Genomic DNA, 72,089 nt, shown 5'->3' with positions numbered 1-72,089 from the left:
ATCATCATTAAACAATGATTTAATCACGTTATGTTAGCTAGATTTAAAGACACCAAACAATCAATGAACCATGCAACCAGGACCTATGTTCTTATTACTATTATTATTAAAATAGAAACCAAACATTTTTTAAATGAAGACATGCTGCAAAGGGGGACCTATGTGTGTGTGTGTGTGGGTGTTTTTTTTTAGAAAGCCAAAGGGGGGACCCAATGGACAGTTCAGAGAATTTTTAATCATGCAACAAGATCAGTGTCAGATAGATAATTAATACACCAAACAATCAATCAATCAGTCATGCATCAAGGACCAATATTTGCTGTATTTTAAGGCACCAAACAATTTAAACAAACACATGCCAAGGGGGCCCAAGTGGGCAGTTAAAGTAAATTAAACAGTAGGGAATATGAATTATGCATGGAGGAGGAGGCAATTAGGGACATAAAATAGACAGATCTAATTAAGCAGCAACTAAAATTAAGAGCAGTTATATGTAAAGCAGCAATTGGGCAATCAAACGTGGGATACCCAATTTGGCGATGGATTACGGCAAGATTTGGCGATGGATTACAGTAAGATTCGGCGATTAATTAACACCCAATTTGGCGATTGATTACGGTAAGATTTTGGCGATTAATTAATACACAATTCGGCGATTGATTACGGTAAGATTTGGCGATTGATTACAGTAAGATTTGGCGATAAATTAAGTTAAGATTTAAGTAAATCTATGCGGCGATCAAGTGTGGGATGCCCAATTTGGCGATTAATTAAGTTAAGACGATTTGGTGGGCGGTCACGCTCGAAGCTTCAGTCTCATGCTATGGTGTGCTGCTTTTGATGAGAAGAAAGGAAGCTAGTATTCCATGGTTACTGTGTAGGTGAAGATTCTTCTCCGACAGAACAATCCAATCTCCGCAATGCCCATCAAACAATCAATTTAGAAACGTTTGATTCATTTCGGACTCCGCCTCCTGCGCAGGAAAGTTAGTACCCACAGGCAGCAACCAACAAATAAACAAAACAAAAAGGCACTTTCATCAAAGGCAAAGAAAAGCAATCCCCACATGCATCCATTAAGGTGACACATGACCGCGTCGTATGAGAATCTTGAACTAATCTAGAACCACAAGCTCTATGATACACTAGGTTTACGAATTGGAAAAAGCAAGTGCCCCATTGCTTTTTATTAATTAATCTATGATACACTAGGTTTAAGAATTAGAAAAAGCAAGTGTCTATAATATATATCATGGGTGCCCAATTGCTTTTTATTAATTAATCTACTTGATCATAATAAGGTTTTTACTCTCTAAAACAAGCTCTATGCCCATTGTACCCTAGGTTTAAGAATTAAAAAAAGCAAGTGTCTATTATAATATATCATGGGGTGCCCAATTGTTTTTTATTAATTAATCTACTCAATCATAATCTACTTCTATGGTGTGATCTTAAAAGAACAAATCTAGAAAGGTTTTTACTCTAACACAAGCTCTATGCCCATTGTACCCTAGGTTTAAGGAACTCTGAATGTCTTTGTGATTTGCTGAATAGGATATGAAATTGTAAATGTCTTTGTATAAACTGATGTGGAGGCAAGATATTTTGATGTAAAGGTTTTGTGTTGGTTTATATGTATATATATATAATTATTGATCTCCCAAAAAAAAAAGAATTAGAAGAGCAAGTGTCTATAATGTCTTGGGTGCCTAATTGCTTTTTATTAATTAATCTACTTGATCATAAAGTACTTTGATGGTGTAATCTTAAAAGGTTATATAAAGAGATTGGATCATTACCACAACTAAGGTTGTAGACCTTTATTAATGAAGGGGCCATTTAATTAATACCACAAGAAATAGAAAAAGACCCATTATATTATACCACCAGAATAGAAGAAAGACCCATTATCATATCTATGCAATCATTTATAGCTTTGATAGTATAAAAGGTTTATTGATATGCATTTTTTTAACCCAATGTGTATAAACAAGCTTGTAAACACTACAAGTTGGAGCTCTACTTCCTTAAATTTCATATCGTGGTCAAATAGCGACTTCTATGTAATGGAATCTCTATCATGGTCATATAGTGACTTCTATGTAATGGAATCCCCTCTTTAGATTATGCTAAATTTTATGATTATGCATGTGCTTTTATCATTGATGTTGGTCAATGCTTCTATTTTTTAAGAACTACATGTATGTACATATTCATGTGCATGCTCGCTCACATCCATATGCCCATATTCATGTGCCTATGTGTGTGTATGCATGCATGTGCGTGCATGCATGCGTGCATGTGTGTGCGCACACACATGCACGAGAGAGAGAGAGAGAGAGAGAGAGAGAGAGAGAGAGAGAGAGAGAGAGAGAGAGAGAGAGGGGGGGCTTGCGGTGCTCCCAAGGCTAGTGCTATATATCACGCGACATGAAAAGGCAACATTAGCACATTTCTTAGGAATAATATCCAAGTTTCCTAGCGTCTAACACTATCCAATTAAGTATGGTGTAGAAAACCCATGTTTACACTAAAGTAAATGCACCATGAAAGATTCTTAACCAAAATTTACGGTCTTTTATTGTCAATCTATGTCTCTCTCTAGATCATACTTTTGGAAATACAACACAAACTTATACTCGATGCATTTACTATACTTCTATCCATCATATGCACATAATTTATCATAATTCAATCAAGTACATGAAATCAACAGAGATGTAACTAAATTATGGTGCTTTTTATAGTTTTGATAGTGTTTTTAAATCCTTAATCCATGTTAATGAACTCAAATCATGTGAGTGATCATTTTGATCTTCTTTTAAACACATTCATTAGCATAAAAATAGAAAGTTATGCTATGTTAGGATCTTAGAAAGTCTAAGGTTACAAAATCTAAGAATGAAGCACCTTAGCACATTTTTTTCCTACATAGATTTTTATGATCATTTCTTTTTTGATAGTCATATGTGTTCGCAAATTTATTTGATGCATAAAAGTAGATAGTTGCATATCTTCAAGAACTAACATTTTATAGATTTTTGTTGATGGACTCAAAATTTTAAAAAATTAAAATCAATGTTTTCTTTCAAACTTTTGCATATAATATTTAATTCAATCAATATTCTTTAGACTTTCTATAAACAAAGATATATCAAATAGTAAGAAATCTTGAAAATTAAAGAAATTTTGTTATTTTTGTGAGCTATGGGTCTCAATCAGAGAGCATGGGAGTGTGTCTGTGTGTGTTTGTGTGTGTGAGAGAGAGAGAGAGAGAGAGAGAGAGAGAGAGAGAGAGAGAGAGAGAGAGAGAGAGAGAGAGAGAGAGAGAGAGAGATGCGGTAGAACTATATGTCACATGTGCAAAGTCCAAGTTTGGGAGGGGAATTGTGCCAGCTTTAGCACATTTACAAGGAAAATATCATCTTTTGATCACACAACCATGGATGGATATTGCATACTTTTCCATCATTTATATATACATAATTTTTATCACATAACCGTGGGTAGATATTGTACACTTTTCCATCATTTATATATACACATTTAGTGTTTATTTATCTCTACATCTATTTATTTTCTTTGTATACATACTAAAAAACTTTTACCAACTTGAGCATGTATTTTAAAAATAATTCAATAAAATTTCTTAATTATTTAATCAATAAAATGCATACGATATCAAGAAAATCCTTTGTCTCCATGGAGAGGAAAATTTGATGTGAGCCTTCAATGAAAGCACCTGACCTGATGGCTAATGTGTTCCACAAAAGATGAGAGGGAGAGAGATAGAGAGATGATGGATTAGAGAGAGAGAGAGAGAGAGAGAGAGAGAGAGAGAGAGAGAGAGAGAGAGAGAGAGAAGATCATACACATGTCACTAAATTATCAAGCTAATAATTTCTTGAATAGAACACCCAACCAACTTAACATTAAAGACATTTTAAAGCAGTACTTCATTGACGGGTCAAGAGACTAGCTATTAAGTAAGACCACTCAACTATCTAGATATATATGGTCCTCATTTAATGTTTTTGGAACGTCATGTGATGCAATGATAAGTTTATTGCATCCCAAAACATAAAAAGTAGAGTTCAATAAGGTTTGTTTTTCTTACCCATATCGTTTTATGGCCATACATGTGAAACACTTATCAAGGGTAAACATCAAACTATTTTCAAATTGATTCCATGATGTATAACTTGTGTAAATGTATAAACTCAAGAGTGAGACCTATTCCATGAAGACATATACAGAGTTTTACTAAATAAAGCAACACAATGGCTATATAATGATGTGAAATTACTAAACTCCCACAACATATTTTCATTCTTTTTATTTGAGATTCTTAGATTTCTCACACCTAGTTGTAAAGTTCTTTTGATGAAAATTGTGTCATGTGGTTCTATGACACACACCCCCCCCCTCCCTTCCTCCCCCCTCTCTCTCTCTCTCTCTCTCTCTCTCTCTCTCTCTCTCTCTCTCTCTCTTTTTTGGAAATATGTACTCTGCTATTTACATTCTCTCTCTCTCTCTCTCTCTCTCTCTCTCTCTCTCTCTCTCTCTCTCTCTCTCAAAAATAACATTTGATAGTTATGTTTTATGGTTAGATGATTTAACCCTCGATAGCTTGAGGGTCCCATACTTCCTTTTTGTAAAAACGTACAAATGCACCCGGGGGTCAAACAAAGCTATGTAGTAAAAGTTACCTTAACTATTCCTTGTGTTCAATTGCTTCAAGAATGGCCACCTTATAAGCTCTTCTGACAATAGGCTGAACTCCAAGTATTAGCTCCATCTCATGATCTACCTCACAACTTGAGAGCATTTTGGGGGGCCACACACTCAAGAAATATATCGGCATACTCACTTAATGATTTGGGTTCCTTATAATATCTAATTCCTTGCATGCAAGAATTTATTCGATGTTGCCTTTATATAGCGGATAACCATAGTAATGTCAGTGTATAAGAAAAGTACAAGGGGGCTTCCAAAGATGGACATAAAAAAGAATGATTGTAATTACTGAAATTTGAGAAAGTGAGACTTCAAAAAAGGTAAAAGCATAGAAGGAAGATGGACATCAAAAATAATGATTGTAGTTCCATAAATTTGAGAAGGTGAAACTTTGAAAAAGGTAAAAGTTTGAGGTGGCTAGAGAGCTTTAGAGAGACTTCCAAGTGCCAAGCATTATGAAAGTGACTCATAATACTTATTTCAATTTAAAGATTAATTTTTAATGACATTATGGCTAGAGGGCTTTAACCATGGGGACAACCAAGGCTCAAGGAGAGGAGAGAAAAAAGAAATCGTGGATTTCTAAAAAATAAGACGAAAAAATCCCATCATTTTGACCCTTTGTATTCTAGCTTCCATTCCTGCGTTTCGCTTCTTAATGTCTTTTACATACCAACACTCTCACACCCAATTTTAAATTTATGTTGGTGAAAATTTTATCGTGTGGTTCTATGACTCTCTCTCTCTCTCTCTCTCTCTCTCTCTCTCTCTCTCTCTCTCTCTCTCTCTCTCTCTCTCTCTCTCACACACACACACACACACACTCCTACTGATATTTGTGAGCACTCATAAATAAAAAATATATCTTTAAGTTTAATAATCTCTAACTATTTGATACATGTTTTTGTAGCAAGTGTCAAGAATATTAAACTTATTACATGCAAAAATTTAAAAAAAAGTAATTCTTATTTTAAAAATTGTAAGTCTTCATGTACCATCAACATGATAATTACTCTATAAAATGTGAAATCTTAAACGCATGTGATCTAGTTTCATATATCCAACAAATATACAAAGATGTATTGTTATTATTTGAAAAGAAATGGTCATGAACTACTATACTTAAAAACACATGTGCTAACGTGCTTCATTCCTAAATTTTATAAGCTTATATTTTCTAAATTCTCAACTAACCTACTTCATTCCTAAATTTTCTAAGGTTACATTTTCTAAATTCCCAACATGACATAACTTTGATAGTTTATGCTAATGATAAAGGTGTATGTGTTTGAAAGAAGAGCTAACCTACAATTCACATGAGTTGAGTACATTAACATGAAATAAGAATCAAAATCAATATCAAAACTATGAAATGCACCATACTTTAGTTACATCTTCATTAATTTTGTCTTCAAAACTATGGAAAACATCACCATTTAGTTACGTCTCATAAATTTTATTACGAAGAATTATGTGCATGATGTATGTGGTGGATGGATAGAAGTACATTAAATGCCTTAAGTGACTAAAAGTATGATAAAGAGAGACTTAGATTGACTATAAAATATCAAACCTTTTTGTTTAGAATCTTGCATATGCTCATGGCATGCATCCATGTGTAAAGATAATGATCCATAATTGATCATAAACAAAGAGAAAAATAAACACTAAATGTGTATATATTTATATATAAATGATGGGAAAGCACACAATATCCATCCATGGTTGTCTGAAATTTTATATATATATAAATGATGGAAAAGTATACAATACCCATCCATGGTTGTGTGATCAAAAGAATAATAATACAAGTACTAAATCATGATCATGGCATGGATCCATGTATAAAGACAATGATCCATAATTGATCATAAAAAAAAGAGACAAAATATGCCGACGGATTGGAGTACAACAAAAGTACTAGGGCCCTATCAATTGATCCTCCTCATCTGGGCTAGGGTACATGTCCTCCTTGTGATCTCGCCTATTAGGGGGCCTCGGATCTACTGTTGCTAACATCAAGCTAAAAAGAAGATGATGCCTTGGCCTCCTAAAATGAATCAATACAAATCAAACACGTACTACCACATAATTATTTTTTCCTATACTAAAATTAAAGAATAGTCACACAATAAACATAAGTCCATATATTGATCATATACCTCGATGAGTATTGGCTCTCTAGTCCATGCTATGAGAGTTTTACTCATAACCAAGTTTATAAATGTGTAATTTGATCATATACATTGAGTATTGGCTAGAGTCCATGCTATTAGAGTGTTGTACTCCCATCCATGCATATCCATTCAAAGGCATGTCCTCTTATCTCATTAGTAGTGGGAGCAGCAACATAATCTTTGGTCTATATTTTTTCAAACAATACACTTGTTAATTTATATAAATATAAATTTTTATTTTTGTATTAGAAATAATTTATTTTCCAAAAAATACACTAGTTAATTTTTATAAATATAAATTTTTATTTCAGTATTAGAAATAAACTAGGGATGACTATTTTATTTACTGTAAATTATTTGGATGAAGCTGTGTTACCATCCTTTCTCTGGTAGGTAACAATAGCCCTCCTTAGTCTCTCCTCCAATCTTCATGCCTCTTCTTGCTTTTGCCCTCATCACTTATATGCCTCTAGGTGTCGCTACTACTGAGATCAAGGGGATGGGTTGCCTTGATCTTTCAAGCATCCCTCTTACATTTATCATCAATAATGATAAGATTATTATGTTAGATTCAAAACATAAAAAATGAATAAAGGTACATGTCATTAAAAAATAAACTTTAAATTGAAATAAGTATTATGAGCCACTTTCATAATGCTAGGTACTTGGAAGTCTCTCGAAAGCTCTCTAGCTATAATGTCATTAAAAATTAAATTGTAAATTGAAATAAGTATTATGAGTCACTTTCATAATGCTAGGAACTTGGAAGTCTCTCTAAATCTCTCTAGCCATCTCAAACTTTTACCCTTTTTGAAGTCTCGTCATCTAAAATTTCAATAACTACAATCATTCTATTTGATGTCCATCTGCCTTCTATGCTTTTTGGCAAACCTCTTCTACTTTTCTTGATAGCGCTACTATGGTTATCCAAACATATAAAAAAGGCAGCATCGAAGGCTTTCTTATATGTAAGGAATTAGATACTAAGGAACCCAAATGGTGAAGTGAGTATGCCGATATATTTCTTGAGGATTCGATTGAAATTCTCCCAACTTGTGAGGTAGTTTATGAGATAGGAATGATACTTGGAGCTTAGCCTATTGTGAGAAGAGCATATAAGATGGCCATTGTTGAAGCAATTAAACTTAAGGAATAGTTGAGGGAACTTTTAGAGCAAGGCTCTATTCGACCTTCAAGGTGCATTTATAGTTTTTTAGAAAAGGAAGGATGGGACCCTCACATTGTGCATTAATTATCAAGTGTGTTATGTGCACATGATATTATATGCATATACTAGGAGACTAACCCACCCTAGGCATGTGAGCATGTGAACATGCTCTAGTGGGACAAAGGTTAGACCTAACCTTAGGTTGGGGTTAGGGTTAGGCAACCAAGGGTCACACATGGAAATGGAGAGTCAAGAGTCACTTGAGAATGTTCAATGCAAGTTTTCTCCTTTTCATTGCAAGAGTGAAATGTTTTGAGAGAGGGAAAGTATGTTATGTGCACATCATATTATGTGCATATACTAGGAGGCTAACCCACCCTAGGCATGTGAGCATGGGAGCATGGGAACATGCTCTAGTGGGACAAGAATTAGACCTAACCTTGGGTTTAGGGTCAGGCAACCAAGGGCTCACATTGATTTCTCAATCAATGATAATGTCGATGAGATGTGTGATCATCCCGAATCAATAAGGGAAGATCTTAAGTTCCAAGTCGTTGAAGATGAGGAGGCTGTTGGAAAGAGTGAATTTATGAAAGTGACAGAGCATCTAGAAGCAACTATTGCCAAATGCCATGACGAGATAGAGTCACTGAAGGTGTAGATCTTGACTCTGCAAAATGCTCTTTTGGTGGTGCCTCCTACTCCTACCAAAGCAATTGCTCTGTCATTTAAACCAAAGGTATACGTTGGTGAGAAAAAGGAGAAGACTCAAGAATGTGTAGATGCTTGTCTCAGGGTTATTGTGAAAGGGACGACATTGACTTGGTGGAAGGATCTTAAATAAGATTCTATTCCTACCACTTGGCAAAATTCTGAAGAAGCTTTCAAAAAAGAGTTCGTCTAACCAGAGGATGAATTTGAGATAATTGCTAGGCTTGTTAAAAATAGCATGGAGAATTAATCATTTGACAATTATGTGCATAAGTTTAGACAATTGATGTGATTGCCAAAGTCAAATCAGATGATCATACCTTATGCGGGATTTTCATCAACGGTCTAGCTCATGAATATCAGTATGAGGTTAAAAAAATGCAAAGTTAAAACAATTGAGGATGCTATTCAGGTAGCTCGGGTTTTTCATAAGACAATGGTCAATGCCAACACTTCAAAACCATCGTCTAATGAAAAGAAATCCACGTTTACTTTTACAGAGAGTGGACAAAAAAGGAAGATGGTTTTTATACCAAAACCAAAAAATTCCGACAACACCAGTAAGAAACGAAAATTTGTGAGTAGGCATAATCCGACATGTTTCAAATGCAAAGAAAAGGGACACATGAAGAAATTATGTCCTTTGAATGGAGCTGCAACACTTTCGGTGTCGCCTGAGCAAAAGGCGAGACCGAAGAAGTTTATACCAAAGAAATCTGTGCACATTACAAAACTTCAAAGTAAATTTTATGAAGTCAATATAATTCATCTTGAAGGAAGCCAATGTCCATATTGTACTTTTAGTAAGAACGTTTTTGGTCTAAATGAATTATTTTGTATTTATGGAACAATAAATGGACATCAAGTTCATATATCGTTTGATCCCAGTTGTGGACAAGAAGGTGTCAAAGCTACCACTAGACATCCAGTTGTACTCAGAAAGACTTGATTTTCATCTCATGATCTTGGGTCATGTAGACATCTTTTTAGGGATAGAATGGTTCCATTAAAAAAAATAAAGATTTTTCTGTTGACTAGGTCAAACATTTGATGTCTTTCCATCACAATGGAAACCTCGCTACTCTTAAGGGAAACATTGTTGTACCCAAGGAACTTTCATTAATGAGCTTGAGTTAATGGAAAACCTTTTTAACTATATAAACTTTTCCAATTGGTTATGGATCAAGTGTCTTCATATGTTCTTTTGGATGACAACACAATTTCTTTAGATGTTTGGGAAAGTAAAGTGTTAAATTCTAGTAAGAGTGAATTTCAGGATGTATTTCCTAATGAGTTACCTCACGGATTACCTTCTAAACAAGAGGTGGACCATAAAATTGAGCTAGTACCAGGTGCAGAACCTGTTAGTATTCCTCTGTATTAGCTTAGCCAAAGTGAGGAAGACGAAGTCCAAGCAACTAGCTGAATACTTGAGGATGGGTCAAATTAGACCAAGTAAGTCTCCTTGGGGTGCACCAATTCTCTTGGTTAAGAAAAACGATCAAGGTACCTGGGGGATGTGTATTGATTACAAACGTCTTAAGAAGGTTACAATTAAAAATAAATACCCATGGCCTAGATCAAACGATATTATTGATAGGTTTCAAGGAGCTAAGTATTTCACAAAGCTTGATTTGCAAATCGGTTATCATTAGATCCGTATTGTAAAGGAATATGTTTCCAAAATTGCTTTTAGGACACGTTACGGTCATTATTATGAATTTTTACCCTTTGGTCTCACTAATGCACCAGCAACTTTACAATAGATGATGAATGATTTATTTTGGGATCTATTAGGAAAATGCATGGTGGTTTTCTTAGATGACAGTTTGATATATAGTAAAACTTTGGCTAAGCATGAGGATCTTAAAGAGGTTCTAGGAAGGCTTAGGAAGGAGAAACTATATTGTAAATTATCTAAGTGTGATTTCTTCTTTATGCTCTCTAGGGATTGATCAGGGACAATATCGAGTTCTTGTCGGTTGTTTGGTTTAACTGACCTACATCTGGTTGGACGTTTGTATCCTAGTCAACTTATTAAGTTCTTTCTTTTCCAAACCCTGTCCGCCGACAGTAGCATTGGTGGTGTGCTCTCAAAGATCTTCAATACTTACGTGGTACTCTAGACTTTAGCATCTTCTATGGCCAAGGATACACTTTTCTTGGATGGTGTGATTTAGATTGGGCTAGAGATCCAGATACTGGGCATTCGACCATGGGTTTTGTTTTTTCACTTGGGTCTGGAGCCATTTCATGGAGCAGTAAAAAGTAGCCTACTGTGGTGCTTTCCTCTACAGAGGGCGGAGTATTTTACGGTTTGTTATGCTTCATGTGAGGCGATTTGGTTGCAGAGATTATTGGGGGATCTTGGCTTTCCTCCTTTTGGATCTACTCGTCTTTGGTGTGATAATCAGAGTTGCGCCATCACCAAGAACCCTGTGTTTCATGCTCATACGAAACACATTGAGATACAGTATCACTACGTTCGTGAATGGGTTCTTGCTGGAGATTTGCATTTGGAGTATTTTCCTTCAGCAGAGAATGCAACAAATTTGTTCACCAAGCTGGTTTCTCAGGCTTCCTTGGCTCTTGGCTTCTTAGAGTATGTTCAGCATCTAGTGCTGAGAGGGGGTGTTAGCACATTCATCCCCAAATTATGCTCATCATCGCAGGCCCCTTTTGGTCCCTTTTGCATGGCCCTTGGTTGTGGGATAGACACCCTATTTTTGTATATTTTTCTAGCATTTCTCCCAGGTCAGGTACTTCATGCCTAGTCGGCCAGCTTCCTCATGTCCAGTCGGCTAGTTTCAGGTGTCCATTTGGCCAGCCCTACTTACCTATATAAATAGGTGGGCTTGCCTCCCTCCTTTTCCATAGTCTAGTCTTCCTTTTCCTTTTCTCACTTATGAGATTGTTCATGTCTCTTGCTTGTTGGGACTATTTCACTTGAGTATATTTAGCATAATTACTTCATATATATATATATATATATATATATATATATATATATATATATATATATATATCTTGCACTCTCTTTCAGCACACTTTAGTGCTTATATGCTTCCTCTTTGTACACTCGTTCACTTAGTCCCACATAAAACATTCAAGTATTCAGCAGAAAGTGCAAAAGCATACAGCATCCAATCGACTCAAGGCATCAAGGGAGGTCCTCTTCACATTCAGCCAGCATATGTGAGTCCTACAACTATCTGGACTAATAATGTCCAACTAGGTGTGTTCACACAATAACCCAATAACTCTATCCACACTAGGTTGCTCATTGGGTGCCTAGACAATGTTACAAAGATCTAGCACAATAGCCCTTACAAACACATAAATCCGGCCACATAATTGACCTCTAAGCTAGCCAATGGGTAGAATCATGTCCACATCACACTCGGGAGAGTATGTACATGACACTCCCTTCTACTTAACTTGAAGCACGGGTGCAACTGATGCTCCACCCTGATATAGATCTTTTGGCGAGCTCGTGCTCTACTCCACATGCAACACACTGGTATGAACTCCAATAGCATGGCTATACTAGACCTGCTATTTCTAATAATTTCTCTACGATTGCCTCCCTGGGAACTACAAGCACCAGAACTAGCCCCTTTGCCTTTGGATGCTCAGCTACCAACCATGGTAGACACAATTGTAGAATCACTCATCTCATCCTCCTCCTTAATGGATTTGGAGAGAAAAATATGAAGTTCACTTATTGACTCCTCTCTATCCTCCAAAAGGGAAATCTAGGATGAGTGGTTGTCTAGATTAACTCCAAGCCTGGTAGTGTATGCTCCTTGGGCTCATCCTCTAGAATCTGCTCCTTACTTAGGGACTATCTCACACCAATACCACTTCCTCCCTTCAAAGCTTTCTGGAATCCTTGGGTTGATGGAATCCTTGGGTTGATGGACCATCCTTTCTCCCAAGAAACCAAAGAGCTCTCTAACATTTGTAGAAACTATGTTATATGCCTACTTGAAGAAAAAAAAACACACCTTTGTGGTCAAGGACTAGGCAAAGGTTTTATCCTTATGCGATGAAAGAAGAGTAGCCAATTGGCTTGGGTAAGGAAGCCACATATACCCTGAAAGAAAGTGAAAGCAATGAAAAAACACAAATGTAGGCCCAGGTACAAGACCTGTAAATGCTGAAAACTAATATTTATTGTTGTGAAAACTGAGCACGGCCCATAGGTGTTGTACAATGGTAAGAAGCTGAAGCACCTGCTAATGACCTCAACTGGATGCAAAAGAATGAGATGATCTGGGGGAAAGGGGGTCAGCCCTTATATATTCCCCTAGAGTGCTGGTCGGGGCCACCACAGCTGTAGCTAGCTGACAGCAAGACAGTAGCATAAAATGCTACAAAGATGCCTAAAAATACTTTAAAATGGTAGAAAAATGCTGAATAATCTTTTCTAAGATATGCTAATGCAGGGCCTCATTGTTGAGATATCGAGCTCATCTAGTGAGGTGGTGGACACTGATGACCCACCTGGGGGATAGGCCCCACACTTACACCACTAGCATGGTTGGTGAGATCATGGGTGATATATACACGTAGATGCTTTTATTGTGGTAAGCCTAGACATGTGCAGGTAGATTGTTATAAGAAGCAAGCTGACATGCAAAATAGGAAATTCCAGCAAAACAACTATGCATCCTCAAGCAGAAACAATGAGGATAATGAAAGGTTGTTTGTTTATGCAGCATGTCGTTAATGCCATGTTTGAAAATGTTGAAGCAGCACATAAAGATGATGTATGGTATGTTGATTCAGGTTCTTTGAACCACATGACAAGTCATGGGGAGTGGTTCAAGGAGATGAAAAACCTTGAAAGACTAGGTTTTGTGGAAACAGGGGATGACATTGCTCATCTAATTGCCCATGGAGATGTCCTATTGTCTATGCAGGATGGCAAAGTGAAGTACCTTGCAGATGTACTTCATGTTCCAAACATAACAAAGAATCTGGTTTCAGTTGGCCAGATGATTGAGCAGGGTTTGCAGGTTCGGTTTAATCCTCATGGTTATTATGTAGAAGACTTTACAGACAAGTGCAGGTTGGTTGCAAAAGGCAACAGAGTGGACAGAATGTTTACATTGAATGTAAACATGCCTAAAGTGAGTGCTGCAATGTTTGCAAATGGTTCAGGAATTTTTGCAGACACAGACATTTGACATAAAAGAATTGGACATGTGAATGTGCAAAGAATAAAGTCTATGCAAACTAAAGGAATTGTGACAAGACTGCCAAAATTTTAAGTTGAAGGTATGCAGAGAATATGTGAAGCATGCCAATTTGGAAAGCAACAAAGCATGTATTTCCACGTAATAGAAATGTGAGGAAAAATGCACTAGATGTTGTGCATCAGATGTATGGGGTCCTACGAAGACCATGTCTATGGGAGGCTACAGGTATTATGTGACATTTATTGATGACCACATAAGGAAAGTGTGGGTATACTTCATGAAGGAGAAGGGTGAGGTGTTCACTCACTTTCAGAATTTATGGTTGAAAAGCAAACAGGGAAATATGTAAAGTGCCTAAGATCAGATGGAGGGGGAGAGTACTTCTCCAATGAGTTCTCTGAATTTCTGAAGAAAAATGGTATTCGGAGATAGTTTACATGCAGATACACTCCGCAGCAAAATGGAGTTGATGTGAGCGAAAAAACAGGCACATTGCTGAGATTGCACGAGCATTGATGGAAGAGAAGAATATGCCGCATAGCTATTGGGCGGTTGAGGCTGTTTCTATAGCACTTTACATCATGAACAGGACTCCAACTATAGCCATACATATGATGTAACTCCACCCAGAGGAGAGGTTTACTGGTAGAAAACCTGATTTGTCTCATCTAAAAGTTTTTGGATGCATTGCATATGTGCATGTGCCAGATGAGCTGAGAACTAAGCTGGATCCAAAAGCTGAAAAATGTGTGTTTATTGGATATTTCCTTAAGCAAAAGGGATACAGGTGCTATAACCCTACTACACGTGAGTTGAGGGTAAGCAGCAGGGATGTTTTTTATGAGATGAGCAGCTGGTATGCTGCTGAAAAAGGAGCTATTTTGGGGCTGATGTGAGTGGAAATGTGGTTGCACAAAATGCAAGTCAGCAATCACAATCTTTGAGTGGACCAGGAGAGTCCTCGTCTAGTGGTCCAGTTGATAGACCATGGAGTGGTAGGCTACGTCATAATACCAGTCCTACAAATGTGATTAGTACATCACACAAAGGCAAAGAGAAAGTGGTTGAGCCCCTTAGTATGCCTGTGACATTTCTGCAGGGCATTCTCATGTTGATGGAGAGTCTAGTGGCTCAGAGATGAGCCTTGATGAGGAGCTTGGGATACCAGCTATAAGAACACCTGGTGTAAAGAAGGCTATGGAAGCCATGAATGTAAAGTTGGGAAGATCTGGGAGAGTGAAGAACCCTGTGTGCAGAGGTTTGCCTATGATGGTTATGTGGCACATCACTATGCATACATGGCAAAAGTTGTGCAGGTTGTAGATCCCACATGCATTGATGAGGCTGTTGGAAATGTGTGGGGAGAAAGCTATGGATGAGGAGATGAATGCACTATATGGAAATGAGACGGGATGATTTAGTGCAATTGCCTGAAGGCAAGAAAGCCATTGGATGCAAGTCGGTGTACAAAGTAAAACATAAGTGATGGAAGCATAAGCAGGAACAAGGCTAGATTGGTAGCCAAAGGATATGCGCAGACATATGGCATTGATTATGAGGAAACTTTCAGCCTAGTTGCCAAGATGGCAACAGTGAGAGTTGTGATAGCAGTGGCTGCATCAAAGAAATGGTCTTTACATCAGATGGATGTAAAGAATGCATTCTTGCATGGGGATAGCAGTGGCTACGTCAAAGAAATGGTCTTTACATCAGATGGATGTAAAGAATGCATTCTTGCATGGGGATCTGCAGGAAGAGGTGTATATGTTGCAGCCACCTGGTTATGAGGATGTATCTTGTCACTATTGGCTTTCATGTAGCCAAGGTAGATTTCTCGCTGTATGTGAGACACAGTGATAGAGGGGTTGTGCTTGTTGTCATCTATGTAGATGACTTGATCATTACGGGGGACCATAATGTAGAGATCTTTGATGTAAAGATCTTGCTTAGATAGAAGTTTGAGATGAAGGATCTGGGGGAGCTCAGATATTTCTTGGGCATTGAGGTGATTAGGTCACCACATGATATTGGTTTACAATATGGCTTGGACATGTTGTCCAAGTATGGTATGACTGACAGGCTATAAGCCTATCTCAGTGCCATTGGATCAAAATGGCAAGTTGAGTGCAGATTCAGGAGAGATTTTGGAGGATCCTACTATGTATAGGCGTATAGAAGGAAGCTTGATCTACATGATCACCAGGCCAAATTTGAGCTCTGCTGTTGGGTTGGTGAGTCAATTTATGCAGGTTCCTTGGAAGCCGCATTTGGATGCATTGAGACGCATACTGAGGTATGTGAGGTCTACTTTGCATTGTGGACTATTTTATGAAACTGGGACAGAGATATGTGTACATGGATACACAGATGATGATTGGGCTAGTAGTATCTCGAATAGAAGATCTACGTATTGCAAGAAGCCCAACCATGCAATTGAAAATTACTTTAAATTTATAAATAAGGAAAAGAGGAAAAAGGAATCCAACACAATTTTCAACAATTCTACCTTTAAAATTATTCCCCTAAAGTTTTGAAACACATCCTCCCTTGGATGAAATTTTTACACATACATATAAACTTCAAACAAAAAAAAGTGCTGTATCATAACATTGATTCACGTCACCATGCCATTACATAGGGTCACATTGTCATGTCATCACTTGGAAAAAAATAATTTAAAAAGTGCCACATCATCACATGTGCCATGTCATAGTATAGGCTCACGTTGCTGCATCATCACTTCCAAAAAATCTTAGGAAAAAGAGTGTGACATCATCATGTTACCTCAAATGTGCCACAACAATATGTAGGCTCACATTACTATGTCATCATGTAGGCTCACATTGCCATGTCATCACTTGGGAAAAAAACAAACAAAACAAAGCTTAGAGGAGAAAAAGGTACCATGTCATCATCACATTGGCTCACGTGTGCCACATCACCATGTAGACTCACATCACCATGTCCTCACATAGGCTCGCGTTGCCACACCATCACCTAAAAAAATTAAAAAGAAGTGACATGTCATCACATTTGCTCATATGTGTGCCACATCATCATATGGGCTCACATCACCATATCTAGGCTCACGTGGTCATGTCACACCCGAAAAAGAAGCCTTATCTCTCAACATCATGTTGTGCAATGCAGATCTGGACTACCATCTACCTTCCATGGTGGTCCTAGTGCTCATTCCACTAATCACAGGGTGTGGACCACTTCTACCATCCACCTCATGTGTTGAAGGGCCCACACCAATTTTACCACCAATGGAGGTCTAGCATGAAGAACCTCTACATAGCCTATCAATTTCCATGCCACCTCGATAAGCTACCTACCATTAGGGTTACCCAAAGCTTTTGACCACTTTGCCTTGCATCCAGTTGTTGCAGATCGGTCCTAAACTATACCACTTAAGCTTGGTAGCCAACTTCATGGTACATCCTGGACCATCAACACCTTCCAACCTGGTAGCAATATCACACTACTAAGCTAGGTGATGTGAGGATGCGATCACCTTTAGGAAGGGGGTTATGTTAGCCACTCCATAGGTTAACATGGTTTCGCCCACCTAATCTACCATAAGGTGCTTTTTCATCTTACTCACTCGAATGTGCATATATGGCAGTGTTGGAATATATAAAGCAGCCTTACCATATGCTTAAAAACTAGGAAAAGTCTAAGGACTTAGTGTACATACTTGATTAAGGATAGTAATAGAGACCATACCATTTTTAAGTTTGGTGGGCCTAGTGTAAAAATTAGTTTTTTATATATGTCATTTTTGACAATAAGTAAAACACAGTAATTCTCTTGCAATAGTTTTCTTGTGAGCTCTCCTTCTTACCTCTTCTTGCTTGCTTGCACGCTATTTGATTATTAGATGCTAGATAGATACTTGTTTAAATATGTTTGATTGTATGTTATCCTCTTTCATTAGCTTCTTCTTTACCTGCCTTTTGTGAGAGAGAACCATCGTAAAGGAACATCTCTTCTTGCCTCCATCTAGGCATAGAGATCTCTCCTTTTACACCTTTGTTCAAGATCATTCAGGTGTGACAACGGAGTGAGGACGTGACGATGTGAATAAGATAGCACGCCCATATAGGACAGTTGCATTTGCGGCTCGAAGGCAAAGACCCAATGACACATGCTTCGACAAGGCTAAGGTAAGCGGTTGACTCAAACATATTAGAATATATAAGATAGCCTTACCTAAGCTTAATTTCTAATAGGGAAAGTCTACAAACTTCGTGTACATAGTTGCTTAAGGCTAGTAATAGAGACCAGACCATTTTTAAGTTTAGCTGGCCAAGTGTAAAAACTAGTCATTTGTATATAAAGTCATTTTTTACAATAAGCAATACACCATTAGGGAAAGGTTGAGGTCTATAGGGGCCCTTTAGGCTGCCATATTATGATTTTAATGACTTTTTGTTAAAATGTTAAGTTTCTTTGACTTTAGATACCTTCTTATTCTTTAAATGGCTAGAAGTTTGAATTTCAAAGTTTCCCGCCAAAATTGAATTTAAAATTGAGTGGGCAAAACCATATCATGTGACATATCTATGGAAAGAGCTCAGCGATCTCTAATCTCCAACAAATTTTGAGCTCATATGTAGAAGTTATGGATGTCCGAAATTTCAAAAACTTTCCCCCCACTTTTTGGGAATGAAAAGTACAAAAAGGCATCTTCTAGAGAATCTTTTGACCACCTTTAATCACCCAACATTTTTGTATACATGGCATCACATGATTGGCCCTTTTCCTTAATAACCTTTTAATCACATGGCATCTTAAAGGGCCCCTATAGACCTCAACCTTCCCCTAATGAATCATTTCCTTGCAATATTTTACTTGGGAGCTCTCCTTCTTCCGTCTTCTTACTTGCTTACATGCTATTGGATTCTTACATGCTAGATGGATGTTTGTTTGAATAATTTTGATTGTAAGTTCTCTAGCAAATAACGACACATGTTTTGGCAAAGCTAAGGTAAGCTCTTGACTTAGCTAGCCAAGTGTGAAAACTAGTCATTTGTATATTAGTCATTTTTTACAATAAGCAATACACAATCATTTCCTTGCAATAGTTTACTTGGGAGATCCCCTTCTTTCGTCTTCTTACTTGCTTGCATGCTATTGGATTCTTACATGCTAGATGGATGTTTGTTTGAATACGTTTCATTGTAAGTTCTCTAGCAATGACACATGCTTCGGCAAGGCTAAGGTAACCTCTTGACTTGAACATCCTGCAAGGATCCACATAATGAAAATATGTCCCCCCTTTGCCTTTACCATTCAAGTCAGGTATAAAGTATCAAAAGATACATCCTTCCCACATCACATGCTGCAAATCTAGTCATCTGTGCAAGTCACGCCATCACATCAAACTTATCTTCCCACTAAAGAAATTCATCCCGAAATTGAGCCCCTGAAATTATATTATCCACAATCTTCCTCCACCCGATCAGGGCCTTCCCTTAGCCTTGTGAGGAATCCTTGTACAATGTGTACTTAGTGGATAATTCCTCATTCAACCAAGAATCCTCAAACTCCTGAGTCGCTCCTTCTTGTCACCCGCTTAAAGCTTTGGTGTGAAAGAAGGGCCACCAAACTAGGCACCATAGAAGAACATGAATTTAAAATTACACATTCTGTAAGAGAACTAACTACTCCTATAAAAGAATCTTCACCCGAAGTTTCACAATCTTAGTATCAAAGTATGTGCTATTTTCTCCCAAAGTTTTTCCATCTCAACATCAAAGTTTCGTGTTATTTTCTCTACTTGGTCATATCTTCCCAAACCCCTCAAATCCCAATATAACCATAACTTGTTGCTCCCCTTGGTGCTCCACATGATGATAACGACCATCCAAGGAAGGTCATCCAAATAGGGTTGCCATGATGTAGAAGAAAAGAGCTAGAAAAAAAATCAAATAGGACCTCCATCCTACAAATCCTAAGAAAACATGTGCTGTATGGCCTATATATCTCTCTTCCTAAGTAAAAGAGCTAGAAAAAAAATCAAATAGGACCTCCATCCTATAAGTCCTAAGAAAACATGTGCTGTATGGCCTATATATCTCTCTTCCTAAGTAAAAGAATGAACGATGGAAATAGTAAAACCCTAGGGAAAAACTTGCAAAACCCTAAGGGGAAACTTGCCCTCCTAAGCTTTTGCGCCTGCTAACTGGTTGCACACTTCCTCTGCGCCTGCTTCTCGCCTGCTTTTGGATTTTAACGGCCTGTATCCCATGCGTGTGCTTCTTCTTGCCTACCAAGCCCACATGCTTTCCTGCATATAGACCATAGGCGGCTCATACCCTTTGCTTCTCTCTCGGTTTTGCACACCCACATAAAACTCAGCCTACATGGCATCTTAGGTTCCCACACGTGACTAAACCATGTGTACACACATCTCTACATTTACGCCCTCTCTCCACGCATGCTTTCTCCCTTTTCTCCTTCAAACCACACGATCCAAACATTCCTGACAAAAAGACAAAACAAAGCACCATACATTTTCCATTGAGATCAAAACCCTAGCGATTCCACAAGAAAAATACATGGGTTTCTCGATATACACACGACCATGCGTGGGACATGCTAACCTTGCTTTTTTATGCTTTACGTGTGTAGGTTTGCTTTGATACCAACTATAAGATCCCTCTAAGATCTCCCTAAACACAAGCAATAAGATTAGTGCTATACATAAGGGGGAGGTGAGCGTGTGTAGGTTTGCTTTGATACCAACTATAAGATCCCTCTAAGATCTCCCTAAACACAAGCAATAAGATTAGTGCTATACATAAGGAGTGCAAGATCACCTCCCAACCGGAGGTTTGCAACTACAAACCACCCTCGTGCTGAAGTTTATAAGGCTGACTCCCATCAACCAAGTCCATGGCGGAACCTTAAGCACTAATAGTGTCGCTAAACACTAACGGTGATCTTAATCACCAAAGAAAGTGTTCTTTGACACTAATGAAGCTCATCTCCGTTAAAATTAGTGGTTGTGCACAAATCCTAAGTGCTAAATCATAAGCTTCATCATCTTAATCTCTTTTTATGCAACAACCTTGGCTTGATTAAGGGTTGTTGCACTCTCATAAGCCATTCTCTTTCTACTTAAGCCAAAACATCACAAATTTTCTGGTTTTCTTCTTCATAAATCATCCCATTACACTCTTGTAATCCCCCTTCAATACTCAATGTCAAAGGAAAACATCCAAATTAAGAAGTTCTCAGGAGAGAGCTTCCACACTTGGCAAGTTCTTGTCAAGTACAAGATGATGTCCAAAGGTTTTTGGCCATTCATCTCCAGCACTACGGTTATTGATCGAACTAAGACTGAAGATAATGAAGATGATGAGAGGGCACAAGCCATCATCATGCTCCATCTTGATGAGGCTCTTATTCATCACCATGTGGACGAGCTTCCAACTGCAAAGAAATGGGGATGAGCTTGAGTTCTTGTCAACTACAAGATGATGTCCAAAGGTTTTTGGCCATTCATCTCCAGCACTAAGGTATGATTGATCGAACTAAGGCTGAAGATATTGAAGATGATGAGAGGGCACAAGCCATCATCATGCTCCATCATCTTAATGAGGCTCTTATTCATCACCATGTTCCAGCTTCCAACTGCAAAGGAGAAATGGGATGAGCTTGACAAGCTCTATGGAGCTCGTGGTGATAAGAATTCCAAGATCTCACTTAAAATTAAATTTTTTAGCTTAGAGCTCAAAGAGGGAGACGGCATTGGAGCCTTTATCTCTCATTTGAAGGGCCTTATGGCTCAACTTGCATCAGTGAATGCGAGAATGGATGAAGATGATGCAGTGTGGCTGTTTTGTTAAAAAGCAATCAAGAAGGTGTACCCCACCTTAGTCTTCACTACCCAATCCCACCCTTGAAGGAGTCATTCAATCTTGTCTTGATGAAGAAAAGAGGCCAAAGGGAGGAGCTAAATCTTCAATTGCATCGACTCCATTGAATATCAAACAAGCTTTATCACATCAAGTGAGTAAAGTAAGGTGTGTCCATTGCAAAAAGGTGGGTCATTTGGCAAATAATTGTTGGATCAAATATCCCAACAAGATGAAATGTAACAAGTGTAAACAAACGGGGCATATCACTTCTAAATGTCCTAACAAAGAGTCAGAGGCTAACTTTGCATCAGCCTCTAACTCCACTGAGAAATTGTTTTAAATCTCAAATGTAACAACACCTATATTCCTAACCTTGTACGCCTAATGTTATAAAGGCAACCTATGTCCAATACCACCTATTCCAATTTTTTTCATAGTTGGTATTGAGAGGGGGGGGGTATTAAAAGACTAAGGTCATGTAAAAGGGTAGGATAAGGGGGGGGTATTAAAAGGTCATGTAAAAGGGTAGGATAAGGGTGTGTGTGTGAATGGACTTATGGTCCACTAGCTCACCTATTTAAAGGCAAAGCTAGAAGGCATTTGTGTGGACAAAGGCCAAGTTGTATGCATAAGCAACTTAATAAACAAGATTTGTTCTTGTATTTTTTGGGTCTCTCTCCTCCACTCAACTTGATCTAGCATAAGCACCACGTTTTCTTAACACCAACGCTCACGGCACATCCTGAAAGAATACACTGTACACAGGACTTGAACATGCCATGTTTGGGGTACTTTGAACACACAGTGTATATTGAAACTAACCCCCTCACTTGCATGTTTTTTGTGGTTGAGTATGTGTTGGAAAAAGATTTGATCTTGGGGCATAAATGGACTGTGCTGCCCAAGCACCACTGTGCTTTGCTAGCAATAGAGTCATGATGGTCAACGACAAAAAGTTGATAATACCATATTACTAGGAAGATGATCCAGCTTTAATGGATATCTATGATGCTGAATGCAAAAGGATACAAGCCTCTTCCACACAAGCCCCTCTATAAAATGACATACCATCTGCATCAACAAACCAACTCTGATAAAGCCTCTACTCCTTCAACCCCATCCTCACACCTACGAAGTTCAATGCCAAAACCTCACAATCAATAGCTCTTCCTGAAGAAGTTTCTAGATCCCAACCATCTATCTCTAATAGTAGGGAACTCAAAGGAAAGGCACCGGGGATGCTATGCATCTTCATCAACAAACCTCATCAAAGGAGACAACCACATGCACAAAGGCCTCGTCATCGACAGCCACTCCACAAGAGACTCTAACCTCATCATCATCAACAATGCCCATGAGTCTCAAACCCGCAACCTCAGCACCATCCAAAGTCAAGGAGGGCCCCAAATCTTCCACATCAACCCTAAAGAAAACTCCCCCAAGACTCCCACAATCACGATATCTTAATAGTATCAAAATGTAGGTGGAGAAGTAGCTCCACCTACATCAACCCTAAAGAAAACTCCCCCAAGACTCCCACAATCACGATATCTTAATAGTATCAAAATGTAGGTGGAGAAGCAGCTCCTTATAGCTTAAGGCTACTATGAAGGTGCCAATCAAATTTGGGTGTCTCGACAGTCAAAACCTCTTCCTCGACGTATCACTCGAAAGCCAAGGAAGAAGAAGAATACTCCACAACACCGTCCACAAAAGCCTATGCGAGTTCCTCAAAGAACTCCACCGATGCAACAAGTGTAAACAAATGTAGGTACCAAAAACATTGCTACAAGCACAAGGGTACTACCAAAGAAATACCAAAGTGTGGGTCCCCAAGCGCATCACAAAGTCCCCTAAGCTTGCACAAGACAAAAACCTCAACATCAAGCACATCCGTCACCAAATTACAGTGTTCGTCAAAGATGGGTGCATATGCATGTACTTTAACAAGGATACTATGATGGTATTCCATCATATGGTTGCTAAAATTGAACAATGTGAAGAAAACCTCACCACCGACTTCAACCCCCCCAACAACTTCACCTATAGTTCGACAAGAATGGAGGCCCATACAACATCAAGCAAATCCCTCAACCACTCTCATGCATCTAGCACCAACACAAGAGCTTGTCTATTCAAGCAAACAATCAGCAGCCTTCCCTATTGCCTCGACATCATTTCAGTAAAAATTCAAGAAGAAATATGGAGACTTAGGAGCACATCAAGAACAGAATAACAATGCTCTTATCACCACTATAGAAGTAAGAAATGAGTGCATAAGAAGCTATTGCTTGCAAATTATGACATAGATGACCCATTTTTTTAAAAAAAAAACCTCAAGGTCAAAACCTACAAATTCACAAAATTCCATCTCACAGAATTACAATTCACGAAGTTCCATCTCATGGCTTAGAACCACCACTTTCACGATTTAAGCCCCATCACTCACACGGATTAAGCCATATCACGCAATAGCCACTATATATTTGTTAAGCTTATTGCTTACTATTTTTTTTGGCTAAATTAATGTAGCAACTTCTCCATGAGTACATATCCATACTCATGCACTGGAGAACATTTGCACCAATTTACCAAAGCCTCACCATCGACAACTTCCAGGTACAGCTTTGGATGGGGGGGCCATGGTGGGCGAAAGCCTGGTCAATGGTACAACCCATCGCCTGAAATTTTCCTTCAAATTACAAACCTTTCAAAATGATGCCACCATCTTCACAAATCAATGATCTTCAATCCTTAGTAAAGATATCGATATTAGCCTCACAAGTCGACGTAATTCTTTTAATCCTCACCACCAACAAGTGGCTACTTCAACACAGAGTAGTTTAATAAGAGTCTATATGACTCAATTCTTGTACACCATGACAATCTGCTTCTAAGAGCACTTAAATATGCATAAAAACATAAAAAGCATATGGGCAGAAGCGGACAGGATCAGGTCCTACTCAACAACATTTGACAAGAATCACAAGAATCTTGCCACACAAAGGGACATCATCACAAGCCAATTACTTCAAATGATAAATGTTGCTTCAATAAATCAAATTAGGAACTAAGAATCATCATTTCGTTCTGATGATTAAGTCTACGTTCCTCGGGATCCTTCTCTCTCTTCTCTCCCATTATTAACATCTCTTAGTGTCCCCACTAACAAAAAACACATGTAACCTTGCCGATGATTGCCAAAAACAAAGTGAGCCAAAAAAAAAAGAAGAAGAAGAAGAAGAAAAAAGGGCTCACACAAATATAAAAATGCAATCATTCGGAAAAAACCCCACCCCCCCCCCACTCCGTTGTTAGGAATTCCCAATACACCACTAACCTCTTCATTCATTTAACTAGCTTTTCTTATTCTCTAAACACAGCTTTCTGCTCATGATCTAAGACACATCTGCATAAGATCTGGTCTATGCCTCTTTTCTAGAGATGCCCCCAGTAATCATGGTGAAATTTCTTCTTCTTAAGGCATTTCTCTTTTTCTTATCAATGGTGTACCTTTGTGGAAATATCCCATCTTCCAAAATTGCATCATGTCATAATACCAATTTTCTTCCACTACTTCAGCTGCTGCAAGTTGGTGTCTAGGAGTTGATCTTCTATACCCCCCAAAGCATGTTCTTAGGAATCTAGTCTAGACAAAAAATCTTCCACTGCATTTTCTTTTTCGGGTGTGTGCTAAATGGTAAACTCAAATTCTTGAAGTAGAAGCATCCATCCTATAGCTGTTTCCACCAGAAAAGCTTTGTTCACCAGATAAATGAGAGCAGTCTGGAGCATATGTTGTTGTAACATGATCTCACTAGTGGAGGTGGATGCGAAAAATTCAAAAGAACACAAAGTTGTGAAAGGATGGCCAGCCTGCAAGGGTGGCTAGGCTGTATAACCTCAGATCTCTACAACCAATCAAAGCCAGAATAGTAAAAAATTGAGTGACCAAGTGTGTGCCGGTCCGATCCATGTCAACAACTCAAAAGGCCACGATGTTAGCATAAGCAACTGCATGGAGGACAAGTGTCCTAACATCATTAAGACCCCACTCGCAAAAACAACGATAAGATAGGAAGACATCAAGAATGCTTTAATACCATTAAGTTGACGGCTGCCATGATACATATTAAGGGTCACCACATTGAAAAGAGAGAAGCTGAAAATGACAATGTCCCAAAAAAGAAAGTCAAATACAAAAAAGAACACAAGGAGTCTAAAAATGCACTTTCGCAATCTGCCTTCTTGATCACATCTTTCACACCCATTTACAGCACTTTCTTAGAAAACATCACCATGCTGAAGATTAACAAGTCCCAGAGGCCAGGCAAAAGGCTTGAGAAAATCCTCTGTATGCCCATGATCATCCCTGATATGAGGAACAAAGAGCATCAAGAGTGGGCAAGGAAGTGTGGGTTTGAAAAACTGCTAGAGTACCAGTAACACTATATTCGTGAGTTTGGGAATTTCCCAACTCCCATTTTTTGAATACTAAAAAGGTGGGACATGGATAACATGCCTATAAGTTTTTCAAAACCATATCATGTGACCTATTGTTGGAAAGCGCTTGGAAAATGGAATCTAGTGAGCTATAGAGCGCTGAATTTGGAGTAACAGTGTTCAAGTTATGATTAATCCAAAGATTTGACCATGTGTCCCAAACTTATGGGAAATTCCCATATTTCCCAATATGGTGTTCAGTGGTGGGAAGAGTGGTAGAACCCCGAAATCGAGGGAAACTAATAAATCAGTTTTTGGAGACAAACATAGTCCACATAGAGGGTTTAAAAAACTGCTAGAGTACCACTGGGAAGAGTTGTAGGACCCCGAGGATTGGGGGAATCTAATAAATCAGTTTCTAGAGACAAACATAGTCCACATAGAGGGGACGGAGCCCATAAAATTTTCAGAGCTCGGAGTGCATCATGCACTAGGATTACCAATGGAGGGTGCGATGGACAAAAATTTGAAGCTAAGGGTGAAAGAAGAAATTCCTAATACTGGAAACATGCATCAGGTGAAGAATGTGGCGGATGAAACCCGGAGGAACAATTCACATTCTTCTTGCAGAACGTCATGTTTATGGGCAAGATAGAGGACATGTCCAATAAAAACTACAGACTTCTTAAAGCAAGAGCAGAAAGAGAAATAATAAACCGGGCCACCATTTACAATGGCAAAGAGGGTGGGCTAAGGAGAAATAGCCCACAGTGGTACATGCGCACCTACTAGCAATTGCTCAGGCTACCACGTTGGTGGATTACCAGATAGGAGATGTCCATGTTAGACACCAACACAAGGAAGCCGAAGGATCCTCAAAAGTTGCCAAGGTCACTTTCAGTTCATTTGAGGATGACATATTTGATGAGGAGGAATGGCAGAAGATTGTTTAGAAAGCCAACAAGAAGAGAAAACACAGGGTAGATGAAGAAATGCTGCCTGACCTGGTTATGGTCAAGAAACAAAGGGAAGAAGAAGAAAGAAAAAGGGAGCTAGAGGAGAGAGAGAAACAGGAAGCAGCTATGGAAGAAAGGAATAAGAAGCTTGAAGAAGAAGACGAAAAGAGAAATGAATAAGAAGCTTGAAGAAGAAGACGAAAAGAGAAGGAAGGAGGAAGAAGAGAGAAAAAGGAAATAAGGATAATAACAGAAAAAGAAAGAAGAAGCTCAAAAGGGAAAACTACCCATAAGGACATAAGTGGTTATACCAGTAGAACAATAGCCTTGGGTGGCAAATCTAGCACAGAAGGTGTAGGGAGGACCAAGCCACAAATTCAAGCAACTCGAAGAATTGGAACCATGATTTCCTAGCCGGCCACAGCTGCATATAAACAAAGGGCTGATGTCCATAGCCCAGAACATCCTCTCATAGGAACTCTGTTTGTGGAGGAGTATGAGAAGAAGGCCCGAAGCACAATCAATGACATGTGTGATCGGAATCATAAACAACATGGAATGCTAGTGAATGCCATGGCTAACATCAAAGAATTAGAGAGAAAAGCTCATATGATGGCACAACAAAACGAGTAGATTTAGAAAAATATTTCCACGGTAGAGAGGGCCCTAGTGCAACAAAAGGAGATGAGTGAGGGGAAGATCAGAGCCCTCATCAGCGAAAGGCACCTGCTCCAAGCTCAGTTGTAGGGGCTCCTACAGAATTAACTAAAGAAACAAAACCAGAAAAGGTTTGGGCCAACACTATTCAAGGACTAAAGGATGAAATGATGGTGGACAACACAATGGCGTTTGAAGTCACCCAATCAAAAGCCCAAGCGCTGAAAAACCAAGAAGAAAAGGAAGTTATGTGCCTACCACTAGATGCCAAAGTAGCAGTGATAAAAATGGCAAAGGCCAAACTTAGCAAGGTGTGGGATCAGATGCTACAAGCCCCGATAGAGATTCATGAACATATATCTTGCAAGACACAACATGTCATTCATGACCTAGATAAAGATGATGATGTAGACAAGGAGCTACACCAACAACAACAATAGCCACAACAACAACAACAATTAGGCTAGGAGTCCCTTAAAACAAGTACTTCAGGAAAAGGAAAGAAAGTGGAAAATGAGAACCATAATCTGGAACAAGCATGAAGGTCATCACTTGGAAAGAAGAACAATGGGAAAATGAGGCGAAGAAGTTAGCTAAAAGAAATAAAGTGTTGCAGCAGGAATTGTAGGATGCCACACCCTCCAGAGAACATGCAGATATATTAAGAGAAGCCCTCCAAGACAGAGATAGGGCCAAAGATCAGGCATAGGAGTACAAACAAAGACTTGAAAGGAGTAATAAATTTGAAATAGACACCATCAAAATGAGCTGAACGCATTGGAATTAGAAATGCAGCACTGCATGGAAAGTTAGAATCAGCTCAAAGAAGAAGGGCTTGGAGATTGGGAAAGTTACAAAACTTCCCTCCAGATGCAAATAGAGGAGGCAAAGAAGATGGTAGAAAGGGTGCAACAGACTCAGAAAACAAGGCTACAATGGAAGACAGAGCTAAGGGAAGCAAAGGAAGAAGCGGCTAGACTTCAAGCAGAACTTGCAAAGGTAAAGGCTATCACTGAGCTAGCCATTAAGAACACGACAATGCTATCACCTAGAGTACCCAAAAAAGAAAGGGGAGAGCTATTGGTTGAGGTTCGGAAATTGAATGATGCCAACAAATCCCTGAACAAAGATAATGAGCACCTCAAAGGCCGACTGGTCATCAACAGCTCAAGAGCTTCATGGGCTAGCCTGGACAATCCATTCTTTGAAGCTTCATATGTGATTTCTTTGAACTGCTGAGGGGCTAACAAAGAGCTACCACCATATTTTTAGAATGCAGACAAAATAAGGTCAATGCTTACTAGAAAACCTCTTCCCCTGGAACACCCATGCTCACAATTCTTGTTCTCACAGATGCCGGAGGGAAGGAAGATGCTCCCATCGAGAATGCAACCACCCACATGTATTAATGACTCGAAGTGGGATACCAGAGACCCGAAAGTGGGAAAGGTGCAAATCTCACCTACAGATGATCCAATAGAATATGAAGAAGCTATACAGGTTGAGTGGAGGCCCATACCAATGGCAAAAAAGAAAATTCTAGGGTAAACCCCACTCAGATCGATGAGAAAAGTTTTTGATTAGAAGACACCACAGACCGACGACAAGGGTCTAGGATGCTCAGAAGAATACGCATAAAGACTAAAGAGGATGCAAAATCATGCCACCTACTCGGATGACATATACATCCTGGACCATACTCCCCCATAATTGTTCATAATACTCAAAGAGAAACTTGTTAGTAGGGAAATTGGTTCAAGAGCTGAAGCTCAAAAACCGGGCGTGCCATGTGTTTTTCCCAGTAGCTCACAGTGGTGATAGAAGGTGCCGACAATCCACTCCCCACATCGTGAGCACCACCTCGGTATCACATGTGTGGGGGTGGAAAACTATAACCACCAGAGAAAGAGCCATTGTCATGAACAAGAAAACTCAGTGTAAAAGGAAAATTGGTCACTAGAGATAGTGATAAAAGGGTAATGCAATATTAGGTAGGAATATAGATAGATGCTCAGATAGAAGGAATGTATGAAGAGTGTCATTGTTGTATGCTCTCAACATAGAGTTGACAGTTGTGTCATCACATGAACCTTGTTGTAGTGATAGTACTCAAGAAATATTAGTATGAGTTGGGAAATTACTTTGTATTAGTCTGCCATGCTTCTGGAATATAACTAAGAGCAAGCTTGCCATTTTGTTGTTGTTCTGAGTTGTTCTCTACACTATGTGGATTAAGTCTCCCGTGTCTCTGTTTTACTAAATATGTTGTCTATGTATGAGAGAGTGAGTGAGATAGTTAGTGGTGGAGAGATGGGGAGTGAGAACTAAGAGAGTAAGAGTGAAGGTTTTCTCAGTAGAGTGGTGTTTTGTGTGTCCCCCTTTGTGTGTCCCCCTGAAGGTTTTCTCAGTAGAGTGGTGTCTTGTGTGTCCCCCTTTGTGTGTCCCCCTGACCATATGAGAGTTGGTGTTTGTACCTGAAAACTCTGGTGGGCATGCCCTAGATCACAACTATGGCAACCACGATTGCAAGAGTCCCTATAACAATGGCTCCAAGCCTAGTTAACACATCCATATCATCTGCTAGGCCCATAGAAGGAGGAATCTTGACCCAAGATCCTCGATTCCTTGTATCTTCCTCTACTTTTCCAATGCAACCTAGAGCAAGGAGGACATCCTCACAAATGACTAGACTAGTGGCATCCTTGGCTCATATGTCATCCGTACCTATGGGAATTCCTCTATGACACCCCACCTATCAAACTTATGAGACCTCCAAGTAGAACTCTTCGTACCGCATGTTATCTCTGTTGTATCAATACTTCTATAGCAGCGCAATCCTCCTAATTGATCCAGCCTTTGTAGAAGCATTGGGGAGAGTAGTAGCCGAAAGTATAGGAAAAGTCATGAGAGATAATGGACGGTGTAGCTCTGGAAAGGCTACACAAATTGCAAAGCTCACATAGAAGTTCAATGGATAGGGTGATCATAGAAGACATCTCAAGGTTTTCGATCAAGTTTTGAGGCCTTAGCCAAAATGGGTAATAATGTTCTCATAAAGAAACTTAATTATGGCCACATCATCTATGCCGACCTTGCTGCAGCTCTTGCATTGGCCCATTTTGTGAGCTATTAAAATGTATCTTTCTTGGGTGCTACATGCAACTACACCGATGGGTCCCACAAAATTAATACCCCATTTTATAAACTTTAGTAGGGTGCAAAGGCATCATGTCCTTTTTTATGGTTTGGCGCATCATTAACACTCGTCACATCCTCTTAACAAATAATGCATAATCCTTAAAAAGTGTGGCCACCACCAATACCCAAATTTAAGTATCTTTCTTGTAGTAATTTCCGCTTTACAAAGTGTCCACTTCAATCAAATGGTAAGGCTCCGCTTACTTTAGTGATTTCCTTACTAGATCTTGCCTTAAGTTCTTTACTTCTAGAAAACCATTAGCATAGAAAGTTAATTATTTTCTTACTCCAATCTATTATAGCTTCAACCTTGAACATTGTAACATCGATAGATCATCATTTACTCCAACTAGTGCTTCACCATTAGGTACACAAGATAAATGATCAGCCCCATGACATGTTCTTTTCTAGGAGGTCTCACAACCATTATAAAATCAAATTCAAAAAGTATGGTAATTCTCCCTATGGGGGACATTGTTTATTAACAAGGTATAATAAGGCTTGATGTGATCAACATAGAAAACAAGCTACAACACAGCTAATCCTTCACGTTCTATAGTGGTATAGTTCATCTCAACCAATTTTTAGCTAGCAAAACTTATAAGGTATTCTAGTTTGTGTTCACATGGCTGATTTAGGATGTATCCAATAGCACAGTTAGAAGTATCTATACGCACATGGAATATAATATCACTTGCAAGATTGGAGAGCTAGCTAAAGCTTAAATTAACATATCATAGGCATGTTGGTACTCTTCCATCCACTAAAATATAATGAGAAGCTTGTACAATAGACAAGAAAATTTGGCATAGAAGAGTATAAACCGTCTGTAGTAATTTACATGCCTCATAAACCTTTGGACTCCCTTGAAGTTCATAGATGGGGGTAATTGTAAGATAATGTTTATCTTGCTCTCACATCCATGGAGATTCTATTTTTGGACGTTATGTGCCCTAAGATGACTCCATGTTTTATCCAAATTTGGTACTCAAAAGGGTTTAAGGATATGTGATAAAGTCTACATTGTTCAAATACCTTACATAAACAAGATAAATGCTCCTTCCATGATGAATGAATGCATAAATCATCTAAGAAAGCTTCAAGAAACTTCTGTAGTAATTTACATGCCTCATAAACCTTTGGACTCCCTTGAAGTTCATAGATGGGGGTAATTGTAAGATAATGTTTATCTTGCTCTCACATCCATGGAGATTCTATTTTTGGACGTTATGTGCCCTAAGATGACTCCATGTTTTATCCAAATTTGGTACTCAAAAGGGTTTAAGGATATGTGATAAAGTCTACATTGTTCAAATATTACATAAACAAGATAAATGCTCCTTCCATGATGAATGAATGCATAAATCATCTAAGAAAGCTTCAAGAAACTTCTTTTAAAAATCCTATTCATCAGTTGTTGGAATGTGGCTAGTGCATTTGTGAGACCAAATGGCATAACTAGGCTAGAAGCAAATACACTATGTTTTGTAACAAAAGCAATCTTAGCTTGTTTCTCAGGAACGATGGAAATTTGATTATATCATGAGTATCCATCTAAGAAGTTATACCCTTCCTTACTAGCTAGGCATTCAAGAATGTGTTCTATTCTCTCAATTTTCTATTCTTTTTAAATGTAACCACAATTGGTGAAACCCAATTTGAGTGTCCACATTTAATAATCTTATTGAACTCTTCCTTAATAATTTTAGCATACTTGGGATTCATAGGATAGGGTCATTGTTGAACAGGTCTAGCATTTGGTACCATGGGGATTGCACAACCTCAAACGAGTACTCATGTGGTAAGTCCATGCAAAGTAATCCGAGTTCCTCTTCTTGACTCTTGGTGAGTTCTTTTGCTACAAAGACTATTTTAGGGTCTTTACTAGGTTTAGCTAGGTTTACTTATTTTACTTCAGTCAGCGGGCCATTGTAGACTCCTCCTACCTCACTTGTTGGTTTTCGTGTGGAATTATTAAACGCTAACTTGCACTCCCAAAATTGTAAAAGAATTATAGTTCTCTAGCGTACAGGTAGAATTCAAGTGTTGGCTCATGATCTTCTTCGGCTTCTTTACATTAGGAGAAATATGGACTTTCTATTTTGCCCCTTAAGGAGTAAATAAAAAAATATTGGCCTGACTAATGAGAGAGTTGGGATTCTAGATCCATGTAACATGGATCTTTTTGTCATATCTTTGCCCAAATCTCTTAAGACAATAAAATAATAGAACCCATATCTTTAAAAAATAGAGAAAATTCAAATTCCATATCTTTCATGTCAGATGTACCTTGTAGTCAGCACATGGAAGTTTGAAAACCAAATATCATTTTTTCCATTTTTTATGTTTAACTTTTTACTTTCCCTCCTTTTGCATTTCACTACCTTTTCATTTGCCCCCTTTTTTGGCGGAATTTAATTTTGCCATATCTTCTGCAACTCTGGTTCTTTCTTCACGAAAATTTACAAGCATGTTGTTCTCCACCGTAGCTCTCTCTTTCTAAAATTTCATCTCATTTGGACAAAATGTCTGTGAGTTATGCCCGTTTTCTCACATGAACTTTCTCTTCTTTGCACCATAGATAGTTATCTTGATGTGAAGTGGCATCAAATTCTTGTGAGTAATTATCATATGTTTAGGGTTTATCTATGTTTTGTCTTGATGTGAGTAATGATCATAGGTTTAGGATTTGTTTATGTTTTGTCTTGATGTGTTACTATTTATTTTCTCAGGAGCAAGGTTGTGTAAATCAAAGCAGTAAGTTGATGTTTATTTCTTATTGTTTTAATCTTTATTTTTTGCTTACAATCTTCTTTGCACAGTATTGATTTGAAGTGGCATAAAATACCACACTAATGATCATAGGTTTAGGATTTGTTTATGTTTTATCTTGATGTGTTGGTATTTATTTTCACAGGAGCAACAAGGTTGTGAGCAGTAAGTTGCTATTTATTTCTTGTTGTTTTAATCTTTATTTGTTGATTACAATCTTTTGTGCACAGTAATAATTTCAAGTGGCATAAAATACAATAGTAATGATCATATTTTTAGGGTTTGTCTATGTTTTGTCTTGATGTGAGTAATGATCATAGGTTTAGGGTTTGTTAATATTTTGTCTTGATGTGTTTAATATGTTTATTTTCATAAGAGCAACAAGGTTGTGTAAATCAAAGCAACAAGGTTGTGTAAATCAAAGCAATAAGTTGTTGTTTATTTCTTATTATTTTAATCTTTATTTGTTGCTTACAATATAACATATATATTTATTAATCATGCAATCTAGCTTTATTAATTTAGAGTCTTTAAGGAGGAGGAATATCAGTAATATTCACACAGTGGAGGTGTTTAACAAGAGAGATGATGAAGGTAATTGGATCCCTGATCAGTATAGTAAGTTAAATTGGATTTTAATGTGACCAAGTACTCATGGCAATTTTAAGGTCAAGCTTAAAGATGTCACAGACCCCAACAAGCAATGGAAAGGTAGGTAAAATCATAGAGTTCAGGAGATGCACAAATGGTATGAGGACAATAATAGAGGCTTTCATTCAACATGTTTATATGCACAAAGAGATTCGAGTGCATCATGATAACTTCAGTGAAAGACATAAGCCTAATAGTAAGTTTATATCTATGTGCTTTGCGTTATTGTGCTTTGATTCCATGGTTATTAGATAGAGTTTTAATACAAGCATGTTTATTGCTTATAACTTTATATCCATCCACTCTGCATGACTGGTAGAATGTAGAATGTTTTAGTGGAAAGCTAAATGTTTTACATGCAAAGGTAGGTGCCTTGATCTATGACAAAAAGAGTGCAAGCAAATTGGCATCTCAGAATGTTTACTTTTATGATTCGATGTTGTATGATGTGGAGAGACATAGTTTGGAGTATATTCCACTACCACCATTGTCTAGCATAATCCTAGCTTAGACATGCCACAAGCATGTAGGGTAAAGATAAAAACTGATGTTCATGCTGCCATGAAACCATCCGCAGGCTCTAGAGATGTGCATCTAAGTTGGTTTGTACCATTTGGTTTGTTTACACATTTGTTTGGATCCTGTGAGAAGTAGTTAAGAAAACTAAGATTACTTATCAATGTAAGTGCCCATCTTAGGATTGGATGACTCACTGGGTGATTCATGGCACCTCAAGAGAACTCACCACAATGATATCATTGAGTGGTGCAGAATTACTGTGTCAGATGTTGCCTTTAGGTAAGATTGCACTTCTGTTGATTATTGATGGTTTTTATTTATAATACTTCGTTGTAAGACACAAATTGTTGATTTTATGTTTTATGTTGGTCGTTGTTTGTTTTTTATGAAAGGTACTTCATTGCAAGACAAACTTTGTGCATTCGTTTCAAGTATAGAAGGTGGTGACTTCTACGAGAGAAGTGGCTCAGCTTGGACACCAAGACATGCGAGATGGCACACATTCAATACTCATTGATGTGGTTATTCTTTGGGAGGGTCATGAACCTTTTAGCGTTAATGTAGAGAGTCATTGGTCCGTTAGTTTTCTGAGGCAGGAAATCCAACTTATGTCCAATAATCCCCCTTGTAATTTCTATTTTAAGTTGGATGGTAGGAAGGTTGGGAGTTGAAGTGAACATTACAAAACATGCAAGCACTGTGTTGCTCCATACATCCTTGAGATTGTGGATTCAATGTAATTTTTATTCTTCCAAGTGAATATAAGAAGTTGTTTCTCTAAAAGTGTGGTAAATTTAATTTTTCTTCATTTTCATAAAGTGTTGTGGTTTTTTAAGTCTACTGTGTTTCAAACCTTTTATTATGTAAGAAAATAATGATAAGTATAAGTAAGAACAAATGTAAATATAAATATAAGTATATATTTAAGTGTAAATAATAATATAATTAATTCTGCTAGAAATATAAATATATTTTTATGATTTGTTTTATTTTAATGAAGTGTCATTAATTTTTAAGTCTATAGATATAAGTTTAAAAATAAATATAACTTTAAGTATATATATTTAAGTGCAAATAATAATATAAGTAACTATGTAAATAATAATATAATAATAATAATAATAATATAATATAGTATGAAATAAAAGTATGATTTATTATTTATTATATTTTAATGAAGCGTCCTTTATTTACTAGAGTATAAATATAAGGTATAAAAATAAATATAAGTTTATAGATATTTGTAAGTAATATAATAAACACAAGTATAAATTTATTATAAATTTATAAGTATAAATATGAGTATAAGTTATAAATATGAGTATAAGTTATAGATCAAACTCATTTATACCATCTATTCTCTAGCTCTCCCTTTGTGTGCTAGCTCTCCCCACTGCTCATCATGGCCACCTTCCCTGCTTTCGTCGCGTAGATTAGCAGCACTCGCTATGCTCACCTTGGGGACCAAATCTACCCTAGGTTTTGCAAGCCTTGGGTATAATCAACTCAGGACTCTTCTAGAACCTCCTAATTTCACGAAGAGCGGCGGTGCTTGGTCTCCATCTTCTCTTCTTATGCGTAGGTGGATGAGCATTTCTAGCTGGAGCAGCGGGAGGAGCTTGACATTCATCATTGTCGATGTCAGTACATTCACTAGATCTGGATGAATGAACCGGTGTCTTAGAAGGAATCTTGTTTACTCTTTGCTTACGTGCCATACTCACAAGCTAGAAGGAATGGAGAGAAATGAAAGAAGTGCCATACTCACAAGCTAGAAGGAATGGAGAGAAATGAAAGAAGTGCCTTTATTTATAAATGGAACTTACTATAAGTTATTGACACTTACTATAAGTTATTGACACTTACTTTTAAAAAATATCAACACTATCAAAAAGTTATCCATGTTGACTTTAGTAAACACTTATTTTGAAAAAGTTATCCATGTTGACTTTAGCATTGAATTGCTCCAATACTCTCATAAACATAAAATGTTATTTCATAATTACAATTCTATCGATATTTCCATTTGCTATCAACTCTCTCTTGGGTTGTCAACAATTATGCATGATGTTCTTTGGCCATGCTATTTTCATATCTTGCTTTCCTCGCTTCATATATTATCCTACGAATAGCTTATATATCATTGGATTTAGACTTAATTAATTTGTCCTCATATCTTATCTCTATTCTCCTATACCACCATTGGAGTAACTGCCTCATAGGATTGGAATCCACCTCCATGTGCCGTTGCTTTTTGGAATCCGCATTGAGCTTGCCAATGAGATCGCTCCATGCCTTGTGTGGACCATATCGCCAAACTTCCTTGTTCAGCAAAGTATGGATCATGAGCCTCAAGTATGTGCTGCATTCAAAAACAGAGGATCCACAATTAAACTCAAAATATTACATTCATAATTTAATTGTAAAAATGAAATGGAGACCACTCTAACCATACAGTGTGTAATGCAATTTGAAGTCCATGCCTCTATCATTGAGTTATGAAAGTTGGCATCATTAGAATTGAACATCATCTTTTGTAAAAGTGGTGCCAATTTATCAAGTGCAATCCACACATTTACCTTTGCTATCCACGTCTGTCCCCCATTGCTCCAATCAAGGTCAGCCATGTGTAGTTTTTTCCATGCTTCATACTTCTCTGGTTGTTTTATAAGCAACTTACCATCTTCATGTCGTGGTGGAGATAAGATTTTCCTAGCCTTCTCTCCCCCAAAACACGGTTTGCATGGCAAATTTCCACTCTTTCCTAACTTTTTCTCATTCTTTTTATTTCTACTTGGCTCCGGTGCAATCGAACATCAGATAAGACTTATTCTACCTTTTTGCATGTTGCATCAGCATCTGAAGCAGGCTACATCTTGTAGGCAAAACACACGTACTCAAACACCAACTTCTCTATTATCCTTACTCTGCAATGCAACGTGCAAAAGTGGACCCTTGTTAACACTAGTTTGGTACCAAAAAGGACACTTAAGTGTCCTTTTTCTGATGATGCAAATAAAATGCTACTTGTTCTAGGAAAGACGTATTCAAAATCCCTCTTGAGGAGTTTGAATATGTGACCTAGTGTGTCTTTAAAAAAGGTAACCTTGCAATTTGGATGCTGGCACGATAAGGAGTTACAGCCATAAATAGGACTTGCATGAGACTGCAACTCAGGTTTGAGAAAACCGCCTTATAAACTTAGAGAAAAAAATCACTAAGCCCCGTGAAAATTTCCAAGTAATTATTTCATATTTGTGTCAAAGATTTTGCCAAGTTTCACATGAAATAAAATTCAATTGAGAGTGTCTAAAATAGTAGGAAGTTGTGTGTGTTTGATACACCACTTTTTAGCATCCATTTGTATCCAAACCAATACATGGTTTTAATGTGTTTGCAAGTTTTTTAAGGTGATACAATGCTTACTCTATCCATTGAGATCTTAAAGTTATATGTAAAGGCCCCTTCGTAAGCTACAAATATTAATTGTTTCAAAATGTCAAAACTGCACACAACAAAAATTCTGGATTTAGATTCTTGAGTCATACACATTACATTCCTTTTTAGTAAACTTACAACATTTTGTCTGTATAGAATAATTCCGCTAAGGTACGTTGTACAAACATAATTTGGACACCTAAAACCTTTGTTTCATGGTTGTTGAGAGAGAATTTAGAAATTTTGAAAAATGTAGTACAATTGAAAAACCAAGATAGCGCTCAAGTAGCAAGATTTACTTGAGCTTGGGACCCCAAAAAATATGTATTAATTTGGTTTTGAACTATATAATCATTTTCGATTGCCAATTTGCACTAACATAACCCTAGTTTTATGGAAGTACCTTTGGAAGGCCAAAATTTTTCTCTTTTTCAGCATCTTGGTAATTATGAGATTTTTGTTATAGTTCACAAGTAGCTTAGGAACTAGGACCTAAAGGAGATTGTGTTGTTTTGAAACCCCAAGTTCTACCAATTGACTTTTACAAACATGAAAAACATGATTTATTCAAGAATTTATAGGCATTTTATGGGATTTTTGACAAAACAGCTTCAAATTTCAATGAAAATTTCAAGTTAGAGTTTTTTGTCAAATTTCTAGCTTGTGTTTTGACATCATGAACAATCTCCTTTTTTTAACTTTTAATCGACCTATGGTTGAAACAAGGTGTAGAAATGTTGTTTCTAGGTTCCTCAAAAAATTCCAAAGTTTTGGTGAGAAACACGACACTAAAGTGTCCTCACAGGACACTTTAGTGTCCAATTACAGAACTAGTGTTAAGGGTATTTCTAAAATAGGATTACACTTTGGATCTAATGGCACCAACATTCCATTCCTTTGAAGACACTGGTCACGTGTTGGAGCACCACATTTTCTTGTCCTTGAAACCCATTATTTCTTCCCATTGTTGCCTTTCTTTCTGAATCACATGCAATATAAGCAAGGGAACTCAACTGATGCTGAATTTGAAACACCAAACGTACATTTCAATGTTTTTAAAACACCATCAAGATGCCATTCTACTACCTTGTATTCACCAAATCCATCGACATGCAAAACTTCACCATTATTTTGCCATCGTATAATATATGGTATCTCTGTTAAGTTAAAGAAATCTTAAGTACTTCATGGTCCTCCTTTGGTACCTCAAAAGCAGCAAGCCACCATATTTCATTCTTCAATTGCACATTGAAATATTTTGGATGTTTTGAATTGATGCTAGGATCCAACGCCCTATTCATTAGTGTCAAGCTAACACGTTCAAGCTTTTGGCCCTTAACAACTTCACTCTCATCAAGCTTCAAAACAAATTGAAGCTTACCTCTGCAATCTTTGATAGACATGTTGTAGAACTTTACCATTTTCTTCTTGTAGCTTGCATACATTCAATACAAAGTTATTGTCTACATGCAATTTTGAAGGAAAAGGGCACTTCCTTTGATGACTTAAGCATCTATGTATGTTCCAAATGCATAGGCTCACCAATTGTGTCTAAGACTTTTGCATTAAGATCTTTTCGTGCCTGCTTTATATGGAACGATTTAGGGATGGGCACCACCCATCTCTTGTTAAGAATAGCCTTAAACCTTGCATCTAATTGCTTATAAATCATAGGATAAGATTTGGAGCTAATCCCTACCTTGTCACATATGCCTTGAGCATCTGTAGCTGTGAAGGTATTGCTTACCTCCTTTAAGCATGCTCTTGCAACATCATCACCAATGGCTTTAAATTTGGGGTTTTCCAATACATACTTCACCATACCTTTTCTTAACACCTTTGCAATTACATCATCAACCTCTTAATTTGGGTTGGAAAACATATTCTTCATGTTTACACATTTTACATAGACCCATTGATTATATTGCCACTCCCTATGGTCAACTCATGAAGTGGTTTGAGCAACCTCACACGCTCACATGCTTGTTTGGTTTTCATTGAGGGTCTAGCAACAACAGTCTTTGTTGAAAGCATTGCTGCTATCTTTTTGTTGTCCTTCTCCAAACCTTGCATTTTGCAATGTAGTTCTACATTGTCTACCTTGACAACATGCACCACATTTTTCATAACATGCATCGCATCTTGCAGACTCTGATTCTCTCTCTTCCTTTCACTTAGTGATTTTGTGAGCTCCTTAATCCTTGCATCCATGCCCATCATGGTGCGCTGAACAGATGTGTAAACACTATGAGGAAGCATTGCTAGCCTCCTAGTGTATCCCAATAACCCTGCATTACCTTCACACACATACTTGAAAGATATAAGCCCACTAAATTGTGGAGGTGTTTGGGTAATTGGATCAGGTGGATAAATACACCCCTCAACCCAAAGATCTACATGTTTTTTCCCTGCATTTCTTTCTTGTTGCATTATCTCTGGTTTCTTTTTACTTGTTGCCATTCTCTTCTCTAGCGGTGCGTACCCGGCCTCCAATTAGGAAGTGAATGTCGGCCTTCTTGTTCTAGCCTGCATCCTAAAATTAGCATTTAGATAAAAAACAACTATTAACCAAAGATTAGCTCTTAAAAAAATACAACTATTAACAAAAAAGTAGCTTTTATACATTTGTACAACTCAAAAATTTAACCAGAAATAACATTATTGAACACAACTTTAACCAGATATAACTTCAATATAATATAGAACTAAATCATAACATGTAATCAAAATAACACACTTGTTTCACCCAAATAACACAAAAATAACATCATAAATAAGAAATAACATTATTGAACATAACAGACTTCAATATATGCTAAAACTAAATCATAACTATTAATCAATAATTATATTTCACACACTTGTTTCTCTCAGAAAATCACTAATAAACAATCTAAATAACACAAAAATAGCATCCTTAAACTCAACTATTATCTTCTATTTTACACATGACTAAATTACATTTAGAACAATAAGATGGTCAAATTTGAAAAGAAAACAAAATAACTCACACAATATTAAACCATAACAAAACAACATAACAGATAACAAGATGGACATACCTCCATTGCTCTCTTGTTCTTTGATTCTTTTACTCTTTTGTTTCCAAAACTAAATCCATACTATTAATCAACAATTATATTTCACACAGTTGTTGCACTCAGAAAATCAATAATAAACAATCCAAATAGCACAGAAATAACATCATTAAACTCAACTATTATCTTCTATTTCACACATGACTAAATCACATTTAGAAGAATAAGATGGTCAAAATAGAAAAGAAAACATAATAACTTAGACAATATTAAACCATAACAAAACAATATAATAGATAACAAGATGGGCATACCTCCATTGCTCTCTTGTTCTTTGATTCTTTTACTCTCTTGTTTCCAAAACTAAATCAATACTATTATCAACAATTATATTTCACACACTTGTTGCACTCAGAAAATCAGTAATAATAAACAATCCAAATAGCACAGAAATAACATCATTAAACTCAACTATTATCTTTTATTTTACACATGACTAAATCACATTTAGAACAATAAGATGGTCAAAATAGAAAAGAAAACATAATAACTCAGACAAAATTAAACCATAACAAAACAACATAACAGATAAAAGATGGGCATACCTCCATTTCTCTCTTGTTTTTTGATTTTTTTGCAGAGATTAATGAATAGAAAGATGATTGAAGGGGCGGATGAATATGTGGTTCCAACTAAATGGCACCAAATAATCAACCTACCCTTTCATTTCTTTGTTTATAGAAGAGAAGAAACCCCATGATTGAGAAGATCTAAACTCATTAATGTGATTTAGGAGGAGGGAAAGAAAGCTCTTGAGCATAGCTACTAAAGAAAATAAACACATATTTGAATTTTCTTTGTACAAAAAGGAGGGAAAGTGAAAAACTAGCAATATCTCATCAAAGCAAACTAAAATCGCCCTAAACTAAAAACCCTACTTTTCTTATTCTAAAAAATCTAGAAAAGTCTCTAAATGAAGAAAAAATTCATAAGCCCTTGTATACTTAATGAAAAATAACAAAAATTAACAGTCACACTCTTAGAGCATAGAGGTAGGCATGGGTAAAAAGAAATTCAAAAATGTGATGTCGACATCAAGTTATTCCGTTTTTTAAACTTCTCCCATTTTGAAATACGTAAATGCAATCTATTTGGAGGGATTTAGAAGCTAAAAAGTTAAGTGGGCATTTAAGAGTGTCACATCTTAGATGCTTCATGTTTTTAGATCAAATAAAATATTATTATTTCATATTTGAGAATTTTGAGGACAGGTGGTCCTACAATAAAATAATAAGTGAATCTCTTTTAAAAACAATATAAAATAATAAGTGAAATAATAAAATATTATTATTTCATATTTGAGAATTTTGAGGACAGGTGGTCCTACAATAAAATAATAAGTGAATCTCTTTTAAAAACAATATAAAGAGATCTCCTTGATTCTACAAGAGCTAATATTATAATAGTATTTTAGAATCTTTTTCTAGAGAGAGAGAAGTGAGAGAAACCCCTTAAGGGGCAAAATGGAGAGTCCATATTTCTCCTAATGGCTACAGCTTCTTCCTTCTCCTATTTTTAAGCTAGTGCTTTTTCTTTTACTTGGCTAAATGACTCAGTGGTGATATAAATTTTAGCTATTAACTTAGTGGGAGGAGGGTGGCAATACATAACTTTTTTTTCAAAGGAAATGGTTATTTATATTAAGAAATTAGAGAAGAGTTACATCAAATACAGAGATTTCATCAACAAAATGTCCCTATAGCGACTATAGTCTCTCTCAAAACCATAACATCCTGAATTGCCCTGATCAACTTATCATCCTGTCTATTCTTTGCTTTCATCTGCAACTATGCTATCTTGGCTTCCAATTCCCTGAATATCCTTTGGACGAACCTTTCACCTACATGGATCAAATGAACTTTCAGCCAAATGTGTGAGTTGGATTAGTTGAAAATAAAGTCAAGTCTATTTAACCACAAAACCTAAAGCATTTCAGACCTTAGTATAGAACATAGCTCCAAAGAACAACCAATACTTTCCCCCAAAATCAAGTTTTTCTATCCTAAGGACAAGCCATTCCAAGACTGGATACAAGTTGTAAGAGAATTAAAACATTTTTTGGCTCTTGAGGGCAAAGGATGAAAATGTTCAAGTCATCCTCCATCTCTTGGCACTTGTGACATTTCCCATCCCCAATGTTTAACCTGAAATCTCTCTATTGAGTCCAGATGGCTCTATGCATAAGTAGCCGGGCTAGGCAGGCTTTCTTGGGTTCAACATACTTGTTCCATAGTTTGTCAAAAGAGGAAGTACCAGTGTGTTCTGTCCCACAAAAAACCCCACCTCTTGTTAAGTTTAATGTACTGGGGGAGCCTCTTTCTTGGCTAGAACGGGCAAGAGGTAGGGCTATGTGCACCATTAAAATGCTTTAGGGAGTGGCAAGTCTAATAGAGAGTAGCCAATAGTCACTATGACACCATAACCTGATCTTATCACCAATGATATCTAACTCTACATTTGAGACATTTTACGACCTTATTAGCTCTACCCTGGATAGCTAGGTGTTGCTGCCAACCTTATCCCATAATTTGTCATATAATAAACAACCACTTATACAACACGAAATTTTTCCACAAAACATTTCTTTATTTATATAAAGGTTGCAATATGTACATAGAGCATCTCAGCTCTCTCCAGAAAGTCAAAACCTCCTCGGGAAATGCATAAGACGATGATACTGGGCTACAAACAGGGCTACAGACATGCCCTGATACAAACGTTCCCTTACTACCAAGGAAGCTACTATCTTCTCCTTTGGAATAAAGTGGCTAAGAAGTCTGTAGATATGGCAGGAAAGTCTAAAATCTCGAGGCGTAGGGTGATATAAAATAACACCATGAATCACTTTGGCCTCATCAGAATCATGGCCAACGAGATATTTTCCCTCAGCATCACACGCTAGTCGTAAGAGGCGTGGACATACTACCTTGCAAACCACTTGTGCTGCCGTCTCTCTGCTGGGTCTGGGAAATATAAATCCTCGAAATGGCTTGCGAGTCTGGCTTGGCTCGTTCGAGTTGTAGAGCGAAAGATATGAGATGCTCGAAGGCGAAAGCAGTCATATCTTGTGACTGGGTGAGATCGAGAATACCGGATAAGTGTGGAACTTCCATCTATAAAACCAAATTCTTTGATTAAAAATCTTCATTAATGAAGCTTAAGGAATGAAAATACAATACGTAAATGCTCTTTTTGAGTTTTTATTATAAATTTTTGATAAGAATTCATTTTTCCTTATTAGATTTCCTGATACCAGCTGACCCCTGCCCCCTCCATGATGCCCCCTCCGAGGGCGCTGGTGGCGAAAGCAGCCGGTTAGCCTCTCGCGTGGGGGGGCAGGGATCCACGGGCCTCACCCACGAATATCCGGACAAGAGACTAGCCCGGCGGTTCCAACCCAAAAAAACTTCCCTCGCCCGAAAGGCACGGGCGATTCCACTAAGAAAATCATCTAACAGGAGAATTGATCTAACGAGTCAAAGTCTTAACTAACCAAACTATTTCGACCAAACCCGAAAGTCACATGGTCAAATCAAGGAAAAGACTTACACTTGGTCCAAAAAATCACCACTTTTTTCCTCCTTTAGCGAGGCACAACCCCGTTGATTCCCTCCTACAGAACAAGGGTCTTCTTAGGACTTAATCTAACTAACGTAACTTAATCGTAACTATTTGTATCACAGAAATCCCCCGATCCAGCCTAACCCTACCCAGCCCATGGGTTAAACCACTGTATTAGTGGGATTCTTTTATAAAACTTTGGTTCTGTTTTGGCCGAGTACCGAGGAAAAGAGTTCCTAGGCCCCCTAGCCGACGTTTTAAGAAAAATTCAAGGTAGTCATACCACTTACACACCTAATATGAAATTGCCAATTTTAACAGATTCAGCTGTCTTTAAAACAATCTTTCAATGAAATCATAGTATCACTGATCATAATCCTCCAAAATATTGAGTCCATTGTTTTACAAAATATATCATCCGGACTCTCTGTTGAAGACCAACTGGTCAACCAACGAGATCCAATATCAAAATTCCATTCACAAAAGTCATTCTTTTGGTTCATCCGTATCTTCCTCGACGTATGCATGGGTGTCCTAGCAACCGTGAGCTCATGCATCACCTGGTTAGAACCCTCTAGATCCTACTTAGGTGTCCTAGCACTTCACTCAGGGACCACTTCGTCGGTCCTCGCCCATCGTACCAGAAGTGCACCATTTTAACCATACCGAGGCTGGTCTCAAGACCTCGACAGGTTTTACCCGCGAGCAACATCCCTCGACGATTGCTTGCCAACGGCTATTGCACAACGACTCTCTCCTTAGGTAAACACATACCAAATGCTTCCTCTAGGCAGCATTCTAGCGTAAAACAGTCCTTTTAAAAAAAACAGAGGTTCTATGCAAAAGTAGAATTCCCAGTTCGAGATTGGTTCCACAAAACCCTTTTCCTTTAATCCAAATTTTCTTAATGAGAATCATTGATCTCTCATTAGGGTAATCTACCCATCATTTGATTGAATTTCCAACAACTAGATTCTTGATGATTTCGGTTAGGGAAAAAACTATGCTAATTCAACGGTAGTCTATTCTTTATGTCAAGAATTGGAATTGGTCAACACGAGGTTTTTGCTTGATTCAGATTCAAGAGATGGGCAAGTAGTTTACTGGGGCTGCCCCTCTCACAGTCCCGTGATCTAACCAAAATTATTCGGTTTACTTCTAACTTTGATTCCTAAGGATTTTCTTCAAATAAAAATCTACTGAACTTCTAACCGTAAGGAAAATTCCAACTTTATGAATTTCATTCCTTCCTAATAACCATAATAGATTAAGAAATGTTTCTATATGAGAATATTGGGTTTTTATAAAAATACTCTTCTTCCATTAATCTAATTTTGGATAAATATCAATTTGGTGTGATTTATCCATCTAAAATATCTAAGAATATTCTTTTTACTAATTTAATTATTAACCCTAAGTTTCTAGGTGGAATTATGGTGAAAATTCCTCTTTTGTCACCAAAATTTAATTTAGTAGGATTCAACCGGATATTTTGGAGGATTATGATCAATGACACTATGGTTTCATTAAATGATTGTTTTAAAGCCAGCTGATTCTATGAAAAAGGTAATTTCATATTGGGTGTGTAAGTGGTGTGACTAATTTTAAGTTTGCATGAATATCCGGCTAAGAGGCCTGGGAACTCTTTTCCCTGGTACCCGAGACAAAACCTAACCAAATTCTTAATTAGATCCCATCACTATAGTGGTGGGTAGTTGGCTAACCCACAGGACTAGATGGGGTTAGGCTAGACTGATGGATCCCTGAATTAAGACTCAATTCTGTTATGGTACGATAGATGAAGTAAATCCCAGACAAAAATTATTCTATGGAAAAGAATCAACGGCTATGCCTCTCAATGAGGAAAAAGCATTGCTCTCTATGATCCAAGTGCAATCTTTTCCCTGATCTGACTATGGGACTTACGGGTTTGGTCAGATCAGTTCAGTTAGTTAAGGCTTTTGACTACGTTATAGAAAAATTATCCTGGAGGAATCGCTCGTGCTTTCTGGGCAAGGGAAGTTTTTTTGGGTTCGATTTTGGAAGAACCGATGGATTAGTCTCTTGTCCAGATATCCATGGGTGAGGCCCCGAGTGAGGGACCCTGCCCGCGTAAGAAGTGCTACTTTCGCTGCTAGCACCCCTAAATTTGCACAGTGGGGACAGCGATCTCATACCTAGTATCAGAGCAAATTGGCTAATGTGGATCAACTGAGAAGCCACAAATGTCAAAAAATTTATGAAGTAGCAGTAAAAAGGTTGTAATTGTGTGATAAAATTCATACAAATTGTTATTCATACTGAAATTCATAAATTGGTAATTGGGTCTTCAGATGGAAGTATCACAATCGCATGGAATCCCTGACTTGCTTGAGACCTAGACATGATGGTATTTACCTTATAGTTCCAAGGACCGTGTGACTACTCGTATATACCGAGGGTATAACTGCAACTCTTTACTGACAGTATATACGAGTAAATCTAAGACTTGAAATTATAAGGATAAATGCTATCCAGATGATGAATCCAAATGTGGTTGATATGATTTTTAAATTCTGGTTGAGAACTAATGAGTTGATTTGGATTCTGATTGAAAAATGATGATTTATGAATTTTGGTTGAAATGTAATAAGCTGAGCAAAACCACAATGAGGATGAATGGGATAAGTCCCTGTGATGATGTTCATAAAACTGGAATGACGTTAATGACTTCAGCAAATCACTATGAGATTAGTGGATTGTGCTAATGGATTTCTACTGTTAACACTTGACCCAGTGGATCAAGTTAAGAAATGTCAAATTAAAAATCTGTATAATTGAAAATTCCCATGGAGGACTGTTCAGATAGAAATTTCGATCCAATGGACCATTATTGTGATAAGGATTTGAATGTTATGATCTGAGTGAATTGTTATCTGATGATGAGTTCTATATAAGGGATCTTTATCCCAGGATTCTGTTGGGTTCACCAGACTATAAGGAACCCCAGAATCAGTTGGATCTTAAGGGAAAGAGTTCTCCTCTAATTTTGCGAGATGAGGACATCTCGCATTTTTTAAGCACTTTGAAGGCTCTCTCTGTCTTGTGCTGTAAGTTGGGCAGGTGTTGTATTCATTTGGGGAACCCTTGGCTCCGCCTCATCGCATGTCACCAAGCTCCATAGGCCTTTTCCTTTGAGAAATTTGTCATACATGATACTTCCAATGCGGAAGTTTTGCATATCAAGCTTCCCACCAACAATTTTATCAAGACTGTCACTCATTTTGTTTACCACGATGTTCATTGAGGATTTTCAATAATCAACTGAGACATGCACATACACACATAAACCTCGGCACCAATGCTGTAAACAGCCCAAAATTTTTATGGCAATAACTTCTTGGACTCAAAAACACTATTTGCAAATGCTGAAAACAACATGGCACCTCTTAAAATTATGAGAAATGTGTCCAAATTAGTCCTCTGCTTTGCAAACCTCCCCCTTTAATTTGCTCGTATTATGCATACAAGATCATCCACATAGAATTTGAGCTCAACTATGTACAAAATCACCTTGTGGCTACTAACTGCATTCTTACAGTTTCCCTATGTAGAGACCTTGATAGAACCAGCAAATTGTTTCGGCCATAACTCTGTGATAAAAACTCAGAATATGGTCATGTAACCACTCAAAAGAACTGGAATGCATCTGATCTACAAGCTAGCATGGGTAGAATAGGCTAAAACATCTGTATATAGCCGCAAATGCACTATCTTTAGAAACGCGTTGCTTTTCTACATTTTTAGTATGCATGGACTCTAAATGTGTAAAAGTACTCTAAATACAACCTCCTATCACCTAAATTCAAATTTCTATTTTTGGAAATACTTATCTCTTAATAGAATTATTCTTGTCTTCTTATTTCTTTTAGGATTTTTGGAGCTACTATTTTTATTCTAACACTTTCCTAATGTTTCTAGCCTTATTGTCTCACTTTTCTCTAAGTGCACACTCTTTCCTTCTTGAAATCTATATTAAAAGAGACACATACATGGCTTGGGAGGGACCTTACAATCTCCCCCACTTAAAAGATTCGAGATGTCCTCATCTCGCGAGCTGGGGTAGTATCTAAGTAAATCCTCCTGTCTCTTCCAAAGTGGTGTCCCCACTAGGTAGAAATCTTCTTTTATCTAAACATTGTTCCTAAAGGGCCTTATTTTATGTGTTTGGCTTATTTTGTTGTGCCCCCAAAAGGTCTTTATTATTCTAAAGGTAATTGGCCTTATTATCCTAAGTTCATGCATCCATATACCTCTCATACGATATGAACCTTTAAAAATAAAAAATAAAAAAAATCGTAATCCTCCCTTCCAAATTCCTTATTCTATACTCCCATGTAATATGGTACTTAACAAATTGTCATGGAAAAACGTAAGAGAATCAATCCTTTACGCAATCTAACCTGTGATAGCAATTGCATAATCTTAGTATCATCTTCTAGAATACCTCTATTCATCATGTACATTACTTCACATGAATTTTGCACCAATCCTCTTCTATTTACTCATAGAAATACTTGTTGAATTCGGTTATCTTTAATCGTGCTATCCCTATTTCTTGACCTAATTTTGCTCTAGCTTATGATTCCTTGTAGCCAAGGGTGGGGGCTTGACATTCCTCTTGAATTAGGGGACCTCTTCTTGATTAGCATGAAAGGACTCATGTCCTTCTCAACACTTTCCATATAAAAACACTTTATCATAGTCTCTAGCTATAATTATGGCTTCTGAAATAGAGGATGGTTTTACATTCTCGACGAGGTTATTCAAAGGTAGATTAAGCTTCCAAATGAATCGATGGAGAAGAGTTACCTCATCCATCTCTGGAGCTAATCGGAGAAGTTTAGCAAGATTTTGGTGGCATTCTTCTAGGGTCTTCCCTTCTTAGGTTAGCTCCAAAAATTCATTCATTTTATCCTCTCAAAATCTTGGAGGACAAAACCTTTCATGAAGGTGTGCTTTCATGGCATCCCATTACTGGTTCTGGTTCCATTGGTTTGATTGACAATAGTGCTTCCAACTAATTCATCATTTCTTACGATTTTTAGACAAGCAAGGGTGAACTTGCTTCTTTCATTGTATCCATTAAAAGTTCAAAACTATCAATACTTATCATAGCACCACATTTGAAGGCACTCAGGATTAATACACTAATTCAAGAGGACCGTTCCTCTTGAATTAGGGAACCATTAATCCTGCTATCCCTATTTCTTGACCTAATTTTGCTTTAGCTTATGATTCCTTGTAGCAGCCAAGGGTGGGCTTGATGTTCCTCTTGAATTAGGGGACCATTTTAGAATGTGACGTTCCTCTTGAACTAGGGGACCATTTTAGAATGTGACGTTCCTCTTGAATTAGGGGACCATTAATACACTAATTAATTATACCTATTTTTAATTAATTCCAATTGCACATTGAAAAGTTCTTTTTGAATTTTTGTTTCAGGGGAAACCATTTTAGACACTAGGAGGATTTTTACATCCAAAAATATCTCAATTATGAATTGCCTCCCTCTAAACATTTCTCTCTCTAGGCCAAAACAGGGTAAAACAAGATCTTTCTTTTATTTCAGAGAGGGGAATCATTATAAGATCAGAAGGGGAGGTTCTTACATCTACACACCTTAAAAGTCAGAGGGAGGAATCTTACATCTTATTACATCTCGATATGTGTTACAAACACCATGTTATGCCATATACATGACACACAAAATCCCAAGGATGCACAGGATACTTTGGTAAAGTTGTATGATACGACTACAGCACCAAAGAAGATGTTATTGAAGCAAAAGATTCATGGTATGACTCGAAGCAATAGAAGTGTAAATGATTATGTGCAAGAGATCAAAGAATGTGCTGATGCACTAGCATCTATTGGTGCTCCTATGGATGATGATGACATGATAGCCATTTCATTGAATGGCTTGGGTAAAAAGTACAAGGCATTTGAAACCTCTATCAGGGTTAGAGGTGGAGACCCCCAAGACTTTGATGAACTAATTTTATTGCATATTGTGGAAGAGATGAAACTTGGAATAGGTGCCTCATCTAGCACAAATGAAATTTCAAGGGATCAAGCATTCTATTCACAGAGAGGTGCTAGAGGAAGGGGGAGATTCAGCCCAAGGACGGCCACCTGGAATAGGTGCCTCATCTAGCACAAATGAAATTTCAAGGGATCAAGCATTCTATTCACGAAGAGGTGCTAGAGGAAGGGGGAGATTTAGTCCAAGAGAATGTGCACGTGGCCATGGTTAGTAGGAATTGTTGAGATATTGAGCTCATCTAGTGAGGCGGTGGACACCTGGGGGATAGGCCCCACACTTACACCACTGGCATGGTTGGTGAGATCATGGGTGATATGTGGCCAGTGGGATGACAGGCTGTGTGAGCCATTCTAGAGACTGGCATAGTTGTAGCGCCAGCTCATTTAGTTGGGTTCACACTGTAGAGAACCTTAGTATGTATTTGGTTGAGTCCCTTTTCATATGGTGTGTTCTCTTATCTTTGTATATGGTATGTTGAATGTTGTGTGACGAAGAAGAAGATTTCCAGCCTCTCACCTTGTGTGCTCTCTTTTAGGGTTTTGTGAGAGTGTGTGTGCTTGCAAGAAGAGCTCAAGCTCTCTTCTCCCCTGCATCTTTTCATGGTATTAGAGCCTAGTTCATGCTAAGGGATGAGCTGCAAGCAAGAGAAGCACAGGAAGCAGTACGAGGGTAAGAGCTTCATCTACTCTTCCCTATTTGTGTTGGCGACTACACCCTTGTCGATCTCTGATTGAGGAGCTTTCGTGGGAGTAAAGCTATAGGGCAACTATAAAATACTATCGAACAAAACTTTTTGGGTTGAAAATGCATTTCGAGCGCGTTAGGACCTCCGTTTTTTAGAAAGAAGGCGATTTCGAGCACTACGGCGCGTAAGTCATCGATTCTATGCAGAACTCTGTTTTAAGAACTACAAGAAGATAGATTGGTTGTGTAGACATTATGTGTGCTGCACAAGGAGGTCAACAGTTTGCCACCATTGGGTGTATGTATGCACATTGAGGTCAGTGGTTGTGACATTTGAGTGTAGTACAATACCGCTATAGAAAATATAGTATAGTAGTTTGTGCAAGACAAACTAGAGTGCTGTTTTTTTGGTAAATTTGTGTGTCTGGCAAATGATAGCATAAACCAAATTGTTGCTGAGAAGCTTGACAAGAACAACTTCCATGCTTGGAGGTTCAGGTTGACAAATTTCCGAATGGAAAAGGGTTACTGGTACTACATAGAAGGTGAGCATAAAGAGGCACCGGGAGATACCGGAGATCAATCCGACTGTTGTGCAGATGTGAAAGAGTTCAAGGATTGGAACCAAGGAGCCAGAAAAGTTATGTATTGGCTCTCTATCAGTATATACAGGACACCATGATTGGGCACATACAGGATGCCAAGTCCCCCAAGGAGGCGTGGGACACCTTGGTAAAACTTTATGAAACGAATACCAAGGCACGAAAGATACATTTAAAAAATGAACTTCATACTGTGGAGAAAAAGAGTATGTCTGTGAATGACTATGCATTGAAGATCAAGGGTATTGTGGAATCCCTTGCATCTATTGGTGTTTCAGTAGATGATGATGATAAGGTGGAAGTCTGTCTACGTGGTCTCGGGCCACAATACAAGGCGTTCAAGACGTCTATTCAGACTCAGGAAAACATTCCCAATTTCACAAATTTGGTGTCTATGTTGATTATAAGAAGAGCTTGGGTGAAGACCAACAGTCTTCACAAAACAAAAATAGTTCAGAGCAACACGCCTTCTACACAAGTTCAAGAAGAGGACGAGGTAGAGGAGGCCATGGACGCGGCCAAGGAGGTGGCTGAACAGGTATTCAGAATTATTACCAGCAGCAACAACAACAGTCCCAGAATTCATAACAACAATAACATGCAGGTGGAAGAGGCCAATTCAGAGGCAGGGGGAGTCAAAGAGGTTATGGAAATTGGCAAAGGCAATATAATGATACACGTGGATGCTTTTATTGTGGTAAGCCTGGACATGTGCAGGTAGATTGTCATAAGAAGCAAGCTGACATGCAAAATGGGAAATTGCAGCAAAACAACTATGCATCCTCGAGCAGAAACAATGAGGATAATGAAAGGTTGTTTGTTATGTAGTATCTCGTTAATGCCATGTTTGAAAATGTTGAAGCAGCACATAAAGATGATGTATGGCACGTTGATTCAGGTGCTTTGAACCATATGACAAGTCATGGTGGGGAGTGGTTCAAGGAGATGAAAAACCTTGAAAGACCACGTCACAGGATGACACTACTCATCCAATTGCCCATGTTGGAGATGTGCCATTGTCTATGCAGGATGGCAAAGTAAAGTACCTTGCAGATGTACTTCATGTTTCGAGCATAACAAAGAATTTGGCTTCAGTTGGCCAGATGATTGAGCAGGGTTTGCAGGTTTGGTTTAACCCTGATGGTTCTTATGTTGAAGACTTTAAAGACAAGTGCCGGTTGGTTGCAAAAGACAACAGAGTGGGCAGAATGTTTACATTGAATGTAAACATGCCTAAAGTGAGTGTTGTGATGTTTGCAAATGGTTCAGGAATTGTTGCAAACACAGACATTTGGCATAAAAGAATTGGACATGTGAATGTGCAGAGAAGAATGAAGTCTATGCAGACTAAAGGAATTGTGACAGGGCTACCAAAGTTTAAAGTTGAAGGTATGCAGAAAATATGTGAAGCATGCCAATTTGGAAAGCAAACAAAGCATATATTTCCATGTGACAGAAATGTGAGCAGAAATGCACTAGATGTTGTGCATTCAGATGTATGGGGTCCTACGAAGACCATGTCTGTGGGAGGCTATAGGTATTATGTGACATTTATTGACGACCACACAAGGAAAGTGTGGGTTTACTTCATGAAGGAGAAGAGTGAGGTGTTCACTCATTTTCAGAATTTCAGAGTTATGGTTGAAAAGCAAATAGGGAAACATGTAAAGTGCCTAAGGTCAGATGGAGGGGGAGAGTACTTCTCCAATGAGTTCTCTGAATTTTTGAAGAAGAATGGTATTCAGAAACAATTTACATGCAGATACACTCCACAGCAAAATGGAGTTACTGAGCGAAAAAACAGGCACATTGCTGAGATTGCACAAGCATTGATGGGAGAGAAGAATATGTCGCAAAGCTATTGGGCTGAGACTGTTTCTATAGCAGTTTACATCATGAATAGGACTCCAACTACAGCCATACATGATGTAACTCTAGAGGAAGGTTTACTGGCAGAAAACCAGTAAACCTATGTGCATGTGCCAGATGAGCTGAGAACTAAGCTGGATCCAAAAGCTGAAAAATGTGTGTTTATTCCCTTGAGCAAAAGGGATACAGGTGTTATAACCCTGTTACACGTAAGTTGAGGGTAAGCAGGGATGTTATTTTTTTATGAGATGAATAGCTGGTATGCTGCTAAAAAAAAGATGTTGGGGCTGATGTGAGTGGAAATGTTGTTGCATAGAATGCGAGTCAGCAATCACAGTCTTTGAGTGGACCAGGAGAGTCCTCATCTAATGGTTCACTTGTTGATTAAACCATGGAGTGGCAGGCTGCATCATAATACCAGTCCTGCAAATGTGATTAGTACATCACATAAAGGCAAAGAGAAAGTGGTTGAGCCCCTTAGTATGCCTGACACTTTTATAGGGCATTCTCATGTTGATGGAGAGTCTAGTGGTTCATAGATGAGCCTTGATGAGGATCTTGGGATACCAGCTATGAGAACACCTGGTATAAAGAAGGCTATGGAAGCTATGAATGCAAAGCTACAAAGATCTAGGAGAGTGAAGAATCCTCTGTAGTAGAGGTTTACCTATGATGGTTATGTGGCACATCACTATGCATACATGGAAAAAGTTGTATAGGTTGTAGAGCCCACATGCATTGATGAGGCTATTGGAAATGTGTGTTGGGAGAAAAGCTATGGATGAGGAGATGGATGCACTATATGGAAATGAGACTTGGGATTTAGTGAAATTGCCTGAAGGCAAGAAAGCCATTGGATGCAAGTGGGTGTACAAGGTAAAACATAACAGTGATGGAAGATTAAGCAGGTACAAGGCTAGATTGGTAGCCAAAGGATATGCGCAGACATATGGCATTGATTATGAGGAAACTTTCAGCATAGTTGCCAAGATGGCAACAGTGAGAGTTGTGATAGCAGTGGCTGCATCAAAGCAATGGTCTTTACATCATATGGATGTGTAAAGAATGCATTCTTGCATGGGGATTTGCAGGAAGAGGTGTATATGTTACAGTCGCCTGGTTATGAGGATGTGAGTCACCCCGAGCACCAAGAGCATGGTCTGACAAGATCTCTAAATATCTTGTCACTATTGGCTTTCATGTAGCCAATGCAGATTTCTCGTTGTATGTGAGACACAGTGATAGAGGATTGTGCTTGTTGTCATCTATGTAGATGACCTGATCATTACGGGGGACCATGATGCAGAGATCTTTGATGTAAAGATCTTGCTTAGACAAAAGTTTGAGATGAAGGATCTAGGGGAGCTCAGATATTTCTTGGGCATTGAGGCGATTAGGTCACCACATGGTATTGGATTACTGCAGAGATAGTATGGACCAGTTTAGCTCCCATTTTGATCTAGTTTGATCCAGGAGAGAGGAGAGATAAAAATATCACAATTTTTTTTATTTAAAAACTCATCCACATGTGTGAAATAGGTGCCTACCTTAAAGTCTCCCCCCTCCTTTACCAAGGTGTCAAAAATGTATCATTATTCTAAAATATCTCATTTTTTTAGTAATATCTCATAGTTTTTAACTAATAAACCTTGTACTCAGTCAACTCTTCATCTTATGTGAGCATTTACTCATTTTTGGATATTTTGTTTTATTCTCTGGATTAATCTCATCCCCACACTTGGATTAATCCTATTGGCCCATAGGAACCTTAATTGGACCATAATCCAAATCTTGACCCTTAGGCTAAGGTCTTTTAAATCATTTTAATTGATTCATAATGCACTTTGGAGTCTTTTAATTGATTCCTAATGCACTTTGGAGAATTTATTTTGAAATTCTGTTTTAGGGGAAACCATTTTAGACACTAGGAGGATTTTTATATCCAAAGATATGTCAATTTTGGATTACCTCTCTTTAGACATTTTCTCTCTCTAGGTCAAAACAGGGTAAAACAAGATCTTTCTTTTATTTCAGAGAGGGGAATAATTACAAGTACAGAAGGGGAGGTTCTTACACCTTTACACCTCAAAAGCTAGAGGGAGGAATCTTACATCCTATCCCACTTAAAAAATGCGAGATGTCCTCATCTCGCAAAACAGGTGGAGTATAATCTCTTTCATCTTCTTCTTCAATTACTTCCAGCATTACTGCCTTGGAAGTGGACGGCCGATTTGGGAACATCTCTCTTTGGCTTCCTTTATTCTGAGGCAGAGGTCTTGCATTACTTTGGATTGAAACTAAGGGTTGGTTAGAGGGTCTACCTCTGGGATTTCCCTCATTTTGGTGGAAAGGAACCTGATTACTCTGGAAGGCAGGAGCTGGAGTCTAGAATCTTGGTCTTTGATTTCCCCACCCCAAAAACCTTGATCCAAAAGGAGTTGGGCGATCCATACTGCAATGTCCAAATCCTTGACAATTATAGCATTTCACTTCCTTATTCAAGGGTGGAACTTCTGAAGTTGAATTCTAGGGGATTGAGTTCTGGGAAAAGGACCTTTCTTCCATTCTAGAACTATCCATATCCTGATCTTGACTTTGTTGTCTCTTAGGCGGTGGAAGATTGGAATCACCTTCTGGAGCTAGATATCTTTTTAAAGATGATGGTAGTGGGACCTTGACATCATAGGCCTTGGCGAAATCCTTCGCCATCCGTACTGCTTCGGCTATGGAAATTGGCTTGGCATTCTTCACTAGGATAGGAAAAAATATCACAATTTTTTTGATTTAAAAACTCATCCACATATGTGAAATAGGTGCCTACCTTAAAGTCTCCCCCATCCTTACCAAGGTGTCAAAAATGTATCATTATTCTAAAATATCTCATTTTTTTAGTAATATCTCATAGTTTTTAACTAATAAACCTTGTACTCAGTCAACTCTTCATCTTATGTGAGCATTTACTCATTTTTTATATTTTCTTTTATTCTCTAGATTTATCTCATCCCCACACTTGATTCCTAATGCACTTTGGAGAATTTAATTGATTCCTAATGCACTTTGGAGAATTTATTTTGAACTTTTGAAACCATTTCAAACACTAGGAGGATTTTTATATCCAAAGATATCTCAATTTTGGATTATCTCTCTCTAGATATTTTCTCTTTCTAGGTCAAAATAGGGTAAAACAAGATCTTTTTTTATTTTAGAGAGGGAAATAATTACAAGAACAGAAAGGGAGGTTCTTACACCTTTACACCTCAAAAGTTAGAGGGAGGAATCTTACATCTTATGTGTGTGCTCTCTCTTTATCAATCTTTTATCAGATGTGGTCGCAAGTGGTTCTGCAGGAGGTAAATTTGAAGCAACTCTACCTAAATTTGATTTGGAGTTATAGGATCAGGTAAATAATCCATGATTAATTACAAAGAGGCTCCTAAATCAATGGGTAGGAACATTAACCTGGACATCTTTACAACCTCCACCCAAGAGAGTTTACAATTTGATCCTTTTAACAAATCTAAGCTAAGATCAAAGAAAGCAAGCCCAGGTTTAGGAAAAGATGGCTGCTCAACAACTAGTACCACCTACCCCAAAGGTTCAATCAACAAAATTTTAGGGAAGCCCAAAGAAGACCCTGATTGTTGCCATGTGGCTCAATTTGAAACCCGATGTCTAGCTAGTGGATTTGAAGGGATATATGGGGATCCGATGAAGAAGTAACAATCTGTTGCCACCTTAAAAGGCTCTACAAAGAATTGGTTTAGCTAGTATGGGTTGAATCATTTTAATGATTATTGTAAGATTCCTTCCCATCCCCTCAAGATGTCCAGTATCTTCCCCTGTAATCAAATCCCCTCAAGATGTCCAGTATCTTCCCCTGTAATCAAATCCCTCTTCAGAAATATAAAAGATCTTGTTTCTACCTGTTTTTTCCTACAGAGAGAAAATATTCTAATGAGAGGTTATTCAGATTTCAGATATTTTTGGATGGAAAAATATCTCTTCTTATTAAAATAAATTCCCCTGAAGGTGCATTAGAAATCAATTATAATCTGTTCAAAAGGCCTTATCCTAGGGGTCCAGATTTTTTTTTAAAAAAAATTAAGGTTTTGAGGGGCCAATCAGATTCATCCAAATGTAGGGAGGAGATAAATAGAAGAAATAAAGAAAATCTCCCCCCCCCAAAAAATGAGTAAATACTCACATAATATGAAGAGTGGACTAAGGACCAAAGAAAATACTAAAAAAATAAATTTTTGACACCTCAGAGTGGGGATTCCCCCTCATGAAGGAGTCGCCTATTTCACATGTGGTGTGGAGTTTTAAATTCTCAAATATTGAGATATTTCATCTCTCCTCTCTCTTAATTCAAGTCTAGTTCCAAAAAGTAAGCTACACTAACCCAAAAATGGTCAAAATTTGACCAAACTGATCTGGAAAATTCTATAATCAGTTTGCTTGGTTAGAAGCTCACTTTTTCCTATAAATAGAAGCCTCCCCCTTTGTATAATAGAAATTATCCCCAAATGGTTTAAAGCATTCTAAACTAATCAAATTCCACTTTTAAAAGAGAAATAATATGAAAAGTTTAATTCCAACAATTAGATTACTTATCTAGGATAAAGAAAGACTGAATTTAAGAATGAGAGAGGGGGAAAGCCTTTCCAACAAGGCATAGCATCATTTTACATTTCAAAGAAAACAAAAATTAGAAAACCATTGTTCAATTTTTCCTATCCTTAAGTCACTTAAAAATTATCCCCAAATGGTTTAAAGCATTCTAAACTAATCAAATTCCACTTTTAAAAGAGAAATAATATGAAAAGTTTAATTCCAACAATTAGATTACTTATCTAGGATAAAGAAAGACTGAATTTAAGAATGAGAGAGGGGGAAAGCCTTTCCAACAAGGCATAGCATCATTTAACATTTCAAAGAAAATAAAAATTAGAAAACCATTAAAAAAAAGAAAAAAGTAGGATTTCTAGATTACATGAATTTCTGAGAGCTTTCCTTTGGCTTGATGGTTTGAGGGATCTACTCTTGTTTGCAACAAGAGTGGCCACCAATTCTTTAGAAGAGGGAATGGACAAAAACTAATGAATTATTAAGAAATTTATAGTTTTTGGCTCTAGGGAGGAGTAGAGTAATAGTGCATAAAACACTATTATATTTCTACAAAGGGGGAGGCTTCTATTTATAGGAAAAAGTGAGCTTCTAACCAAGCAAAATTATGACTTAAGGATAGGAAAATTTGAAAAATGGTCAGTCATACAAAGGAGGTTATGGCAAAATTTTCTTAAATTTTATGAAATAAGTTTTATCTTTTATTATTCAAAAAGAGTAATCCCCACCATTTGTGTATTCTAAAAGTGTTATTTTCGTTCTATGCATAGAAAGATGCATATTGGTTATTTTTTTTATAAAAGAGTTATTTTCATTAGATTTAAATTCTATGCATAGAAAGATGCATATTGGTAATTTTTTTATTATAAAAGAGTGATTTTCATTATATTTCAATTCTATGCATAGAAAGATGTATATTGGTTTTTTTTTAATAAAAGAGTGATTTTCTTTAGATTTAAATTCTATGCATAGAAAGATGCATATTGGATTTTTTTTATTATAAAAGTGTTACTTTCATCAATATTGATTTTTATGCATAATTTTTTTATTATAAAAGTGTTACTTCCACCAATATTGATTTTATGCATAAATAGATGCAAAAAAGAATTTTTTTTATTATAAAAGTGTTACTTTTATCAATATTGATTTTTATGCAAATAGATGCATAAAATAATTTTTTTTATTATAAAAGTGTTACTTTCATCAATATTGATTTTTATGCATAAATAGATGCATAAAAGAATTTTTTTATTATAAAAGTGTTAGTTTCATCAATATTGATTTTTATGCATAAAAGAATTTTTTTATTATAAAAATATTACTTTCATCAATATTGATTTTTATGCATAAATAGATGCATAAAAGAATTTCTTTTATGATAAAAGTGTAACTTTCATCAATATTGATTTCTATGCATAAAAGATTTTTCTTTTTATAAAAGTGTTACTTTCATCAATATTGATTTTTTTACATAAATAGATGCATAAAAGAATTTTTTTATTATAGAAGTGTAACTTTCATCAAAATAGATTTTTATGCATAAATAGATGCATAAAAGAATTTTTTTATTATAAAAGTGTTAGTTTCATCAAAATTGGTTTTTATGCATAAATAGATGCATAAAAGGATTTCCATAGAAGTTGCATAAATAGATGCATACATATTTTTTTTAATCAAGATGAGAGTTCTCTTTAATCATTGTTTAAATCCCATGAATATTGGTAAATGAATAAGTAAATACTTTGTGAAGTAAAATTCTACTGTTTCATATTCTCTAGGATGGTAATGAGAAAATTCAAAAGATCTATCGAAGTCAGAATTTTAGATAAATGATTAATTTATTCCTCATAAGAATACGTATTTAGTTTTGAATTCAGTTAAGCAAAATGCTCAATGAATGAAATTCAGTAAAGTAGTAATTGAAATATTACCCTTCGAGAAAGATAGTTCAGGGAGAACCTTTCCAGACTCGAACCCTGAATCGGACTATGACCACAACTTAATCTCCTTCGTCAGTCTCAAGAAAAGACGATGTGACCAGTTGTTCAGGAAAATTCAATCAAATCACCCACTGAATCTAAAATTAAATTGAGACCTTTGATTTTAATGTAAGGATCAAGATTAGAGAATTCGAGGAATTCTTCTTGGGAATCCAAACCTGTGATCTAGAAGTCTTGGGATACGGAATTAAGATATACTCATTGTATTCAAAAGAAAATCAAAATTGAAAACTTGCATAGAAACCCTATTTTCTTAAAGGACTGTCTTAATGCTGGAGGGAGCATTTGGTATATGTGTTTTTCTCAAGGAAGTTCGATTGCAACAGCTGGCGGGGAGTGTTTAAAGGATGGCTCACGCTGCAAAAACCTGCCCAAGTCTTGACTAGCCTGGGTATGGTGAAAAATGGTATGCTTCCGGTATGATGGGAGAGGGTCGATGAAGTGGTCCCTGAGTGAAGTGCCAGGACACCTAAGGAGGATCCTGAAGGGTTCTGACCAGGCAATGCACAAGCTCACACTGCTTAGGACATCCATGCATATGTTATGGAAGATATATATATGTATGATGACAAGAAAATTATTGTAATCTATTACTGGATCTCGTTGCTGACCTGCTGGTCTCAACGGAGAGTCCAGAGTGATACTGTTTTATGAGAAACAAGGATTGAATGGAAATTTTGAGTTATGACATCTGTAACCAATAATTGTTTGTCAATGGATTGTTTTAAAAGTTAAAGTTTAAAGAGGAGTGTGTGCGTATCTGTATTCTAAAGCAAAAGTTAAGAAAGGCATTCAATTATGGGTGGGTGAGTACTTGTCTAGTTCTACCAATTCCAATGGTTGGGCAGTGGCTAACCCATGGGCCGAATAGGCTGGAATCAGTAGAGTTTTAATAATAAAATTGATCAATAGGATTACGCTTAGAACTCGAGTAGTTAATTAAAAGCCTGAAGACTTCTCAAATGAATAGATCAACGGTTGTGCCTGATTCAATTAGGAAAAAAGCGTTGATTCCTTCAAGTTAAGTCTGTAATAGTTTCCCTTCTATCTGATTTAATCAGATGAAGGTTAGTTCAGTATCTTGACCTTGTTAGAGAAATTCGTTAAGAAAATAAAAATGGTAAAATCGTCCCCGTTTTCCAAGCAGGGGAAATTTTCTCGGTTTCGGTTTTCGCAATGACCACCAGCTTAGTCTCATGCCCGGACATTCAAGGGCGAGGCCCCGAGTGAGAAACCCTGCCCCGCGCAAGAGGAAGCTACTTCCGCTGCTGCTACCATCCAGGAATCCGGTGCGCAGAGGGGGCAGTGGGAAGTAGAATTACTACACCACTTTCTATAATGAATCCTGTGTCTCCTTCGTAGTTTCGCTTCTTTATGCATATACGATTAAGGTAGTGATTTTGGGAGCCGTGATGCTCTATGTATATATCAAAAACTTTTGATAATAAATGATGTTTTACAAAAAAATTCCAAATTGTTTTCATGATTGTGAATGGTTAATAAAATTATCAAAGTAAGTCTTGTTTCATGAAGTATGATGAAATAATTATCTGTTTAAAGAATAAATCATAAAAATTAAATAATCATATATCTGTTGTCAAAGTTAAGTTGACAAAAATCTCATTTTGTCAGTCATGAGGTGCACGGCCCGTGCAAGGCAACCGAATCCTCTAACCGATGACGAAGAGTTAGATCCGGATGTTTGAAAAGCCCTGCACAGATCCCAACCTGGTCCCTTCAAGGGTGAAGGGGAGCAGTTAGGTGAAGTAGTGGAAAAGTGGATTGAGGCAATGGAGGAATAGTTTGATGTAACTGGCTACAATGAGAGAAGCAAGATGGCTCTCGCCAAGTTAAAGATTGTGGAAACGACCAGGGTCACTTGGAGGAACCACTGCGAGACTAACCGTCTTGACCGGAATACCCAGACCTGGACCAATCTTAAAGCTTACCTCAGAAAGAGGTTTTGTCCTCCGAGCTTCCTTGAAACAAAAATGAATGAGTTCTTGGAACTAAAGCAGGATAGCCAGACAATTGAAGAGTACCATCAGGCTTTTGCCTTTCTCCTTAAATATTCCCCGCAACAATTGGATAAAGAGCAGCTGATGGGGCCAGATTCATTTGAGGAATGAACAAGCCATTGGATACCTTAGTGAAGAATGCCAAACCTGTCTCAATGGCCGAAGCAGTAGGAATGGCAAAGGACTTTTCCAAAGCCTTTGTAGTTAAGGTCCCGCCGAAGCCTGCACCATCTAATTTTAAAAGATTCCAAACCCCGAGAAGTACTTCAAACTTTCCTCCCCCAAAGAGACAGCAAGGCCCAAATCAGAATCAAGATACTGGGAGATTCAAAAGTGAAGGAAGAACCTTTCCACATAGAACACTTTCTCAGGAGCCCCACCTCTTTCAAGGATTCAGAGGGATGAGCTCAGAACCAGTGTTTTGGATGTCAGGGTTTTGGTCACCAAAACTGAAAGACTGCCCGACTCTCCTACCATGTCAAGGGGACAGGGAAGTCAAGGACCAAGAGTGCAGAGACTAGCCCCTTCCTATCAGTCAAATCAGGGTCCATCTCGTCAAAATCAAGGCAATCCTAGGAGAACTCAGCCATGTGCCTCTGTCCAGAGTAGCCTCAAAACTCCTTCCCAGAACTGGGACAACCAAAGAGAAAGAGTTCCGCCTCAGACTGCAGTAGCCAGAGCAGTCACAATAGAAAAAGTAGTGGAAGAGGAAAGAGGACAGATTTATGCAGCAATTGAAAACCAAGGGTCAAATCACCAATTCTCCGTCATCCATACTCCAACTGAGTATCAAGGTAAGCCTTTTAAGCTTTTGATTAATTCAGGCAGTACTCATTCTTTCATTTCCCCAGGATGCTTGCGTAAGCTAGTCTTAGAAAAGAAATCAGGGAAACCTATGCAAGTTGAATTGGCCAGTGGGAAGATTCTTTTCACTCACCTTGAGACAGATCGTATTCAGTTCAATCTAGATAGGAATTTAACTAACTGTCAGTTTAGAGTTATACCTTTGGGAGTTTTCGTCCACAAAAATCGAGCTGACATTCACTGTCATAATGGAACCATTTCCTTCAGTGACCTTCACAGAAATAAAGTTCAAGGAACCGGAATTTCAGGATCCCCAAGTCTGCAATTAGTAAAGGCTTCTTACTAAAAGGACTTAGAAAGAAGCAGCTCATTTATGTTGTCAAAATGAATCTAGTAGACACAAAGTTAAAAGCTAAAGAACCTGAATGGTTAAATGAATATGATGATTTCTTCCCAACAGAATTATCAGAGATGCCTCCAATTTGGGAAGTAGATCATGTGATAGAATTGATCCCCGGAGCTCAACCAGTAGCCCCGCGCACATAAAAAATGCCAGTTCCTGAAGCCATCAAACTCAAGGAACAGCTTAGACAGCTGTTAGAGCAAGGGTTTGTAAGACCCAATGTTTCACCTTGAGGTGCACCAGTTCTCTTTCAAAAAAAGATGATGGAACGCTAAGACTCTGTGTGGACTACAGAGGTCTCAATCAGCTCTGACAGTTAAGAATAAGTATCCTATCCCCAGAATTGATGAGCTTCTAGACAGGCTAAGTGGAGCCCAGATCTTCACAAAGATAGATCTCAAATCAGGGTATTATCAGATCATGATAAATGAGCAAGATATCCCGAAGACAGCCATCAATACTCGGTATGGGCATTATGAATTCACTGTCATGCTGTTTGGATTGACAAATGCCCTAGCTACATTCAATCGCTTAATGCAGGACATTCTCAGAGAATACTTGGATGATTTTGTTCTTGTTTTCTTTGATGATATTCTGATTTACTCAAAGAATGCAGCTGACCATGAAGCTCATGTCAGAAAAGTTCTTGAGATTCTAAGGAGGCACCAACTCTTTGCAAAAAAGAGCAAATGCACTTTCTCTGCTGACCATGTTGAATACTTGGGCTTTCTGGTATCCAAAGATGGAATTTCTCTAGATTCTGCAAAAGTCCAAGCAGTCATAGATTGACCTGAACCAAAGTCAGTGAAAGAAGTCAGAGGATTCTTGGGATTGACTAGTTGGTATAGAACTTTTATACTAAAGTATGCTCTCATAGCTTCCCCCTGACTAATCTTCTCAAGAAGAATATCCCGTTTCAATGGTCTACTAGGTGCCAGAGTGCTTTTGATAAGCTGAAGACCGCCTTGGTAACCAATCCCGTTTTGAAGTTGCCAGATTTCTCTCTACCCTTTGAGGTAGTAACTGATGCCAGTGGTTTTGCCCTAGGAGGTGCACTCATGTAGGAAGGTCATGCAGTGGCCTATGAATCCCGAAAACTCAGAACGCATGAGAGAAATTATGCTATCCATGACCTAGAACTACTTTCAGTAGTATATGCCTTGAAGTTGTGGAGACATTACCTACTGGGTCAAAGATTAACTTTGATGACAGATCATCAGAGCTTAAAGTGGATCTTCACTCTCAGAAGGATCTCAACATGCGCCAAAGAAGATGGATGTAGACCCTACAGGAATTTGATTTTGAAATCAAGTACCGCCCGGGCAAAGAAAATGTGGTAGCAGATGCCCTCAATAGAAAAGTCTCCTTGCTTGCAATTACTGTAGTGTCAAATCCCTTGATTATTGAATCAAGAGAGAATCATGCAGGATAGATTCTTTGGCCCTATTGCTACCCTACTTATGCAGGAAAGCAAAACTCCACAAGAGTTGAATTGAGTTCAAGGGTACAGCCTGGATGATGGAATTATATATTATAATTGCAGGCTATGCATTCCCAATGATGAGGGAACTAAGGGTCAAATTCTGAATGAAGCCCATGACAGCCTTATTGCAGGACATTCAGTGGATGTGGCCAGAGTGTTCCTCAAGGAAATCTTTAGATCGCGGAGAATAATAAGTGATCGAGATCCCAAGTTCACGTCAAGATTCTGGACTGTATTTTTCGAAGCAGTAGGAACCTTCTTGGATCTCAGCACAACTTACCACCCCAAAATCGATGGTCAATCTGAAAGGGTGAACCAAATAATCGAAGATATACTTTGGTCATGCTGTGGTGGCAGGGAACCCAAGAAGTGGCTAAGCTATCTGCACCTAGTCGAATTCGCCTACAATGCTTTTTATCACCAAAGTAATGGGATAAGCCCTTTCAAAGCTCTGTAAGGACAAGATTGCTTAACTCCATTAACTTGATCTGACCCATTGATTAGGGTGGAGATGTCCAAACAGATGCTTGATGACATGGAGCAGCAGATGCAGTCAATTCGCAAAGATATAAAAGCTGCCCAAGATAGACAGAAGCAGTATGCACATAAGAAGAGGACAGACAGAAAATTCAAAGAAGCAGATATGGTCTTCATTCGAGTATGCCCCAAAAGAAGTTCTCTATCTCTTGGGAAGTACAAGAAGTTATCCCCCAGATATTGTGGACCATATCTGATCACAAAGAAAGTAGGTGACTTAGCCTACGAGCTTCTTCTACCTCCTCATCTCAAAGTACATAATGTATTTCATGTCAGCCTTCTTAAAAAGTATATACCAAGCCCGAATCATGTGCTTAATGATGAAATCTTAACTTCTTCAACCCAAGGGCAGATGGAACTCCAACCTGAAGAAATCCTTGATGTTGAAGAAAAGGTTCTCAGGAACAGAATTCTGAGAGAATTGTTGGTCAAATGGAAGTTCTATCCTTTTGAAGATGCCACCTGGGAGAAAGAAGCCGAACTGTTGTGGGATTACTCCCAGTTTGCGAGATGAGGACATCTCACGTTTTTCAAGTGGGAGAGTGTAAGATTCCTCCCCAGCCCCTCAAGATGTCCAGTATCTTCCCCTGTAATCAAATCCCTCTTCAGAAATATAAAAGATCTTGTTTCTACCTATTTTTACCTAGAGAGAGAAAATGTTCTAGAGAGAGATTATTCATATTTTAGATATTTTTGGATGAAAAAATATCTCTTCTTATTAAAATAAATTCCCCTGAAACAGAAGTTCAAAAAGATTTTCAGAAGGTGCATTAGAAATCAATTATAATCTGTTCAAAAGGCCTTATCCTAGGGGTCCAGATTTTTGAAAATTTGAGCGGACTAAGGGGTCCAGATTTTTAGAAAATTTTAAATTAAGGTTCTGAGGGGCCAATCACATTCATCCAAATGTAGGGAGGAGATAAATAGAAGAAATAAAGAAAATCCCCCCAAAGGAAATACTAAAAAAATGAATTTTTGACACCTCAGGTGGGGATTCCCCCTCATGAAGGAGGCGCCTATTTCACATGTGTGGTGGAGTTTTAAATTCTCAAATATTGAGATATTTTATCTCTCCTCTCTTAATTCAAGTCTAGTTCCAAAAAGTAAGCTAAACAGACCCAAAAATGGTCAAAATTTGACCAAACTGATCTGGAAAATTCTATAATCAGTTTGCTTGGTTAGAAGCTCACTTTTTCCTATAAATAGAAGCCTCCCCCTTTGTAGAAACATAATAGTGTTTTATGCACTGTTACTCTACTCCTCCCTAGAGCTAAAAACTGTGAATTTCTTAATAATTCATTAGTTTTTGACCATTCCCTCTTCTAAAGAATTGGTGGCCACTCTTGTTGCAAACAAGAGTAGATCCCTCAAACAAGAGTAGATCCCTCAAACAGTCAAGCCAAAGGAAAGCTCTCAGAAATTCATGTAAGCTAGAAATCCTACTTTTTTCTTTATTCTTTTTTAATGGTTTTCTAATTTTTGTTTTCTTTGAAATGTAAAATGATCCTATGCCTTGTTGGAAAGGCTTTCCCCCTCTCTCATTCTTAAATTCAGTCTTTCTTTATCCTAGATAAGTAATCTAATTGTTGGAATTAAACTTTTCATATTATTTCTCTTTTAAAAGTGGAATTTGATTAGTTTAGAATGCTTTAAACCATTTGGGGATAATTTTTGAGTGACTTAAGGATAGGAAAAATTGAACAATGGTTTTCTAATTTTTGTTTTCTTTGAAATGTAAAATGATGCTATGCCTTGTTGGAAAGGCTTTCCCCCTCTCTCATTCTTAAATTCAGTTTTTCTTTATCCTAGATAAGTAATCTAATTGTTAGAATTAAACTTTTCATATTATTTCTCTTTTAAAAGTGGAATTTGATTAGTTTAGAATGCTTTAAACCATTTGGGGATAATTTTTGAGTGACTTAAGGATAGGAAAAATTGAACAATGGTCAGCCATACAAAGGAGGTTATGGCAAAATTTTCTTAAATTTTGTGAAATAAGTTTTATATGTTATTATTAAAAAAGAGTAATGCCCACCATTTGTGTATTCTAAAAGTGTTATTTTCATTCTATGCATAGAAAGATGCATATTGGTTATTTTTTTATTATAAAAGAGTGATTTTCATTGGATTTAAATTATATGCATAGAAAGATGCATATTCGTTATTTTTATTATTATAAAAGAGTGATTTTCATTAGATTTAAATTCTATGCATAGAAAGATGCATATTGGTTATTTTTTTAATTATAGAAGAGTAATTTTCATTAGATTTAAATTCTATGCATAGAAGATGCATATTGGATATTTTTTTATTTATAAAAGTGTTACTTTCATCAATATTGATTTTTATGCATAAAAGAATTTTTTTTATTATAAAAGTGTTACTTTCACCAATATTGATTTTATGCATAAATAGATGCATAAAAGAATTTTTTTTATTATAAAAGTGTTACTTTCATGAGTATTGATTTTTATGCATAAATAGATGCATAAAAGATTTTTTTTTTAAATAAAAGTGTTACTTTCATCAATATTGATTTTTATGCATAAATAGATGCATAAAAGAATTTTTTTATTATAAAAGTGTTAGTTTCATCAAAATTGATTTTTATGCATAAATAGATGCATAAAAGGATTTTCTTTTATATGAAAGTGTTATTTCATAGATGTTGGATTTTATGCATAAATAGATGCATACAGAAATTTTTTTTATCAAAATGAGAGTTCTCTTTAATCATTGTTTAAATCCCATGAATATTGGTAAATGAATAAGTGAAGGAAAATTCTACTGTTTCATATTCTCTAGGATGGTAATGAGAAAATTCAGAAGATCTATCGAAATCGAAATTTTAGTTAAATGATTAATTTATTCCTCATAGGAATACGTGTTTAGTTTTGAATTCAGTTAAGCAAAATACTCAGTGAATGAAATTCAGTAAAGTAGTAATTGAAATATTACCCTTCGAGAAAGATAGTTCAGGGAGAACCTTTCTAGACTCGAACCTTGAATCAGACTATGACCACGACTTAATCTCCTTCGTCAGTTTCAAGAAAAGACAATGTGACCAGTTGTTCAGGAAAATTCAATCAAATCACCCACCGAATCTAAAATTAAATTGAGACCTTTGATTTTGATCTAAGAATCAAGATTATAGAATTTGAGGAATTCTGCTTGCGAATCCAGACCTGTGATCTAGAAGTCTTGGGATACGGAATTAAGATATACTCATTATATTCAAAAGAAAATCAAAACTGAAAACTTGCATAGAAACCTTGTTTTCTTAAAGGACTATCTTACGCCAGAATGCTGGAGGGAGCATTTGGTATATGTGTTTTTCTAAGGGAAGTTCGGTTGCAACAGCTGGCGGGGAATGTTCAAAGGACGGCTCACACGGCAAAAACCTGCGCGCAGGTCTTGACTAGCCTGGGTATGGTGAAAAATGGTGTACTTCCGGTACGATGGGTGATGGCCGACGAAGCGGTCCCTAAGTGAAGTGCCAGGACACCTAAGGAGGATCCTGAAGGGTTCTAACCAGGCAATGCAGAGGCTCGCGGTGCTTAGGACACCCATGCGTATGTTGTGGAAGATATATATATGTATGATGACAAGAAAATTATTGTAATCTATTACTGGATATCGTTGCTGACCTGCTGGTCTCAATGGAGAGTCCAGAGTGATACTGTTTTGTGAGAATTAAGGATTGAATGGAAATTTTGAGTTATGACATCTGTAACCAATAATTGTTTGTCAATGGATTGTTTTAAAAGCTAAAGTTTAAAGAGGAGTGTGTGTGTATCTGTATTCTAAAGCAAAAGTTAAGAAAGGCATTCGATTATGGGTGGGTGAGTACTTGTCTGGTTCTACCAATTCCAATGGTTGGGCGGTGGCTAACCCATGGGCCGGATGGGGAGGCTAGAATCAGTAGAGTTTTAATAATAAAATTGATCAATAGGATTACGCTTAGAACTCGAGTAGTTAATTAAAAGCATGAAGACTTCTCTAATGAATAGATCAACGGCTGTGCCTGATTCAATTAGGAAAAAAGCGTTGATTCCTTCAAGTTAAGTCTGTAATAGTTTCCCTTCTATCTGATTTAATCAGATGAAGGTTAGTTCAGTATCTTGACCTCGTTAGAGAAATTCGTTAAAAAATTAAAAATGGTGGAATCGTCCCCATTTTTCGGGTAGGGAAAATTTTCCCAATTTCGGTTTTCAGAATGACCACTAACTTAGTCTCGTGCTCGGACATTCGAGGGCGAGGCTCCGAGTGAGAAACCCTACCCTGCGTAAGAGGAAGCTACTTCCGTTGCTACCATCTGAGAATCTGGTGCGCAGAGGGGGCAGTGGGATCTCACAATTAAGAACTAGACTCCTAAGTCAATTTAGGATGGAAAAGACCCCTAATGACATTTTAAGGAAGATTAAGTCTATGGAGCAGAAGGATATGTTGGTGGAGGATTATGCACAAAAATTTTGAGGGTTAGTGGTTAGGCTTATAGGTCTCATGACAGTCCTTTAGATGAAATGTTGGCCAATTACTTTGTGAAGGGACTGAGGAAAAGTTTAAGAGGTGCAGCTGCAAATGTGGATATTGCAATGGGTTTTGAAGAAATGGTGATAGCAACTACTAGAGTTGAGAGAAGGTTGGAGTTGGCAAATCAAAGAAGAAGAAAAAGAAAAGTAAAGACTCAGATTCAGATGGGGAATCAGACAGTGAACCAGAGGAAGAGAATAGTTTTGATGACTCTAAAGAATCATGTGAAGAAGAAGAAGAGGAAAAGTCTCTCAACTAAAAAGCAGGGTTCGAGAAAGAAGAATTCTCAAACTAAAAAAGGGAAGGATGGATTGGATAAGAAGATTGTTAAAAAGCTCAAGCAACTAGAGTATTTTACTTCAAAAGCAGTTGTTGAGAAACCCTTTTATGAGAAGACAGGGCATGTTACAGAGTCCTGTTGGTATAATGTCTTTTTGCTATGTATGAGAGTTACAGTATCAGCACCCCAATCTTGCTTAATTTTTGCCACCCTAAACCAAGGTCTCCCCACAATAACATATCATAAGATTTTTGCTTTTATTCCATCCTCAACATCACAAAATTAACCTTAAAGGCTAGTCCTAATACTTTGATCTCTTGTTCCTTTAATATTCCCAAAGGCTACATGTGTAGTCTTTTGTGATATGCCATCTTTACTTGAAATCGTGCAAGCTTCAACCTCCTGAACTTCATGCTCAAATAAATTGACTCAGGGATCATGTTAACCCCTGATTCCCCATCCAAAAGTACTTCATAAAAAATATTACCATTAAATTCCACCTCAATAGGGGGAATCCTAAAATTCACATCTTCACGGGGTTTGACTGATATGTAGCCAAAGCTACAACCTCTTTAGGTAAAGCATCCTGACTCCCTTTACTCTGAAGCTTCATCAAAAGATGCTCTTTAAGTAGTAGCACTAGATTCAAAAGTTGATCCAATGTCAATTGAATTGGAGCATGCATGAATGCTTCAAACAATTCATTAGAACCTCTTAAAGGTTCCTTTGTATCCCAATCATGTTTTCCTTCCCCTATATTCCTTGACAACCCAATACTAGCCTGCCCTAGTTCCTAAACATAATTCTCCTAATTATCAAGTGCTAACTATTTTTGCACCTGACCTATTTGTTTGGTTACATGCCTTTTGATGTCTTCTTGCTCATCCCATTTAATGATCCCTTTACCTTTTGCCTTTTGCCCTGGTGATCACCAATGCTTGCACTTCTTCTTCATCACAATCCTTAATCTAAATGCACTAAAAACAATCACATTCCACTTTCAA

The 72,089-nt window shown here is 37.4% G+C and overlaps 1 protein-coding gene across 2 annotated transcripts in view; it reads right to left on the bottom strand.

The window, feature by feature from the left end:
* The window catches only part of LOC147614613 (transcription factor MYB29-like), a 4,721-nt gene extending 3,961 nt beyond the window's left edge, over positions 1 to 760 (bottom strand). For both annotated transcript variants that reach the window (XM_086779884.1, XM_086779883.1), the window contains exon 1: positions 1 to 760. This exon is cut by the window's left edge. The gene's annotated coding sequence lies outside the window, so the exon portion shown is untranslated.
* Positions 761 to 72,089: the final 71,329 nt, after the last annotated feature.

This window comes from Cibotium barometz, chromosome 41, assembly GCF_041138505.1.
Source record: "Cibotium barometz isolate CiBa-2024 chromosome 41, ASM4113850v1, whole genome shotgun sequence".
Taxonomy (NCBI): Eukaryota; Viridiplantae; Streptophyta; class Polypodiopsida; order Cyatheales; family Cibotiaceae; genus Cibotium; species Cibotium barometz.
The sequence above is the reverse complement of the archived record's forward strand: the minus strand, read 5'-3'. Positions and strand labels throughout refer to the sequence as shown.